Here is a 72,089-nt window from a genome sequence, read left to right on the forward strand (position 1 = left end):
TAAAAATATCAAAATATGAAAAAATATCAAAATATTCGCCGTAAAAAGGTGTTTGCATTGTTCAACTTTGCCTTCAACTTTTGGTTGAATGGCCTTTCAACTAATCGCTTTCAACAAAGTTGGTCGCCAGCCAACATTTAGCCATTCAACTTTTTTTCGTGCAACCCTGCGTTGAGTTGAACGCAATTGTTGAACGCAAAGTTGAATAATGCAAACACTGCTTTAGCTTACTACCAATATAGAAGTATTTCATATATGGCCATAACCGTAATCTCAACTATCATCGATTATAGGTACCATAACATGGTGTAATGAACTGAAGGTGGCGCATTCCCGAAACCGCTACTTTGGTTTTGCCGACTTTGACGTTTATGGCAATACGTAAACAAACTTTTTGTTTGGAAACAAATGCAAACGTATTGTAAACGTATTGTGTACTTTCAAGTGAAAATCGAAGTAATTCGTGCGTTCTAAAGTAAAAAACGTTTTATTTGTAATAAAAAGTTTATAAAAATGTCGTGTCGTGTGTTGAATTGCAGCAGCCGTAGGGGTAAAGCCCCCAAATGCAGTTTTTATTTTTTATTTTTTTATTATCACTTTTTCGGCACCTGCAATACAAACACAAAAATTCTAAATAGTTAATTAATAAGACCTATTCTTTTGAACACATTTCAAGAGTGGTTGTATACTGTTTGTTAACGTTGTGCTTAATTTGCTATATTCAAAGATGGCTTGAGAAATTGGTGAATCGTGAAGAGAACACGTTTTCTCACTGCAAATTCACAACTGTTCAATGTTTACCCATTGCCACAAATGTCATTCAGCGGGAATGCGGAATCTTGTATTCTATCGTTCTTGGTACCATAACCATGAACACCTGGTTTTTCGTAAGCTACAATGTTGATGTTGTTAGACGCGGAACAAGATGCAGAAAATGTGTTATATCGTAGGATACTTGCCCAGAACTTCTTTCAATATCACTAAATTAACACTAAATTCTTAAACGTCAACAGCAGATTACAATAAACTTGCGCTTTCTTAATAATATAAATTTCCTTTGTCTTAAATACGAAATTTTGTTAAAAAAGGTTATTCTACGAAAAAAAAGGGGTCTTTTTTAGTATTTTTGTATTAAAAATAAAATAACGCATATAAATTATGGACATCAGCAGAAAGATAAATTAATTGTCTTTATTTTGGCATCGTTAGTTTTTAAATCGGTTTTGTAGTTCATAAGATATTAACATTAAAAAAATCAAAAAATTTTAATTAAAACTTTTATATCTTTTTTTTATATTTTTTGCGCCAAATAAACAGTTTAAATTAACGTGAGAAGTTCTATCGAGCCACACCCTTGATTTTTTGCATAGCTAAATGGTTCATATTCCACACTTTTTTATTTATTTATTTATTTATTTATTTAGTCTACAGAAAAATGTTTTCTTACAGACAGTTGAGATAAAAAGATTTAGAATATTTAAGTATGTGTGATACATTACAGAGTGAAATAATTATAAATATTAACTTGTAAAGATAACAATGATATTCAATAGCAATTTGGGTAGCTGGCGAGGCCTTGTCTCCAGTCTACTTTTGTGTGCGGCGGGCGGAAAGACCTAGTTTCCGCTCCGCCCTGTTTACAGGCCGTTGATCATGGTCGGAAAGGCCGAGCTTCCGATCCATGTTCCCGTAGTCGTTACTTTGTAAGTGAGGCAGGCGGAAAGTCCTAGTTTCCGCTCCACGCTATAGACGAACTGTTGGGCGAGGTCGGAAAGGCCGAGTTTCCGATCCCTGCTCCTATTGTCCTACGCGGTCGCGGAAATATACGAAGCCGTTACAATTGTACTAAGCAGTCATAGATATTGTGTAATTTTTTCGTTCACGGTTGCAGATATTAGTTTATTTAGTTAACTTGTTGAGCAATGTTTTCTTTATTACAAAAAGCGATTCAGATATGTCGATGCAATCATAATGCTTGTTAAAATCTTGGCATAAGCACCGAAAAGCATCATGCATTTCAAAGTTTGATTTACAAATACTCAACACAATAGGTTTAAAATGTCTCGTGGGTCTTGTAGGAATACAAAAATTTATCTCACTCAGTAAAAAGGGACTACTGACCATCCCGTTCATTAATTTAATTAAAAAAAGAACACCAAGCATCTCTCTACGACTCTGAAGCGTCGGCAAATCTATAAGCTTCAGGCGATCCTTGTAGGGTGGGAGATTTTTAGACGAGTCCCAACATAAATTTTTGAGGGCAAATAACAGGAACTGTTTCTGCACTGATTCGAGCCTGTCACTATGAATTTGATAGCTAGGATTCCATACTATAGATGCATACTCCAAAATCGGTCTAACTAGAGAGGTAAAGAGAACTTTAGTGACATAAGGATCGTTGAACTCCTTGGCCCAGCGCTTAAGAAAAGCCAACAATCCTCTAGCCCTAATCACGCAGGAGTTTATGTGAGACTTGAATTCTAGTTTCGGATCCATAGTTACACCTAGGTCAATGAAATTGGTCACTTGCTCAACATTGTGGTCAGATATCATATACGATTTTGGATAGAAGGATTTTCTAGAGAAGGTCATGAATTTACACTTTTTCAAATTTAGTGACATGGAATTTGCTTCACACCATTCGAAAATGCAGGTTAGGTCAGCTTGCAAATGCTCCCTATCTTCTGCAGTACTAATGTACTTAAAGAGCTTAACATCATCAGCGTACATTAAGCATTTCGAGTAATTCAACACCTTAGGAAGGTCATTTATAAATAAAATAAACAAGACGGGACCAATATGGCTGCCCTGAGGTACGCCGGATGTGACATGTATTGGCCGGGAGGTACAATTTTTAAAAATTACTCTTTGTTTCCTATCCACTAAGTAAGAAGAAAGCCAGCTGAGAAGAATAGGAGGGAAGCCAATTCGATCAAGTTTATATATAAGGGTTGAATGAGATACCTTGTCAAATGCCTTGCTGAAATCAGTGTAAATCACGTCCGTTCGAAGATTGTTTTTAAACCCATTAGACACATAAGTAGTGAATTCAAGAAGATTGGATACAGTTGATTTACCTTTGCAAAAACCGTGTTGCGATAGATCAATAGCAGAAGTAATAGAGTGAGATAGTTCTTCCGTAACGATTGCCTCAAAAACTTTAGCAATAGCACAAAGCTTCGCAATTCCTCTATAGTTTACGATGTTAGTCCTACTTCCATTTTTATAAAGTGGCAAGATAAACGAATCCTTCCAGGAAGATGGGAAGACACCCTGTTTTAGGGAAGCATTAAAAATATTTGCCAGAGGCTTATACAAATACTCTGCACAACTTTTAAGAACACTTGTGGGTATACCGTCTGGGCCAGCTGTATATGAAATTTTCAAACAATTCAAATGAATGAGGACGTCCGCAGCAGATATCGATGGAATTCGGATACAATCAAATGATGGCAGATCGAATGGGTAGCTAGATAGATTCGAATTCAGTTGGGAAGATGTAGAACTGGCAGAGTAGTTTGACTCGAAGAAACCAGCAAACATATCGGCAATAATATTTTCGTCACTGGAAACTAAGTCATTTAACTTCAATGTTGAGGGATAACCGTTAGTCTTACGCTTAGTGTTCACAAATGCGTAAAACGATTTGGGAATAGAAACTATATTGAGTCGAACCCTGTTAATATAATTATTGTAACACTTTTTGTTCAATACATTGTATTTATGCCTAAGAATGGAGTACGCGGAGTAGTGAGAAGACAAGCCAGATTTTTTAAAAAGCTTAAATGCTTTGGATTTTTGATTTTTTAAGCGTTTCAATTCGCCAGTAAACCACTGAGCGTTAGACGTTACGTTAGCTTCCTTAACAAGAGGAATGATTTTACTGAAAATGTGGCGTAAGGAATTGCTAAAATGTAAGGCACTATCTTCAGCATTCCCATCATACTGGGGCCAAGTTATCTTCGATATCTCTAACCTAAGTTTATTATAATCTGCTGTTTTAAATGAGTAACGCTCCGCTCTTGATTTTTTACTGATAAAGCAACATGAGTTGCGTGAATTTATCAAGGACAATTCTAGTGGTGGGTGGTGAGAATCAACAGGGGTAATCAAAGCATAGCTAGGGGCTATTGTGACGTTGGAAACATCGTCCACAAAAACTAAATCCAGACATTTACCTAAGTTATTACTAACAGAGTTGATCTGGTAAAGACTAAGATCTGACAGATCGTTCAAAAATTGATTGAAGAGATCACGAGAGGAATTTGGTACTAGAATACCATCTATTAGATCCCAAGAAACACCCGCAAGATTGAAGTCACCCAGGACAATAACAGTATCGGAGGGCTTCACCATGGCATGTAGAGAGAGCAGTAAGGAGGAGTGTTTTAAATAAACAGAAAGGCTCGAGTTAGGTGGTATATAAGCAGCAACAAGATAAACGCTAATAGAATGATATCTTATTCGAACGCAGAGGAATTCAACTTCATCGGTGTCAGTGAACTCAATTTCTTCAGAAGAAAGGTCAGTCTGGACAGCGATTAAGACGCCTCCACCTTTTTTATTTAAACGGTCGTTTCGAAACACTTCATACTTAGGACACAAAATTTCCGAGTTGAACACATTCGGCTTGAGCCAGGTTTCAGTAAACACCAGTACTTTGAAGTCAAAATCATAGGACTGCAAGTGTAACCTTGATAGCTTTGTGTTCAAACCTCTCACATTTTGGTAGTAAATGCTAATGGTGAGGTTACTTATTAGTTTTTTGATGCCGAGGTGGAAAGCGGAAGTTGAGCCAAATTTTGCCCTTGCGGTCTAGATCTAAATTCAAATTCGCGAATGAAGGCACCGCTTGGCCAAAAAGATGGGCTCATTACTCTATCAAAGCAGTCTTCGGATATGTCTATTTTAAAAGAAGAAATGCTTCTTTCATACGAGAATCTGAACTTGCGTACATGCAACTCATTTGCTATCAGCCTGGAAGTTAAATACCCCTTCACATCATCGACAGTGGTATCTTTTGAAAACCTAGATATAAAGACCGATTTTTTGGAAGGGACAACGATTAAATCCCTCGGGACGGGGTTAACGCAATCGGAAACGGTTTCAGATGTGGTAGGGGGTTGCGGAACAGGGGGTTGCGGAACAGCTGTCAACTTTTTGGAAGGAGCAACGATGGCTTCGGATGTGGTAGGGGGTTGAGATGTAGTTGTGGAGTTTTTGGAAGGAGCAACGACTACTTGCATTGGAACGGTGTTGACGCAATCGGAGATGGCTTCAGATGTGGTGGAGGGTTGAGATGAAGCTGTTGAACAGGAATTTAGTGAGGCTCCAGTAGAAGAAGGACGTGGTTGGGGAGATTCAGTCCGCCGAGGAATCGGTGTGTTAAAGCTTATGAGTTCTTTGTTCATAGCTGGAGTCAAAAGTGGGCGGTTCTGCGGAAGATCCAGGTCCACAGTGATGGGATTCAACACAATGTTTTCCACGCCTCTCCTACGTCTCTTAAGACCTTTTCCAGGAGAAGGAGAGGAGGAGGAAGTATCTAATAATTTAAATTCTTTGAATTCATCCTCATACTTCTTGAACTTCTCGTTGAGCAGTTTTAGCTCTTTGCTTATCTCCGAAAATCCATTTCTAGCGGTTCTAAATAGTTTACAGAGATCCACAACAGTTTTTTTACACTTTGGACATGACCAGCGAAGTCCATTGTCTCCAATAATCATATCCAGAACTCTCCCATTAATACCAGCACACTTTAAATGAGACAGTTCATCGCAAAGCCAGCACGCCACAAAACGGTCCGAACCGGCTTTTACATTACATTTTTCGAACAGACAGGACATTTTTAGCGAATTTTATTAAAAAAGAATAAAAATAGCGAAATTAGGAATGTATTGTACGAAAACGTTTCAAGCTCACAGTAATTGGCAGTTTAATAGCTAGTGGTCTTATTTAGTGAAGTTCAATGGTTAGAAACCGTGCTGAACTTAACAGTTTTAAAGCCACTGAGTTAACAAAATCAGCTGTCACCAAGAAAGCGACTGTCGATGATAAACAAAGGTGTGTGTAAAGCGCGAAAGAAAGCAAAATGAACAAACAAATGCGATATTCCTTACACTCTCACGCAAAAGCAACAATAATGCACCAAAACAGGCAAATATGCACGAAGGCCGACTAAATAAAACTTTTCAATCAACGCACTTTATGACTAAATCAAGTCAATTTATTGGAATTTGGCTTCAGTAAACTTTTTACGGTGTGAATAACACAAATTATAACTGCTTAGCACTTTGTAAACGAGTTAAACTTTGGAAATTCTTTCAAGCGAAAGGTTAAGTGACCGCACAGTACGAACGTTGCCAGATATGCCAAAACTTTGGCTTTGAACCATATTTCTTTTTTAAACGTTTGGCAAAACGCACTTCAGACATCAGCTGATATGGTTATGGCGGAAAACGAAAATTCAATTGGTCTCTATGGCTATGGTTATGGCTATTGGGTTAAGGTGTGGGACCACTAATCGAATACAGTGTTGGCCATAAGGTTGATTGGGACAGCTGTTTTATATGGTTATGGTTATGTCACCACTTATTTAAGCTTAATGTTATTAACAATTCTTCCCGATACAAATTCGGCTTTAAAGAGCAGATATTTCTTAATATAGTTAAGATTGCATGTGGTGGAATTTGAGCCCGCGACCTCGGTATTTTAAGACAACACCTTAATCTCTACGTGTTGTTACACAATGTGTTAGTGTTTGACTGAGATTCCTATCTGACTTGTCGCGTGCGCCCTAACTTCTGAAGACATTGAAAACGACGAGCTACGGGTCACAGCCTCCAATTTGCTATCTTCATTATCTCAACGCATTGTCGATGACGACAAGATTTTTTTGATCGTGGCAGCGACATCATGAATTTGTACGAGTTTGACATAAAAGAAGAGGAAGAACTTTATCTGTCCCTGGAAAAATAGAAATAGATCTAATCTGGCCACAACCACAGTCACCGCGTAGCCCAGTCGTCGCCAAAATAATTATCTACATAAGAGTACGTGTTAAAATAATTTGACAGCTGTGGTCCGTAGCTCGTCGTTTTCATTGTGTTCGAGCTATTAATATTGTGGCACAAAAGGGGTCCCTACTGTTTATAAAGACTTTGAACGGCTATTTTGTTTTAATGGGAAACTGTTTTTCATTTTCAAGCTTTGCGCACTTCAAATCATACCACCCCAGCGGCCTATCTCTCAATCACAATAGGAGCGTTCCTTATCTCCCAGAAATAGTCAGAAAAAGTCCGAAGTAGTCAGATTTAGTCCAAAAAGCGTTCCTTAACTCGGAAATGACAGCTAAAATGAGAGAGCAAGACCCAGTGAGAGTGACCCTCATCAGTCCGAAGTAGTCAGATTTAGTCAGAAGAATTTTTTCTGGCAAAATCCTGAAAAGTGTCAAACTCAACTAAATTTAAATTAACGGAAATTAAAGAATACGCAAAAAGTGAGAATAATCTAAAAAGTAAAATAAGTGAATTGAAATTGGAAGGAGGCAAAAAATAATTGATATAGTAAGTGTTTATTGTGCTTGTGCTTGTGTGAATGTGTTTTGTACATACATTTCCATTCTTATTTGACGTTAGCTTTGTTGTTGCCATTCTTTGGACTAAAAATTTGGTTTTTTACGTTCCTTTACTTTTCCTGTTATTATCTTTTAGTAAGCGCATTTTGCCAACGCTCTGGCATTTTGACACTTTTCAGATTTTAGTCCAAAAAGATAAGGAATGAACCTAATATAACCAGTAAACAACCTTCGGTGAATTTGGCGACTGCCTTCCTCGGGGATGAATATGCTAGGGATGAAATTATTGGTACACACGCCTTCCAAGCACGCAGGGTCGCTTTTAAGAAACAAAAATTAATTAACTCCAAATAGTTTCAAAAAGTATAGTGTAAAACGAACTTTATTGAATAATTCCACATAAAATGGTATACATAAATGACTCATTTTCTAAACGATTTAAATAAAACGCATTTCATAACATTTTTTGTGCAAACGGCATTTGCGAATTGATAGAAAAGTACTACGGATTGTAAATTTTTGTTAACTATGAGGTGAATGAAAATTTTCAAAACGGCCTGACGGCTTTGAAGAATTTGTTTGTTCTAATTTTATTACTAAGGCGTCTAATAAATGCATGGCTTATAGTTCTTGAAGAATAAATGTCAGTAAAGACAAGTCTTTTTTGTACATTTTCTGATTTTAATTGCTCAACTTCTTTTGCACCAGAGCAACTGTCAAAAATTTCCAGCAGTAAAGACTTACGAATTGGCACAGCAGAAATGTAAAATTTTCTCGCCATAATAAAAAGTGTTTTCAACATGGAGCTTTTCTACTAATTCAAATGAAATTACTATCTCAACGCTCGGAGCGCTGCCACTGAGGGCCTTTGCCAACTGATAAAAAAGAGAAAATTTGGAAAGACCAAACAAAAATTTTGAGATTTCTCGTTGTGAATACGAATGCCATAGTTTTTACCTAGCTCGTGGGACTACGCAAAATTTTGACAGCTTGTAAACATGTATACACATAAAGTTGTTGGCGGTAATAAAGAGTCAAAATCAAAATGGAGAAAAGAACAAAAAGCGTACGTTAGTTGTCAGTTATAAAATAAATCGAATTTATTTGCGAATTTTTGTTTATTCTATTTATTGAAAGGCAACCACGCGGAAAAGCTTGTGTTAATTATATTGATAACAGAACCTGGCAGCTCGACCGTTGTCTAAATTCTCAAGTAACATAAAATCCACAAAAGAATACTTTGCTTGTATTACCATCAATACGCCATGTATAAATTTTAACAACACACAAAAATAGACTCGCGCGAGCGTTTGTTTGGTTTTTCAACACCATTTATAATTTTCTTTTAATAAAATCACGATTTGTGAAATGCTTAAGTTTATTTATCTAATAATAATGCAGCACACAACCCTGAAATCTAAGAAAAAGTCTGAGGAAGGACATCAAATAGCAGCACACAACCCCGTGCCTTCCTCAGGAGTGAATATAACTACAACAACAACGACTACTACAACAACAACCCAAAAAGGTTGGTTACTGTCCAAGAACGATAGAATACAAGATTGCGCATTCCCGCAGAATGACATTTGTGGCAACGAGTAAACAAAGAATATGGCGAAGAACAATGAGTTGACAGTTGTGAATTTGCAGTGAGAAAACGTGTTTTCTTCACGATTAACCAATTTCTCAAGCCATCTTTGAAAATATACAACCACTTTTGCTAGTGTCTAAATTGTATGCCTTCTCCTGCCGGCAGAACTCTACCCACTTTCTGGCCAAGGCGTCGACGCGGGGAAACAACAAAAAAACTGCATTTGGGGGCTTTACCCCTACGGCTGCTGCAATTCAACACACGACACGACATTTTTATAAAGTTTTTATTACAAATAAAACGTTTTTTACTATAGAACGCACGAATTACTTCGATTTTTCACTTGAAAGTACACAATACGTTTGTTTACGTATTGCCATAAACGTCAAAGTCGGCAAAACCAAAGTAGCGGTTTCGGGAATGCGCCACCTTCAGTTCATTACACCATGGTTACTGTCTATACTGTGCTCTCAATCCCAATTCAGATAAGTTTTTGTTTTTGGTATCGATATTTGGAATATCGAGTCTTTTTTCCGATATTAATGGGTACCCGATATTTTTAAAGCGATTCTTTAAATGAGTACCATATCGATACTTTCTGTTCGATATCGAGTCCCTATTTATAACCATGATCCAACTACACAAGATCTGACAAGATGAAGCAAAAGAAAAAAGTAATTTTCTGGCTGACGTTTATAATTTCGCCGCCATGTTATTTTCTGTGAACAGTAAACAAAGAATATGAAGACGAAGCATAAAGAAAAAATGCAAGCAATGTTGTGCACATGTTCGTGCTAACCAATTTATTATTTGTGTAGGTGTTTTTGCATCCAATCACCGCGCACTTCATTTTAATTACATTTGCACAAAAAAATCACTTAAAAATCACTGAAATAAACCACCGACAAAATACACATAAAGAAAGAAGCAAAACAGAAATATCAAACTTCAAAATTACGAAAGTCACACACTTTTTTCTCAATTGCTATTACAAATGGCTGCTTCTCAACCGGTCAGATCTGTTCTAATTGGTTCATGATTTATAACCATAGCCAACCAACATTTGGGTTTGAGCTCAACTTGAGGTTAAGTTGAGAACTAAAGTATTTTTAAAATCTTCAACGTTGTTTCTTAGCTGTACCTCAAGTGGAGGATCATACCGTTCTCAACAAAAAGGGCGTTTTTCTTTGTATGAGAAGAGGACCGTTTCTCGAGTTGAGAAAATGCAAGTTCTCAATTTCATATCATTGAAATAATGAAATTGAAATAGTAAAATACCTTATACCTTTTTGATTGAAACGACATACATAGATGAATTTAAATATAAATTTCTATTTTATTACTCCTTTTGTATTATGTAGGTAATCAATATCGTATTACAATAATTCACTTCACAGTATACAGTCGGACCAAGAATGATAGAATACAAGATTGCGCCTATGAGAGAGGATTTTTGAGCGTAATTTTTGCGTGACGTCATCTTGATGCAATTGTGAGAGAGAAATCCCAAAACGCATAGAAAAATATGTAAACAATGCAGAAAAATTTGTTAATTTTAATATTACATGGGCCAATTTTGCAGGAATTAATAAATATACAAAATTTATTAATTAGGAACACGTAGCAATAATTTTGTACATGTAGCCCTTTAGGTAAGTACGATTTTTAGCACATGAAGAAATGGATGTATTAACGGTGTTTGCAATTTCATGTAGACCAAAAGGAAGGTGTGCAGCAAACTGAATTTTTGGACTCGCCCCAAAGCATACATTTTAAAAAGCTATGCAGAGTGCATATTTATATTTGTGGACGGTAGCCAACCATCATATACTCCACAGCTGTTGACTCCACAGCTTTGATTTGACGACTTTTGTAACATTTCCGAGAGGGTGCATGAGTGAGGCTTCTTTGGAAACAAATATTCTATGTAAGCAAAACATAATTTAAGCTGAACCTTTAAACGTATAATAATTTGGGCATTTTAGTGGCAGCGCCCCGAGCGTTCAGATAGTCATCTTCTTTTTGCAAAAAGGTAAAGAAACAAGTTTAATTCCAATAGTTTACATAGTGAGTCATTTACGAATACAATTTTATGTGGGATTATTAAACGTTCGTTTCGTTTAACACTATACTTTTTGAAACTATTTTGAGTTAATTATTTTTTATTTCTCAATAGAAACCCTGCGTGCTTAGAAGGCTGAGACCAATAATTTCTTGCGTGGCATATTCATCCCCGAGGAAGGCAGTCGCCAAATTCACCCAAGGTGGTTTACTGGTTATATTGTGTTCATAACTCAGTATATCCAGTAAACAAACTGAGCTGTTTTTTTCGCCTAATTTGGTCCCCATAAAGGACTTAGGGCTGCAGACAAATCTTTTTCGGATATTAGGGTGATGTGCAGCAATTTAATGTGGTGAAAAATTTTAGCACGGAATGTATGAAATATTAAAGATTCGCTTCACATTATTAATAAAACTTAACGTTATTGTATTTTTTATTTTGATAATACTAATTAGTGCTATTGTTTACAAATAGAAGTGATCTAAAGAATATGTGTAATGAAATAATTTAGTTAAATGTAAACCATATTAAACGTAAAAACACACATATTTATATTCATTAATTCAAATGGTGAAACATGTTTTGTAAATTGGTATGACTTCTATTATAAATTTTTGGTCTAATACAATAATATACATAAATGATGTGTACATATTCCCATACTATTTTGTAACGAGTTATCTAAATCAAGACACGACCCACAAATTGGAGAAGATTGGCCAAACACTTAGCTAAAAGTACAAGTTGTAGGCATTCTAGTACTCATCATTTAGAATATGCGTGATAGGAATAAATAAATATTTAGGAAATAATAAATATTTAAATAAATATTTAATTCCATACATGATTCTATTTTATTAAATATTCTGGAATTGAACCAGTTTTTTTTAAATTTAACAAGAGCAGTAACCAGGCATTTCACTAAAAGTTGCTTGGAGCTAATTTTGGAGAACATCAGATCTTGGAGATTTCCGTAAACAGAAAATGCATCCCTGAGAGCATTATTATCGCGCTAGAAAACCAAAACAAAAGCGTGAATTTGTATACGGTTTGCAATAGAATTTAGTTATTTTATAATTTAGGTATACTTTTTCTCTTATTCGGTGTGATATACATATTTATGCAGCGATATAAATTACATATTTTGCAATGCAAGTAAAATGCTAATCGAGGGCGCAGTACAAATATGAAACTCTTGAATTCCATCAATGATGCCCTAATGTCGAGTGTTCAAATTTTCACGAAACTTTCAGCTTGCTATGTACCTAAAATAAATATATTTACATCAGGCAAATTTATAAATTTGGGAAATTATTATTTTTTCTTTGTTTACCTTTTGACACAAGCAAAATGCTTGGAAATAGAAATGCACCCCGATGCGATACAGCAACAACAAGGGCCAGGGGTGATTTTCTACGAAAAGCAACTTTTGAGCGGCAGCGGCTTAGAGCGTTCCGATAAGCAATGTTGTTTTGTAACAAATTTATCATCAAACGGTGGCTTTAAGATTTCTTTCATATTTATTTATTAAAGTAATTCCGTGTATTTGTGTTTATTCGTAAAATTGATGACCTAAACGAAACTTTATTCCAATGAATTCTAAAGTTTATTTCATTAGTGAAGAAAAGCAACCGTGCATGTAAGATATTTTGTGCTACCAAAAATTTCACCACTGGAAACTTAATCCCCATAAAGGACTTCACCACAGTTTTTTTACTAAGGCTGAATTTCTTTATTCATTCTGAACGTTTGGAATAAACTTTTTTGTTTACTTATTCTTTAGAACGTTCCTGATGATATGTTAACGTATATTTCAAACACATTCTGTTTATTCCGGCTGTGAAATGAGATTATCCGGAATGTATAAAGAAACGCAGCCTACATATACTAGAAGTCTTCATCTAAAGTGATAGAGGGATAAATTGCTTTAATTTATCAGTTTATCCGCATCCTTTTATGAACGCATCTTGGAAAATATTCGCATAAAACTGTTGATTATTTAACTTATATGGCTAGTAACGTTTCATTCTTACCTCGTCCATTGTGTTCATTTGCTTTTTTGTGTTCGTGGCAAAAGCAAGGGTTGAGTTTTGCTAAAATTTATATGACCAAAGCCATTTGATAAAGTGATAAAATTTGGTTAAATAGATTTCCATACAAAGTTTGGCAGTTCATTTATCCAAATGATAAATTTATCACTTTATCAAGTTTTTCAAGAGTTTATCACTTTTAATGAAGACCCCTACTGCAGAGATGGAAAATTATCGATGGAACTATCGATAGTATCGTTGCTTTTTGACTATCTAAATCATTAATACATGATACAATTGGGGTGTTCACAGTTCGTTCCAAATTGTGTCTGAAAATGTAGACGTCTACATTTTGAGACATCTTTAGCATCAAACTGTGAGCACCCCTTTCTAGCAGTCGTCACAAAATCGTCTCAAAACTTTGCTGGTGTTGCCAGGCATTTCTTCCTTGCGTGCATTTTTTATGTCGCCTTTCGATTTTGTTTCCGAAAAATTGAAATTATTTAACTTAATTACCAATTCGTAATATTTGTTATTTCTTTACCTTGATTTGTTTCTTTTCATCAGAAATTGCGCTCAAATTAAATGCAAATACAGAAAACGTGCCCAATAAATAAAAAAAATGTGATTAGTATTGCCATAATGCAACCCTGCTGCGAGGTTGCAAAATGTAGACGCGTAAAAAACATACCTTTGAGTGTGACAAAATGTAGACGGCGTCGTTTTCCAATTTTGTATGGGAAACAACAACACCACAGATTTTACGGTTAGAAAACGTCTTAAAATGTAGACGTCTACATTTTGAGACACTATTTGGAACGAACTGTGAACACCCCAAATATTTTTTAGAAGTAGTTTCACTTCAAAATTTTTGACATAAACCGTGTCTGTGACAAACACGCAATGTGGCCACTGCTACGATATAGAACTTGGGGATTATCGCTTGTTATTTTAGATATTTTTTAACAGAACATGTAAAGATTTGTATGTTTCATAACTGATCACTTAATTTTTAATAAAAATATACGTATTTTATATATACATTTTTGCCACTGCTAATCACATGAATAAAAATCATAAAAATGAAAATATAACAGCAATATTTCTTGTTTATATTGGATTAGATCCATCGCACACCACGGACTTTATCGGCCGCCAAATTAGATGTGCTCGCTAGTCTTTCCATTGCACCACAACTTATTGGTCAGATCGATTAAGCTGGTGTAATGTGCGCACCTCCATCCATCTTTATGTACATATTTCAAGCGAGCCCTATCATTTAAATAGGCGGCCGATAAAGTCTGTGGTGTGCGGTGGCTCTTATAGCTGTGCCATTATATCTATTCCGTGTGTTGCAATATCCACGAAAGCAGCAGTTAATTTTTTATGAAGAAAATTATTACAAAATATTCGAAAATTTCTCTACTTATATGTTTGGCTTTTCTTTGTTTTATTTTTCCAACGTCAAAAGCGGGATTTTTTTTTTTGAAAAAGTTGGTACAACAAAAAATACGAAACACGTTTTCTGTTAGATAGCTAACATGGCGGATAAGAAGAAGAAGTGAAACTACCTTCTATTGTATCATGCATTAATGGTTTTGTAAGCACTATCGACAGTTTTCACAGGTTTATACATACATACATACATATATACAGATGCTGCTTGAAGCCAAAAATCGTTGATAAATTTTTGTTCCTTAAAAAATTTCGACATGATTTACCAATTCTCATCTCATTTTCAATAAAAGATGTTACGTTTAATTTTTGGACTTTTTTAATCAAGACTATCGATGGTACAATCGTTACATGCTAACCTAATATTCACGCACGCCGTCAATTTATTGTAAAAAATTTTTCGTGCACATGCAACTTGTATGGAACCAACCGAAATTGGACGGCGTGCGTATGAAGCTAACTCAATTTCCAATTTTTGTTCTGCGTGACTTTTTGATTTGACGTTTCGTTTAATGAAATCAAATGCAAAGGCTCGCAAGCCAATATCGGGTGACGAAAAAAAAAAACAAATTCGACGGCATGCGTACCAAAACGCAAGCCGCGAATATTAGGTTAGCCTGTTAGTATCGACATTTACGATAGTATCGATACTATCGATGTTTGTGACTATCGACTATCGAAACTATGGCGTTTTTGCTGCATTTAAAATGCAACATTTAGCGCTTTCGGACATATGTTTTCGAAGAGCGTTCATGCTATCGCATTTAGCAAATGTATGTTTTCGCGAGTTCGAAATCGTATGCTTTTGACAAAGAACCGTGTTCCAGTCGCTTATTCAGATCCGTATCCATTACGATAAATTCTCACGGAAAAGATAATGTTTTAACCATAACCGAACATTTTTTTGTGTATATATTCATTTGTCGGTGCTGCCAATTATATTTTCCACACTTAATTAGGAAACAAAACAAACAAAGTTGATCACAAATTAATCCAGATTTCTATCAGCATCATATCGATGTTGAATTTGCGTAACTTTTCTTTATCCAAATAATGTAAAATAATAAATGAAATCTCGATCGGCGATCACTGAAACGCAGATAGCCACTGTATACGCGAAAAAGCAATGTTGCCACTTTTTCTCATTAAACTATGTTCGAATCGTGGAAATTTTGGAATATCACAGGGTTGCTTTTAGCATTTAGATTCTTAATGCCAAAATGGAGTTGCATTTAGTTGCATTTAGGTGACGAATTTTGAATGGATAAATATACATTTAGAGTAGCATTCAGAGCTAAATGCACTGAATGTACTTTTACGCGTAAGCAAAAACAGACCATTATAGTATTGTAGTGATGGGCGAGTCCGAGATGTATTAGTCGATTGTCTCGACTATTCAATTATCTGGATTGTTCTCGATATTTTCTCTCGTAGACGAATTGCCACACATTGAAAGTTTAATTTAGTGGTGACATAACCATAACCATACCGACGTTAGCACCTCATCAGTATAAAGATTAAGATTTTTGTATTGCAATCTTTAATGATCATCCAGTTTTAACGTTTGTTCGTTAGCCAAAGATTTATAATTTAGGACCCGCAACAGATTATTTTTGGTTGATTATTATTGCGATCGATAGTTCGTCGATTGTTCTATATTGTTCGTTCATTTTTAACATTTGTTCCTAACCGGGCCGTTACACATTCAATTTTCCGCTTTAAATTTTCAATTTTCTCACACTTTTTCACTAACACATTCTTATTTATAGCTTGAATGAGCAACTTGCCATACATTTTTTTATTCCAATTGAGTTTCAATTTTGCTTTCAGTTTTGATCAGCTTTTCAGCATTGGCATGCGAATTTTGTGAAATTAAAAAATTCCCAAACTAATGCATGCTAAAATGTTAATCTACAATGGAATTAAAATGGAAAATGGCCTTCAAGAGCTAGTTAGTTACATTGTTTTCTTGAAGACGGCATGTTGATAGTGAAATTGCTTCTCAAATTGAATGCAGCCTAAGTTATGGCTTTAAATTTTGATGATTTTTGGCAAGCAATGTGTGTGAGGAAATTAAAAGGCAAAACTGATTGCGTGTCGTCAGCGTAGGCCAAACATTTATAATAAATTTCTTACATATAACATTTCCTGCATTTAGCACCCCAGGTGTAAGAATTTCATTATTTTCATATGTTAACTGTGATAAATCGTTTCTTCGTCGTTAGTTCGTCGTTTTTTCATCCCTAAAATCGAGGAAAAGCCATTCATAAATTCAACATTTTTTACTTTACGTTACCGCCCCTTTTCCTGATTTTAATATCATATTTTTTTAGTTCAAATTATCAGTAGTGGATGCTAAGGTGGGCTAAACGTGGAATTTTCAACATATTTAAAAGCTTGTATTTCGAAAACCATTGAACTGTTTTCAAACTATGGACACAATTGGAAAGGCGATATATATTTGTGTATATAATGTATACATATTTCTAGATAAAGTACAAAAACGTACTTATGGCAATATTTTTTTTTTAAATGTATGTTTTTCGTAAAAAATTACGTTATTTACTATATTTATATTACGATTATCAGAAAGAGCACAAAAATATCTTTAATTTAATATATAATTTGTAACAAAAAATTCTTCTGCACATAATATTTGTTTGAATATATATTAAAATATCGTTTTATATGAAAAAGAAAAAGCGTCGCAGGTGAAAATTTGGAATAAAAAATCGCGCGATGTTTTATTCCAAGCTTTCGTTAGCTGTATAGTAAACTTTCGTTTTATATAAAAACCTAAAAAAAAGCGCCGCGCGACTTTTATTTCAAGTTTTCATTAGGTATATATTAAAGTATGCTTTTATATAAAAAATAAAAATAGCGCCGCAGGTATATATTATAAAGTATGCTTTTATATAAATAAAAAGAAAAAAAGCACCGCAGGGGAAGATTTGGAATAAAAAATCGGAACAATGTCGTTTTCGTATAACTTACGTTAACTTTGAAACTTTTTTAAATTACGCGGGGAATCTCTACAGTGATTACGAAATTGAAATAAATTAATAGAATATAACATTAACACAGTTCTGTTTCACTGTTGGCAATTGCACTTAAACCTAACTATATAAAATTGTATGTCAAAGTAAAGGTATTTTTGTGCTCTTTCTCATAAACATATATTTTTTTATAGTTAGTTGCGTTCTTTTTACAAAAAACATACATTTTTATAAACAAATTGCTTTTCTTCGAATGAAAGCTCCTTCAATTACTTTTCCACTTATGCCCATATTTTGAAAATCGGTTCAATAGCTTTCGAAATATAAGCTTTCGAAAATGACACGTTTAGCCCTCCTAGCGCAACCCCTATCAATTTGCACCAAAATCATTAAAATCAGGAAAAGGAGCGGTCCACGCCCACCTTTTTTTTTTAGCTCAACGGCCCTTATTCCAATTATTGTTTTGCTCGATTTTAGGGATGAAAAAACGACGAAATAACGACGAACAAGCGATTTGTTACAGTTAACAAATGAAAATGAAATTCTTACACCTGGGGTGCTAAATGCAGGAACTGTAAAATGTAAAAAATTAATTATACATTTTTGGCTAACGAATGGTTAAAAATTGACGAACAATTAAGAACAATCGACGAACTATCGATTGCACCCTAGTAAACCCCGTAAAGCTCGTAAATTTCAAGCCTCGTAAAAGAACTGGAAAAAACAGCAATTCATGAAATAATTTGTATAGGACAACTTTTGGAGAATTTCGCCACTTGTATTATGTGTTACGGCAAGACGGACAGACATTTTTCGAATATACAAGAATGCCAATTAATACGTTTGATTACATTTTGCCAAAAATTTAGCCAATTTCTTGAAAAACGCGTTTTTTCACAATTGCAAACAGTTAAATAAATTGTAAACAACTCATCACAGCAAGCGAGTCGTCTTTGAAAACAATACCGCACTGTTTCAAGCTGACCGCTTGCGCAACGTCTTCATCATCGTCTTCGTCTTCGCTTGCACTGTGATCACTTTCATATGTTTACTACTGCACTGTTTTTCGTCTTCGGCTTCGTCTTCATCTTCGTCTTCGGCTTCGCTTCCACTCTGTTTGCAAACTTAGGCTCACAAAAAATTTTGACAAAAGAATACACTTAAAAATAAAACTTACGCAAAAGTTTCGCCGCACTCCTAACTTCCGGCACACTACAATTAAATGGAACTTAGCGTCCAATTTAAATCTCAACTTACACTTTTGACGGCTAGCACTCTGAGTCAGAAATCTCAGTTTTTTTTGGTTTACCTATTATATTGTGGTAGCCATGGGTAATTGCGTATTTTTTTTGTCGCTAGCTCAATATCGCCGGCGCCACCTGTTATGCCAGCGCACTAAAGCCCAAAATACAATAGCGCAGTGGCAGTGACAGTTTTTAAAATCAGCTGTTACTGCTAATATTGGCAGTCACTGCCGTAGCAAACACAATGCGGCGTTGTCAGTGACTGCTCTTTTTGACATTCCCTTTTGTTTGTTAACATTTGTTTTGTTGCCTTTTAGGCTTCAGTGACATCAACAGATGTTGGCTGCGTTTCATTTATGTCAAATTCAGCATGCGAAGTTTGCTGCGATGAAGGCAGTGGCAGTGAATTTAGAATTTGTGCTAAACTGAGCAGTACTGCTAGCTGCCACTGCTGTATTGTGAGTCGCTTCATTGGACACCACACTTTCTAAAAACCGCTGATTTCGAAAAACTGCCGCTGCCACTGCCACTGCGTTATTATATTTTGGGCTTAACTCAGCGCAGTGTACTGATTTGATCACGGCGCCATCTGATTGTCACCACAGTACCCATCGTCATACAGTGGCGACCACTATCGGCCATATTTGAAGTAGGAATGTTCGATATTTAAGAAAGTATCGATATCATGAATCGATTTAATTCATAGCATGTAAAATCGATATGGCGATATATCGGGCTGAACAATATCGATATCGGAAAAATCGAAGTTGAAAATCTTACTCCCAATTGAATAGAATATTAGACCTGCCTGTCAACTCACCTAATTGTGTAATTTCCATCAAACTTAAGAGCTAAATAAATCACACAAGCTGCTGATTAAACCGACTTTAGTATTTTCCAAAAAAAAATTTCAACTTAAATATCGATATTGCGGGTAAAGTATCAATGTCTTCGATATATCGACCTTGGAATATCGATTCAAAAAATCGATTATCGTGCCATGAAATATCGATATTCAGAATAATCGATACGATATCGAACATTCTTAAATTGAAGTTCGATATTATCGATAATATCGAGGAACTGCCATATCTATGTATGATGTTTATGTACCATATCTATGTTGAAACGCGTTTGTGTGAAATTTTTTATAGGGCATTCGCACGCGGCGATTTTACAGGCAACAAAAGTTGAATACGAAGTTGAATGAGATGTTGAAAGTGAAAAAGTTGCCATCCCTATTCATACGAGGTGATTTTCGATTCAACACGAATCGTTATTTACATTATTGAAAATGAATTTAAATCGCAAAATTTTATCAACTGGCGTAAATTTGGTAAGCCAAGCGTTGGTAGAAGTGCTTTAGCGAAGCTGAAAGATAAAGTAAGAGTAAAATAGAAAAAAGGTATGTATACAGAACAGTGTTGGCATTTTTGGTACAATTGTACTTGTTTGTTACAATTTCATTTACAATATACTGTCCTACTGCGAAGTACTTTTTAGTACAGTTTTGTAATGAATACTAAAAATATATAGCTCTGAAAATTTACAGCAAGAAATTTTTTGTATTCTCTTTTGTTCGCCTGTTCGTATTTACCTTAGTAAGTTTTGAAAAATGGCTTGAACGAACCAGTATAATATAGCCTAGGCAAATTTTTAAAGAAACTTTTCGATATTAAGTTTTATTAAAACAAAATGTCGAAGTCAGCTTCATATAGAAACAAAGTCTTCGTTAGTTATAAGAAGAGATTTCCTTAAATATAATACCTTTACGGCACTCACATATTGACAAGATTTTACTATTTATTTTAGTATTCTTTAATTTAAATTATCTGTTTATAAAATTTAATGTATTCTTTAAGAAAAACTGTATAAACCCAAGATTAAATCTTTGCGAATCATCCAAAAACCAACATACTTTCGTAAAAATTTCGAACTTTATTAATATTTTTTAGTTTTTAGCCCATTCAATTTTAGTATAATAAAGTGCAAGTTTAGAGTAGCTGGAACTTACCGTTAAACTTGGCAATTTTTTTTTCGACGATGTCAGCCATTTTCTTCCATACGAAGTGTGTTCGACGATTTTTTTATATGGAGAAAATTAGCAACACCTTCATCAAAGAAATCTTAAAAAACTAACTTATATTACAATTTAATGGGCTAAAAAACCGCACACTCAAAATAAATCTAGGAAATCGAATTAAAAAGCTCTAAATTGATACGAAAGTGTGTTGGTTTTTTTAATGTTGCACAAAGTTTGAACCTTTGTACGGCTTTCTTAAAATATAAACCGTATTTTTACAAACAATAATTAAACTTGAATAATATTAAGATAAATGGTCAAATCTTGTCGTAAAGTTTTGATAAGCACTTGAAATGAATAGCAAAATGTCAAATTTTAGTACTGAATCCAAAGGAAATGTCTCTTTTATCCTTTAATAATAACTTAAATATGCTTTTTGTTAAGATGTATACCTGAAATGTGTGCATACATATTTGCGTTAAATGCAGTACATGCGCACGTGGAATCAATTTGTAAAAGTGTAAAATACGTAAACGTATGTATATAAACAATAAAACTTTTGAATACCATAAAATCATTGGTCTTGAAGGGAATGTACTAAGAAAATATATGAGCAAATTAAAAAATGTTTACAATTTATAGCCGAAAAGTACATTTTTTGTATAGATTTCTTACTGAACGAACACTTTCATTTCCCAACACTGATACAGAATGTAAACAAACACAGGGTTGCAAGGAAAAAAAGTTGAACGAGCACAAAGTTGGCAGGCGACCAACTTTGTTGAAAGCGATTAGTTGAAAGGCCGTTCAGACGAGGCGATTTTTGCTTTCAAACAAAAGTTGCCTGAAAAATCGCCGCGTGCGAAAGCCCTATTATAATACTCGTGCGAATAGTGTAATAAAATATAGACAAATATCTAATGCACAATGTAAAAGGTAATAGATATGTTTATATTGCATGTGTCATGAAGCTTTTTGTAGAAAAAATTCTCCGCATAAAATCATAAAAGTTAAAGTTTTAAAAGTAAATAAACAAGAATTTAAGTAAATTAATGAACATTTTATAGTGTTGCGACATGTTTTTCTTTTTGCTTTAAAGCTTATTAATTTTTTATAAAAGCCCAGCTTATCGTCTAACGAAAACCATGTACATCCCAATTTTAAACTTTGTGCAACAATTAATAAAATTCCTCACAGTTTCACCAAAATTTCGAACTTTGGAATCAGAATTTTGAGAAAAATGTTTGGTATGCAATTTTATAGTCAGTTACTACGTTTATACGCATGCATAAGTCGCTTTAATTCATTTCGCCGCGATTCAAAACATATGTATAAACTGAATTTCAATTCGCTTTGAAAGAGCGAAGTGTTTTTTTGCTCACACTCCATTTCAAATCGGTAGTTTAATTCTCCAGACAGTTAGAAAGAGTGTATAAACACCGCTCTCACTCAAAGCGAATTGGAGATCAGCTGTTCCGCTCAAATTCCAAATAATCGCATCAGTATTTAAAAGCTGATTAATAATAATGATAATAAAATGCCGAATAAAACTAGATTTTTATCACTTTCCATTATGTTAACTTATAAAATGTCAAATGATTTTGTTTGCTTTTGAAGACGGTTACTTTGATGCTGATATAAAGCCGTAAGTATAGACACTAGAGCGAAATGTGTACGGTGTGAAAGCGCTTTCAATTAAGTCGATTATTCTGTGCGTATAAACCTAGTAAGTGTCACGCATTTTCTTCTATATAGGTTAGGTTAGAATGGTGGCGGGAAACTATTACGCCCAAGTAGCAGCTAAGTGCCATTTCGATACCATATACCTCGAATGAGTATGTTGGAGCCAGCTGGCGTGGTTGATGAAGTTGAGTATGTTGCGGAGACTTACATCAGATAGCTCTCGTAACGATGTGAACTCATATGCTCCTAGCATGGTATTTCTGCTCCTCATTAGAGCTGGACATTTGCAAAGCAGGTGTTCTACTGTTTCCTGCTCGTTCTCATCTCTGCAGCTTCTACAGAAGTCGTTGTAGGCGATTCCCAGCCTTCTCGCGTGGGTACCAATCGGCCAATGCCCAGTAAGAGTCGCAACAAGCCTAGCAACGTCAGATCTGGGTTTCCTTAGTAGGTTCTATGATCTCTCAGGGCTGTACGCAGGCCACAATAGTTTGGATAAACGGCAGCCTGCCACGGTGCGCCATCTTTGATCCGATTTCCGGAGATTGTGGAGAAATATGTCTTTATATAAGGTTCCGATTGGGGGTGAGATCCGGTCCTCGATCGACACCAATGTAGAACCCTCTCTGGCTAACTCGTCTGCAGCCTCGTTTCCGGGAATGTTGCTATGGCCAGGGACCCAAACTAAATCTAAATCGAGTTGACGACTTACTGTATTTAACAGTGTCCTACACTCCTTGATTAGTTTCGACCTTGTTGTAAAAGACGCTAAGGCCTTAATGGCCACCTGGCTATCTGAGAAAATGGCTACTCGCCCGCCGTAACGCAATCCACTACGTTCTAAGAGACGGCAGCCTTCGGCTATAGCGAATACTTCTGCTTGGAAGACACTCGCGAAATCGGGCAGATGAATTGATCTTTTTACTCCCAGTGACTCAGACCTGCTCCAACTCCGCGTTCCATTTTGGAGCCATCGGTGTACATATGATGTGTCCAGGTAGAGATATCAAGCTCCCCGTCCCAGTCGGCTCTCGGCGGAAGAATGGCCCCGAAAGGCCTGTGAAACTCTACCTCAGGTCGAACGTAATCGGTTGCCAGCCTCAACTTTGGTGGCAAACGGGAAATTATGCTGCTATGCCCGATCGTTCTTTCTTTCCATATACCTAGTTCTCTAAGTCTTATAGCCGCTAGTGATGCGGTGTGTCGTATGTGAAGGTCTATAGGAAATAGGTTTGTAATAACATTTAGGGCATCGGTAGGGCAAGTTCTCATTGCCCCTGTGGTCCCGATGCATGCAGCTCTCTGAACTCTGCCTAGTTTCACTTGATTATATTGGTTCTTTAAGGCTGTCCACCATACCAAAGAACCGTAGCATAAGATCGGACGTACAACCGCTGTGTACATCCAGAGTACAACTTTTGGATTGAGACCCCATGTCTTCCCAAAAAGCCGCTTACAGGAGTAGTAGGCAATGCCCGCTTTCTTTACTCTCTCTTCAATATTTATTTTCCAACTTAGCTTAGGATCCAGTATGACTCAAAGATACTTCGCTTGTTTAGATAATCGCAGCCTTTGTCCACTTAGCTTTGGTAATTCAAAGCTTGGGACCTTATTTCTTGTCGTAAAGAGCATTAATTCTGTTTTCTCTGGGTACACTCTAAGGCCACATTGCTCGGCCCACCGGCTAAGCTTTGCTAGAGTACCCTCCATGATGTTACTCATCACAGATGGAAATAACCCGGTTATTAAAATCACTACATCGTCAGCGTAGGCCACTACCTTTACTCCTCCCTGGTTGAGCTTGAGTAGTACTGAGTTGATAGTGCTGAGCCATAAAATAGGAGAGATCACTCCCCCTTGAGGAGTGCCCCTACTAACGTTTCTTGTTAATGTATAGCTACCAAGTTCAGCTGAAATCGTTCTGCTGCGAAGCATGGCCATTAGCCACGCGCTAATAGACTCCTCGATGCCTAGCTCTTCAAGGGATTTTTGGATAGCTTCTACCCTAACAATGTTAAAGGCTCCTTCTATGTCGAGGAAGGCTGCCAGAGTGAATTGCTTAAATTCGAGTGACCTCTCGACAGTTCTAACGACCTCATGGAGCGCCGTCTCCATGGATCGTCCCCGCAAATATCCATGCTGCGCTTCAGACATGCGTTTGCCGTGGAAAAAACCCCGGACGTGCGTGTCCAGAACCCCCTCGAAAGTTTTGAGGACAAAGGAAGTTAAGCTAATGGGTCGAAAATCTTTGGCGTATAAGTGCCCTCGCCTTCCAGGTTTTGGGATGAAAACCACTTTTACTCGCCTCCACGATAGAGGGACGTAGTTGAGGGTTATGCATCCTTTGAAAATGGACAAAAGCCATTGCATAATAGCATCCTCCACAGTTTGCAACATTATAGGTATGATGCCATCTGGCCCCGGGCTTTTGTAAGGCGAGAAGGACTTCAACGCCCATGATATTTTGGGATTTGTGAAAATTGAGTCTGCTATGTGCTGAGCTCCAGCATATCTTCTTGGAATCGGATTGAACGCTTCGTCAGAATTACCCGGAAAATGAGTATTGACAAGCAACCTGAGTGAGTCTTCCACAGACTCTGTGGGTACATCATCCGCACTGCGAAGGAGTGACGGACAGGAGTAGTCCTTCGTCAATAGCCTGCTCAGCCTGGCGGTGTCCTTTATACTCTCCAATGTCTCGCAGTGGCTCTCCCATGCTGCTTTTTTTGAGCGCCGAATCTCACTTTTATACTTTTTCATAATGTCTTGGTATGGCTTCCAAGATTTAGATTTGTAACAGGAGTTGAAAATTCTCCTAGTTTCTTTCCTTAGTCTAGATAAGTCACTATTCCACCAAGGTGGATATGGCTTCCTTGAATATCGTAGCGGGCAGGCCCTGTTCATTGAATTCCGAAGTGTGGTCTCGACGACTATAAGATTGGCCTCAATCTCGCTGATGGAGCTCACCAGTGGGCTAGGAGCCAAACTAAGCTTCTCCCGAGCCAGACGATCGAATTCAATCCAGTTAGTTTTCCTAGGGTTGCGATAGGATTTGATTATTTTTTTAATAATATTGACACTGAAAGTGATATACTTATGGTCAGAAAAAGAGCTCTCATCAGACACTTCCCAGTTGTCAACACAAACATTATTGTTTTCTAGTAACAATGTTATATCGAGGACTTCCTCCCACCCTTCGTAGTTTTCCGTACTCGGAAAGGTGAAAGTGGGAGTCGTCCCCCTATTGCATATAGATAGCTTAGTGCTAATGATAAAATCAAAGAGTGACTCACCCCTTTCGTTCGTTTCACCGCTTCCCCAGAGGCAATGTCTTGCGTTGGCGTCCCATCCAATCACAAGCGAAGCTTGTTGCTGTGTCGCTGCTGCTACCAGTTCCTCTACCTCCGCTGGAGGGGTTTCTCTGCCGTGTGCGAAGTAGGCGGACGCAACATACGTAGGCCCTCCGTGCTGCGACAGTCTTACAACTGCCAAGTCCTCGCTGCTGTAAGAGGGACAAAGAAACGCTTTATATTCTGTTTTTGCCAGGACGCAGGCTCTGGGCTTACCATTAGTGCAGGCATAAAAAACTTCGTACCCGGGGATGTTTAGGCCCATGACGGTCGAGTCTTGAATCCAGGGCTCTTGGATGAGTCCAAGGTCGTAGTCGTTCTCTCCTAGGAAGACTCTCAGGTTATCTGAAGCGCACCTAGAATGCTTCAGGTTAATCTGTACGACCTTGCTCATTTTTATTAGATGTTGGTAGTGTTCGGGCCGACCATATTACTGGCTTCCTCGGCCACCTCCATCTGCACCGTAACCTCGCTGCGAATAGGGTCTGGTGACGGTTCCCCGTCCTTTATTTACTCCGGGGGCGGTTCTTCGCCTTCGTTGTCGTCGTCGGGTTCTCTGCCCCGGAAGATTTTCACTTTGGCGTGTCTCACGCCGAAGTGGATTCTGCGGCCTAGCTCCTCTAGGACCTTTGCTGATTCCTCAGTGATGAGGAACAGCACGGGTTGGCTAACTGCTTTTACGTCCTCGAATTTCAGGACGCTCCAGTTAATCATAGGGACACGGGGGTTCATAATGGCGATGTATTGTAGAAGTTTAGCCCTATCCATCCTCATGTTGGGCAACCAGATTCGGGCACGGGGTCTCGTCGGAATGTCCTTCGCCGGGATAAGTTTGAGCCTTAAGCCCAACCAAGCATCGCTGATCTCAGTGATGCTCCTGCGCAGGAATTCCTTGGAGAACTCGTCCTCGCATCGGATCACCCTATGACCTCTAATGACCTCCTCAGAATCGAACCGTGGTATCGGGCCCTCGGGGTTGGCTAGGGTACTTTCCATCGCCAAACCCGAAAGCCGGACCTCGATCTCTAGCCTCTCGACTGGTTTGCCGCAGTTAGACGACTCGTCTATAAGTGCGACACTCAGGTGGTCCTTCACTATATCGCTGTACTTCAGCGGGCCTTGCGCTACGGGTTGGGATACGCCACTCGCATCTTTGCTTCTCTTCGGAGCGTTAGAGGTGTCGTCTCGCGATCGGTTGCGTTTGTTCGTCTTGCCCGCCTCCACGCGAGACTTTGCCGCTTTGCTACTATCAAAGGCGGCAACGATCGCCTCGTATTTTTTCCGGTCGTCAGTGTCGCGCACGTTCAGGATGCCCTCCTCCTGGTTCTGCGCAATCTTTTTCAGGATGAATTTAGCCTTCCTGTACGTCTTGGCATTTACCGATGTCGGTAGTGCAGACTTGGCCCTCGATGCCTGCGGTCTCGAGATACTGGAGGCGGAAGGTGTCGATTTGGAAGATATAGGAGTCGCCTTTCCTGATGGGCGCATGTTCATCTGACGACTCGCCAGAGAGGAGCATGAGGCCTCAGGTACGCGACCTGCATTCTTGCGTTGACTCGCAGTTGCCGATGATGATGGTGCATCAAAGTTCCCCGCTGTCGATCCCCCAGTGCGTTGGCTCGCACTGGTTTTGTGGGTTCGTGAGGGGCTGTGGTTGGGAGTACTATGGCTGGTACTGCCTGAGACCGACTCAGCCACCGTCTCCTGGCTGGAGCGAAGCAGAGCGTCCTCGTCGATTTGGGACTTGGGGGAGTAAACCTCCTCCCCCGGAAGGTCCGAGACTTCGGCGATTTTTGACATAACTTTTTTCATAATCGTCCACTTTACTCTACAGAAGAGTGCGGTGGACTCGAGGTGTGGTGGGGCGAAAACGACCAGTCGACCAGGGTAGCGCCCCTTTTCCCTGGCAAGGCCACCGTTACTACCCGAGGCGGCCCGGTGTCGAGTAGGCTCCGTAAAAATACAGCCTAGAAAATTTACCCCCCCGGCTGCAAACTAACCCAATAGGCACGGACCGCGTAACACCCTGGATTAGGGGGGATGAAAAGGATAGGGATCGGAAGGGGAAAACGATAGGTTGGGAAAAGGGAAAGGGTTTGTCGGTGCGGTGATCTCCGCATGGGAATCCGGGAGGATTCAGCTAGAATCGACCACAGGTTCCCATACGGAGCTTCCCTCTTAGTTCATGATGAGAAGGAAGTCCCGGTTAAGGACAACAATATCAACACTTAAGCCCCATCCCCACGCTAAGGAGACCAACACTGATGGGGTTCTTCTATATAGAGAAGTTCCTTTTTATATGAAAAAAAATGAGTGACTGTTAGCAAAAAAATTTTCAAAAATCAACGAGATTCTTCAGCAACTTGAAACCTGCAATTAATTATATTATTTATTATTTAAATAAATGAATTCATATAACCTTCAAACGTAATTTTTACATGTCTTTTAGCTGCGTTCGAATTAAAACAATTTATCTACACTATCGAGAATATCGACGGCAGCGCACTATCGGAAAAAATGACTATCGGCACAATCGATAGTGACCCAAAAAACTATCATCAACTATCGATGGTGTCCACTACCTATAGTTTACCACCAATAGATACATAAGTTGTTGGCGTTCTCACTAGGGATGGGGGTTGAAACTCGATTTTTTCCGAGTTTCGAACATTGCCCAACCATTCGATTATTCGATTCGAAATTGGGTGGTGCAAATTCGATTTAATTCGAATTTTTTTCGAATTTTCAACAATTTTTTCCACTGCAATTTTAAAAGTTTGTTTGAGAGCATGATACCTCAAATCGAAAGAGATTCAATTGAACTTACATTAATATGATTAATTATCCGTATCGCTCTTCTTACTGCCGGTTTCACTAAAGCAATTTAAGTGAAAAATTATTATCTTTTCTGTCAGTTCCCATATTAAATTTAAATGAAAAAATCATTTTTCACTTAAATTGCTTTTTGAAACTGGCTTTTGCCTTCACAAAAAAAAAAAATAAATATCTTTTTCTCAAATATCATAAATATCTCAAAAATGCATCAGATAAAAATTTAAATATTTATCAAATATGTCATGTATTTTTTATATCAATTAAAATAAATAACAAATGTAAATGTATAGAAACTACGTTCTTGCTTTACAAAAACAAAGGAAATTCGCCCATATGTACATAGTTCTGTTATGTTTATACTTATACAACGAATAAAAACCTCTTACATTTAATGACAATGTATGATTTTGCTTTTTAAGGCGAGATCTTTAAGTAAACAAGGAACAAAATAATAGGTCTGTTCAGCAGTGACCATAAGATCATGTGCACATGGTATTGCATTTGCATATTTCGGCGCATTTGTAAATTAACAACGGTTACCATGGTGGCAAGTATATAATTTGCAAATGCAAATACAAAGCCAAGACCATTTTTACAATATCCCGAACAGTCCTATTATAGATTACACAGGTACATCATATGTATACATATATATAGCATTTATGTACTTTAATTTAATAAGTCTAAAATCACATTTTTTATTATATTTTTTATATACCCTTGAGGTCAGCTGTTTAAAATGTGTTAAGTGTTTGAAATGTGGGTTTATATGGTGCTGGTTATGTAATGTGCTAGACTTTTATAGAACAATTATAAACGTTTAACAACCAAAAGAAAAATAGCCAAAACTGGTCAAAATGTCATTTAACTTAAACAGCTGACCACAAGGTTGTATACATAGATAATTACATATTAAATTCGTGTTTCACACATTTCGCAAACATTATATTTTCAACCGTTTGCACAAGATTCAATAAAAAAATATACGCTTCATTTAAATCATTTTTCCTTAAAACAATGTATCAATATTTATACTGAGAAAAACAAGAATACATATCCAAAATTCGTTAAAGTTTGCATCACTTTTGAAGAATTCGGATCGAAATAGAACACTGGAAATAACTAAGTTGTACCACTTACATAGTTCTAAAAAATCAACAATTGAATAAAAAATAAATTTTGGATCTACAGTGACCATAAAAATTAGAGCACTTTAATATTTGGACATGTTTTGACTTCATTTTCTTTTGTTGGTTCAATGTTCATAAATTGTTTATAAAAAATTCCTCAACAAATATCATATATGCAAAAAAAATTTCAAACTTTTTCAATTTGTAGCTACTTCAAACTTGCATTTTATAATACCAAAATTGAACGGGCTAAAAAACTGCCAACCCAACTTCTTTTTTTATTTGGAAATTTTGTTGAATTTTACATATATAATATTTTAAAATTAAGTCAAAACATGTCCAAATATTAAAGTGCTATTATTTTTACGGCCACTGTAAGAGTGGTTGTACAGACCAAGACCAAGTCTTGCGCTAATAGCCTCATATGTCCCACATTTCTTCCTCAATTGACCGCAAAAATACTAACATATTTAAATGTTCGGGTGAGAGACGGTTCCTCAACTGGGTTGCTATAAGTCCAGCATGTGAAAATAGTCGCTCACATGGGACTGACATTGCCATAACTGACAAATATTTTTGGGCAATTGGAAAAAGCAAAGGAAAATCATTTTTCAACGCCTGCCAAGTTGTTAAAGGGTTTTTGTTTAATTTTCGAGAAACAGCTGGCCTGATTAAATAAGCTCGCAGCTGGTCCGAATTTATTTCCGAAACGTTACGTCTATTGCATTGACTGTTGCTAATGTTTTGATCTAAATATGACCATATGCCTTCTTCGTCCGATGTTTGAAGCTCAGCGATACTTTCCACAGATTCATTACTTTGGGTTTGGCTGGTTATTAATAAGTTACCTATTCAAAGTTTAAAAAACAGAAATAGTTGTTTCTGATAAATAGGTATTTGTCTAATGTACCAATAAAAGCAGCAGCCCGCGAACAGTAGATTGAGTTTTCGAAGGCTGCCTTCTTGTACCTTGGATCAAGTATTGTTGCCACACCGTAAATAATCACCGCCTCCAAATTTGCGTAACGTTTTTGGACCTCGGTCAACAGGACGTCTTTTGCTATTTTGCCTATTGCTGTAGTCGGTTCGATGATCATTGTTGCCTGTAAAATATAGATTTAGATTTATTTACAGCCAAATTCATTATTAATCATTTTGTTCATCTATTGGTTAATGTCTACAACGTCTACTACGTCATCTTAAAAGTACAAAATGACTCTAGAAACAATTTACTAATTATTTCTCTAACCTTTTTTAATCCTGCAACCAATGGAATGCACTTGCTTATGTTTACATTTTTTTTAACGCAGAGTTCACTTGTAATTTCATGCAAAGGCTTAAGAATATCCGTTACTTCTTTAAGAGCGTCCACTTCTTCAGCAGTGACCATATTAGGCGTGCGGGCCCTCGTGTTCTTATCCATTTGTAGCTGAAGAATTACTTGTGCAATACATGTAGACAATGTCATAAAACGTTCCAGCATTTCAAAATAAGAGTTCCACCTTGCTCTCACTTCTTGAATCAGCTTTAAGTTTGACTGACCGTTGCTTTTTTGGTAATCTCTCAACTTTTTCGCAGCCACCTCGCTCGTTCGAAAAAACTTTACTATTTTCTTTACCTTTTTTAAAAGATCCTTTAGCGTGCCTCCTTCCGTTTCGTTTTCATCATCGTCGATAGCATCGTCATTGTTATTTTGAATGATCGCTTGACCAATGTTATTGATAGTGTGACCAAAACAGGTGACGTGCTTCGACTCTCCAAATTCTTGTTTCACTGCGCCTTTGATATTGGATCCTCCGTCAGTGACAAATGGTATTATCTGATCATCGCTGATGCCCCAGTTATTAACTATTTCACGAAGTTTTTCCTTAAGGTTTGCTATGTCTTTTTTAAAATTAGCTGGAAAAGCCCCAAGCTCCACACAAACCATATCGTTTTCTGTTAAAATTTATAAAAAAAAAATACAATGGAGCGTATTCTTGTTTTCGTACGAATCGAAAATCTTGAAATGGAATTTTCAATAACGTGGATAGGGTTGGAAGCATAATTGACATACCTTTCATCTGATATGTATATCATATACATAATACATACATACTTCGAGAAAAACTAAAAAGACAAAATTATGACCATTTTTTAATAAAAATGTATGTTTTTCTAAAAAAATACGTAATTAACTGTAATAAAAGATATCTTTACCAGAAAGAGTATAAAAATACATTTAATTTGATATATAATTTTATTATTTTAGTTATTGAACATTTTTTATTACTAATCATATATCAAATTGAACGTATTTTTATACTCTTTCTGATAAAGATATCTTTTATTACAGTTAATTACGTATTTTTTTAGAAACACATACATTTTTACTAAAAAATGGTTATAATTTGGTCTTTTTAGTTATTCCCGAAGTATGTATGTATTATATATATGATATACATATCAGATTAAAGGTCTGTTAATTATCTTTCCAACCATATCCACGTTATTGAAAATTCCACTTTAACGCCTTTTAACACACTTTCACTTGCATCAACAATTTTTTATACATTCAGAATAAATGGATGAAGGCCGACCACATCCACTTTTTCTTTTTCTAGCTCAAAAATTATTTTTCGCAGATAAAAAGGATGAACTAACCTTTAACGAAGTGTATAGTTACTCCAACATAACTTTGCATAGTCGAAGAGTTTGTCCATATGACCGATGTCAGTCATACAGATTTCGCCTGACTGAGTTCGTTTTTGACCTTTAATCGGATTGCACTATATTTTGTTTAAATTTTTGACGTCATTGTTTTTTCAGTAGGCACTTTATATATATGTAGGTTGCAACGTTTTGCAGAACTTTAAAAAACCCCTTTTTTCAGGTGTACAAAGTGGCATGTCGTCCACAACTATCATATACATTAACGCATTTGAAATTTCCTTCCCTTTGGTGCTGTTATCTAATATTACAATAATTACAGAACTTTAATAAATTTTAAAAGTTGAGATGTAAAATTTCTTTAATGCATACACACCAGAAAATGATACTGCTCTTTCAAAGGAATTTCGTATTGGGTAAACAGATTTAGACTTCTTTTGATTCGGCTAAAAAATTGTGTGAACAGAAAAGTATCAATATGTATTACAAATGAAACCCTAGGGAACTCATACCTCATTGTCATCATCGTTGTCCACAAGCTCAATGATGCCAGTTTTCTATAAATAAATGGAACAATTTTCGGTATTGAAATATATAAATTAAATTCCTTTAGCTCCATTTTAATTTTGTGTACTTTTTCTACGTGGTTTTTTAACGTGGTTGTGCTGCTGTGGTACTTAAAGCATTTCCCGCACTTTACGCAGATCGCAATTCCTTTTTCTTTTTTATCGTAGTACTGCCACACAATACTTGGGCTCATTGTTAGTAATAATGTATGAAAAATTCAGTAAGCAAACTCAAAGTGTATACGGCGCATAAAATTATCGACTCTGCTGTAAAAAACCAAACTTTTATAACGCTAATAGTATACATTTTCACAATATTCTTACCTGTGTAAAATAAACGCAAGCAAATTTGCAGAATTGAAATGGGGCAAGTTAGGGATGCACAAAAACATCCATGCACAAAAACATCGATACATTGTGTTTAAGCCGCCGCTTAAACTTAATTCAGCGGCCGTGCGGGCATCCTGTGGCCGCAGCAGTGTGAAGTCCGAAAAATGATTAACGAGCGCGCACGGCCGCTTCCCATCATCGGGCCAAATGAGAGACCAGTCAGTTCAGCCAAAAACGTCGGACATCGCGCACGCGCCCATTTAGCATTAGCATTTGATGATTCATACAAGAGTTAACTCTAAAAACGCTTTGTAAATTAACTTTAATTGTGGTGCACAAATAAACACAAAAATATTTGAATTTCTTATCGGAAACAAAAACCTTTCCTTTATGCGGAAACAAAGTGTACATTGTGTAAAGAGGTGAGTGCGAAAGGCGACCATTGGAAGTATTCACATTGGAAACATTGATGTTTGCTATTCGAATCATCGAATAAAACCATTGTATTTTCTCTTCAATATACATCGATATATTTCAATTTGACAGCTGATGCGAATGAATGTTCACCAAATATACATTTTGTATTAAATTATTGTATTGTATTCATTGTATTAATGTCTTTTAGATTATAAATATGATTTTGCAGCTTATAAGAATACCAAGAAACCGATTGACCGATTAGAAGAGTATTGCTGACAATTCAAAGACAATTAATTATCTTTACTTTTATATCATCAATAAATCTATTTCACCTTGAGTTTATACTTAAACATTTATCGAAGTTCCGATTTTCAATTTCCTTGTACATTTTTATTAATTCATTCAATGCATCGAAAATATCGATTTTCATATACGGTGCATGAATTTATTTTTATAAATGGGATTTGCAACTATTTAAATCAATAAACATATTTCACCTTGAGTTTATACTTAAACATTTATCGAAGTTCTGATTGTTCAATTTCCTTGCACATTTTTATTAATTCATTCAATGCATCGAAAATATCGATTTTCATAACCGGTGCATGAATTTATATTTATAAATGGGATTTGCAACTTTTAAATCAATAAACATATTTCACTTTGAGTTAATACTTAATAATTTATCTAACAGCCCTATTCCGCCACACTGACAAAACTCACCGCGATGACAATTGATATAAAAATGACAATTGCAGCTTTTTGGTATTCGCAGCAAAATTCAAAAGCTCGAATCATGCCAATTGTCATTTTTATTGTCATGACCTTTTGGGCAGGTGACAAGGCAAAAACATATGTTTGTGTTGCTTTAAAAAGTGCGACGATTTAATAAATTTGTGAAAAAATATAAAAATCAACTAATTTCAATGGCAGAACAAATTTTAGTTATTTGCGCAACCGTGCTTGTGGAAGACGAGCAGCTCCGGATGCTCCCTACAAAACTTCACATAAAATTGCAGCTGCTCCTGCGTCGTCCGCTCATAGTTTGCACGTCTAAAATATTTATAAATGTTATAAATATACGAATTTATCTATTTCACACAAATACTCACTTTTCTGGTGTTTCACCGCTCATCTTTTTTGCAAATAATAGCGTTGACCAGCTGTTTCTACAACAATGAACTTTTCACCATGTCATTTTTTGTTAGGAATAGCAACGTGCAACGACAATGACAAAATCACGACAATGAAGGATGATCAATTGTCATTCTATTGCAAAACCGGAATAGGGCTGTAAGTCCGATTGTTCCATTTTCTTGTATGTTTTCAATTTATTCGATGCATCGAAAATATCGATTTTTATATACGATACATCGATGCATTAGAAAAAAGTCGATGTTTTTTTTTTTACTTGCATCCCTAAGTCAAACGTGGCGCCATCTAGAGTGACGCCAAATTAACCGCCCTATTCCCACAACACTGACAAAATTCATCATATGACTATTGTCACAATTACTGCGCCTAAAACACAATATAAACATTGTTTCGCCGTTGTCACTTACTCAGTAGCTCATAACCAGGGAACGGATTTTTAGGACCTAAAAACCTATAAAAAAGACAAAATAAAGTAACGAAGTAGGCTGGAAAAGGCAAAATAAAATAGCGAAAAAGGCAGCAAAAGGCACTAGGTATTGGAAAAAAGGCAAAAAAAGGCAAAACAAAATAGCGAAAAAGGCAGGAAAAGGCAAGAAAAAGGTATTGCAAAAAAGGCAAAATAAGGCACTAAAAAAAGACAGAAAATACGAAGAACAATCAAAAAATATATTTATTTTAGAAATGTTTATATTAAAAGTAAAAAGAGAAAAACTATGAACTAGTTTCATTATATGAAAAATTTGTACTTTTAATCTTTAACTATTTTATCCTTTCGAGTTTCTAATTCATAAAACATTAATCTGTATAGTTGTAGTAACATTGAACCACAAGATGCATTTTGAAGTTTTCTGGCAGCATTTTCATTCGATTTTCGCGAAGAAAAGCCTTGAATGTACTAAATGTGCGCTCGACGTAAGTTGATACAAGTGGAGCCCAATTTAAATATGGAACGTTTGAAACGTTCATATTATCATATATACCGTTTTTAAAGGTAGAAAAGGCAAAAAGCGGCAAAATTCTTAAATAAGGCAAAAAAAGGCAAATATCTTAAAAAAGGCAAAAAAAGGCAACATCAAATGTGTATATATGGAATCAGGGAAAGCTAAATCGGGGACATTCTTAATCGAAAATACTCTATCTCTTTAGCAGAAAAAAAGGCAATTTCCATAAAATCCGTTCCCTGGTCATAACAATAAAACTGACAATTGTCATAGGACAGCTTAAAACAAATTTGCGGCATAGTATTAGGCGCAGTAGTAAAGGCAATAGTCAGCCGCTGAGTTGTGTCAGTGGTGTGGGAATAGTCAAAAAGTCGCAGAGTTGCTTTTTTGCAAATAAAGACGAAATTCGATTTTTTTCTAGAAAAGTTCGATTTTATCCGAATTTTAGCACCTCAAAGTTCGATTTCAAAAATTCGCCATTTCGGAGCGAAAATTCGATTAAAATTCGAATCTCGAAGCTTCGAATATCGAATTTACCCATCCCTAGTTCTCACGGGTGGGCTTTAGATTGGTAACCCTATAGTACAGCATTAAGGAATATATGGGAGGTAGAGGGGCGGGGTTTAATAGTTCCCTGTATGAAGTTTCAAAGCGCGCAACCTTATAGTTTTTAAGGGATTTGTTGTTAAAGTTTGCAATTTTAACAAACTTGTATGGCACTATTTTACAATATATAATGCACTTTTCACTAAATTTACACGTTATTTGCACTCAATATATGTGCAGTTAGAGTGTGTACGATCAAACAAATAAACACTTTTAATATATTACAGCTTTTTATGAAAAATTGATTGTTTAATTATGAGAGTACATGCAGAATATTTGCAAATGGCAGCAGGACTGTGTTGGCACATCTAAAAAAACCAAAGGTGGAAAGTAAGACCAAAAGAAAATACGATAAAAAGGAAAATAGATAAGGTTTTTTTGTTCAGATAAAAATAAATAGTAGGGAGATTGGGGTCATATTCTCTCATAAAATACTGAAACACGTTTTTAAGGCTTGTATGTATATTTTATAGCGTCAATAAGTTTGACGAAAGGGAACTCTTGCTTACGAGCAATTGTTTTGCGCCACATATATTCTATAATTTTATGTATTTTATTTATAATTTTATATTTTATTATATACAAGACATTTTTATAAAACACCCAGTAACCATAATACACATCACACCACACACATACCACACAGAAAGGGAATTCTAGTTACCTCATCCTTTCTCAGAGCTACATCACTGGGGCGGTAGCGCCAGTTGGTGCACACCAAACGCAGATTTCTATTTGGTAAGGGTTATAATCCTAAAGCGCGGCCGAAGGCCGCCTACGCAGAAAGGAATTCTACGCAAAAATATAACCCCGATCCCCCTACTATTTATTTTTATTTGAATAAAAGAACCTTATCGTATTTTCCTTTTAATCGTATTTTCTTTTGGTCTTACTTTCCACCCTTGTTTTTTTTTAGATGTGGCAACACAGTCCTGATGCCATTTGCACATATTCTGCATGTACTCCTATAATAATTAAACAACAATAAATTTTTCATAAAGAGCTGTAGTATACTAAAAGTATTTATGTGGTTGATCATGCACACTAGGCTGGGTCGATTTTGTATGGGGGAAAATAAATGGCATTTGACCGTATTGTAATAGTAATATTATGATGTCTTAGGTCTAAGCCAATTGTTATTGGCCACGAAAGATTTATTTAAAACTTATCTTTAGCCCGCGCAATTGAATCAAAGTGTATGAATTTTGAAAATGAAACTTTGGCTTGTAATATCTATGGAATGCGTTAATTGGTATAAACAGGACGATATATCAAATTAAGGGTTATTAAATTTGGTACCTCACGTTCGTTTATCATTTTTTAATAAGTCTACAAGTTTTTAAGATATTAAGATAAAACTTACAAAAACTACAACTTTTCCTTATGAATTTTCAATTCTTCATTACTTCAGCAACCAAGTGAAAAATATAAAAAAGTGAGACGAGGTTTATTTCAAACGTTTTAATGTTTTCGGATGTTTATGTTTATTAAAGGAGCATTGACTTGGTTACGCCGATTTGGTCAGTTTTCAAGATTGTGGTTAATGAAGTCAAACATGTATTGTCAAAGATTAGGAATCGCTTGATAAGTTAATAGTAGTTTCAAGCATATAAGTAGCACATTTTTCACGGTTTCTAAATTTGCAGTTATATGATAGTAGGGGACGTGCAATAAGTGTTTAGATATACATAAATATTTTAGTTAATTTCATTATGCGAAAAAATGACTGCAGGTGAATGTAATAGCCTTTAACATATCCTGGGAAATCCTTTTGAGGACTCTCCAATCGGACGATATTGCTTTGCATTCAGCTTGAACGAAAAAAAGGTCACATCCTGGCACACTTTTCTGTAATTCGGTTCTATCATTTAAAAGTTATTTATACAATTCAAGAGAAATTTTTTCAGAAAAAAACAGGAGATCCACTTAATTTTTTCGATATAACTTTGGTGAATGTTACCCGATCGGTACGTAGTAACTACCAAATTGAAGGCGAGACTTACTGTTACTGATTTATGATAATAATATGATGAAAATCGTTGAGGTTATAAACAAATTACTTTAAAATAAAAAAATTTTGAACAACATTTTTTGTCATTTTCCTATATTTGCAATTTTTATATTGTATGCATAAACATAAGTAAACTAATTAGTGTTTCTAGAAGCTGTGCCTGTACAGTGTTTCCATACTCATTTGCATATACAAAAATTTTCCACGATGAGTGAAAATAATGGCTTTTCTATTAGAGCTACCGAAATTGTTCCTAAATTTGCGAAAATTCGCAAACTATAGCTAATATTAAAAAAAGATTACAATATTTGGAACCAGCGACCTGAATGCACGCCAGTAATACATCTTTTGACAATAGGCCAGTGCAATTGATAATTACCAAGAGAACAATTACAATTTTATTGAACACAGATAACTTTGAGATTAACGATAAGTTTAAGGGCTGCGAGAAATGATATTTAACTTTATCCTTTGCGTTAACAGGTTTACTATCTAATAATGTGCACCAACCCTTTTTGCTGAACCCAGAATTTTTAACAAGAATTGGTCTTATTCGACTAGTGTGCTGTCGGTCACTTGGTGGTCGATGCGCGGGCTCTTACAACTGAAATAAAAGCCTAATATTTTGCAGGCTTGTTGTTGACTTCATGATACAATATATTTTCACTATTACCAAGGGATTTGAGAAAAACTAGATTTTCGACCCGCCCTAATGCTCACTGTAACAGCACATATATTAAGTGTAAATAACGTGTAAATTTAGTGGAAAGAGCATTATATATTGTAAAATAGTCCCATACAAGTTGGTTAAAATTACAAACTTTAATAACAAATTACTTTAAAACTATAAGGTTCCGCGCTTCCAACTTTACATATACCCCTTTTAGAACCCCCTCTACCCCATATATTGGTGTTGGCGCGGCAACTCCGGCTACGGTGTTAGCGCAATTGCGCCGCGCAGTGTTACCCATGTCTATATTGTGGAATCCGCGTTTTTCCGCAATTTCGGGACTTTGGGTCTGGATAATCCCCTGCGGCCCTTTCCAGTTCCTTCCTGTTGGCTTCACACGAATTTAGGAAATAAGAGAGAATTTTTTCTCCATAGACACGCGCGGACTTTGACTCAAAAAATTTCGGCACATTGAGAATCTTCTATTTTACACGCGGACTTAAAAACAGATCAACGCGACAAAAAAAAACTTCGAGGAATGCGGCTCTGGCACGTGCTGCCGTGGAATAGCGTTTTGGCGGTCCCGTAGCGAACAGCTCGTTTTATATTCTCGGTTTCCCCCATTTACCGTACACTGTGTTGGCCGGAACTACCCAAAGCATTTCAAGTCCTTTTGCTTGTGTTAGTGATGCTAAAAAAAAAAACAACCATACTTTTTCTTTCTTCCGGTGCATTATACCAGTTGTTAAACTTCTTTGCTGACAATGCTCATATGGGCGAAAAAGCTTTTTGTCTTATATTCCTTTTTATTTGACATTTGCCCCAATAAATATTAATTTTGGCCGGACAGACAACCTCCAGTTCCTTTTTCATTGGTAAGTATAAACAAAATACATATAGGCATCTATTCCTCTCACAGTATATACAGTAAAAAACCGTTTATCAGTTTTTTACCAATTGGTCCCAGAGGAGTACTTTTGGTTTGTGTGCAGCCTCATGATTATGAAAAGTCCTTTTCGAGGATAAAATTTTTATAAATATGTGTCATTTATGAACAAAATATAGATTCAGTATAATATCAATGCTTAATTTAGAATAATATCAATAGTTAAATACATAATTAACGCCTGTATTTCTATAAATTGGAAAACTCAAATCGAAATTATAGCACTGAATGGAGTTAACTGTAAGTTTAAAATTAAAAAATATCTATTGTAAGATATATTTTTATAAAAAACGTGAATTTTTTGTTATTTTATAAATTTATCAAGTAACATTCCAAATTTCCGAATATATGTAAGTCTTTATTAAAAAAAACCAAGGTTTGTATAGTTATAGAGAGTCCATTGCCGGCCAGCGCATCCGTCCAGACAGTTCATTAAGCACACCCAAGTTTGAGCGACCGTTACCCGGAGCTCCTCAAAAATACTTAAAATCAATGTATAGAATATCACAAATATGAATCATACACACATACAAAAAGTTTTATTACTGTAGGTATATCACAGTATACCAATAGAAAAGGTTTTTGCTTTTGTAACTGTTTCGTGGTGAAAGTCCCTTATGGGGACCAAATTTCCCCACAAGAAATTGAGCGCATGGTTGCTTTTGCATGCCAAAAGAACGAATATTAGAAAACATTGAAAAAAGTCTGAGATAATACAATTATATTCGACTAAAAATGAACATACTATTGTGCGCTAATTAGACAATGTGATAATTATGTTTAAAAACTCTTTTTAACTCTTATTTTTCACAAAATAATATTGCGGATCAGATTGCTCTGAGCGCTTGTGGTAAAATGTTGTTTACCAAGAAAATGCAGTTGGTTTTTATTTCTGTATCGCATCGCGGTGAGTTTCTATTTCTTGGTACTTCGGTTTGTGAAATGGAAAAAATTATTGAAGTTTATTGATTTGATGTGTTTAACGTTTGAATAATGCAATTTTCTTTCTTTTCATAGCATAGCAGCATCAATGGTGATTGCAAGGAAAACTACTGCAATCCCTGTGGTTTTTCCTCTTCGTAAATGCGTTCTGGGCGTGACCAAGGGTGGTCTTCCAAATTAACGGGAATCTCCACACCTATTGTATAATTTGAGCATGCAAATTCATATCCTATTTTCTTATTCACAGACAAGACGCACTGCTTCGATATCTCTCACTGCTGCTGCAGCAATAAGTGGCTGAAATATAGAGTGAAACCTCTCCTAACGTACACCTCTATTAGACGGACACCTCCCTTGGGCGGACATTTTTTCTATACCAAGTTTTAAGTATAAATTTCGGAACAAATTACTCTCTCTTAAGCGGACACTCTGTTGGCCGGACGCGGACAGTTATTTTGCATAAAATTGACACAAAAACCTCTATTGAGCGGACGCGAACCTCTTATCAACGGACATTAAGATTCAATCGACAATTTCCCAGTTTTTTATGTAATGAATCAATGGTTTTATGTAGTTTATGGACTGAAATGTAATATTTATTTTTATTTTGTTATTACTTAATATGTACTTACGCACATAAATGAAATATGTACTTTTGAAAAAAATACATGCACAGTTTTGTTTGAACGATGTAATATCAATAACTTTTATTCAAATAAGAAATAGAGACTATTCAATTAATTAAAACATTAAAAAGTTCTAAAATAAGCTTCCCTTCCATTGAGCGGACACATCTCTTGGGCGGACAAAAAATGACTGACGGTGAGTGTCCGCCCAAGGGAGGTTTCACTATATTGGCCATTAGCTCCGGCTACATATAGAGCATGTTAAACATTTTTATTTGTAATTGTAGGAGCGTTTGACAGCCCACTTGCGTACATATAGTCTGTTCCTTTGAACTTCAGACTAAAACCTGTGGAACTGTCAAACTACAATTTTACTCTTTCAAGTGAGAGTAAAAGGAGAACAGATGCAGAAGGGCATGGGATCGCAAAAAGCACTATTTCCTATAAAAACGTCAGTCGGTTTGTTTACATGTCACTAAATAATTATTAAAATCTATACATATTCAAACACTTCGTTGTTTACTTCCATTTTTTTTTACAAATATAAGGTTCTTTGCTTTCACCGCCTTCTGTTTTTGTTTGGACATGCATATCAGCTGATCGTTTGACACTTTTCATGAACTTACAGGAAAAAAAACTCCGGACTAAATCCTGTAACTTCTGACTAGGAACAGTTGCTCAGTTACTTTCTCAAAAGTCTTCCCACTTACAGGTTTATCCATAATTACAATTGTGTTTGTTTGTGCACATTTATTTTGCTCTGTTTGTCATTTCTGCTACTTCATCCTTGTCACAGATGTTTGCTTTGTGTTTATTAGGTGTTAAAAATACATTGTATTTAAAACTGTTCGCTACATAGAATTCAAGCTTATAATTATCAGCTGATTGTTTTCTTTTGCTACATCGCTTTTAAAACTGTTTGCCTTTTGGCTTCAAATATCATATATAAACCTACAAACATATCCATAGATATAATTTCAAATATGTCGTGTATTTACGCAAACTGTCACGTTAAGAGCGATGCCTATGTGTCATGCTGGCTTTGCGATGGGATTGCCCATATAAAATGTGCTGGTTTGAGCGGTAGGGTGTTAGACGCTATTAATGAGGGAAAGGGTCTTCGTTGGTCTTGTCAAAAATGCCGATGAACCGAAGTTAATTTATTTAAATTCTTTAGACGGTCCAGAAATAGTTTTTCTGAAATCGGGAAGGATCTGTCGGCGCTTGTTGAGAGATTTAAGCATTATGAAAAACCTCGACAACCCTCCAAACTCCGAGGAAAGTCGAGAAAATAAGCGTAAACGGGTTATTAGTCAACCTAAAAAGATAGTCACTAAATCTGCACAGAAAACTCCTCCATCTCAGCCCTTAGATTTAATCAATCTTTCTTCTCCATACCCTCAGGCACTGGAGCCTCCACTATCTGAAGCCATATCCACTAGTTCTACGTCTAAAAATAATAACGACAATCAAACTGTTGATCTAACAGTGTTACCATGGACATCTAAAGCTGCCCTATCTAACATTGATCATCTGAATAACTCGGAATCCCATATATCTGAAGTCACTACCAAAAAGTTGGTTGTAATTCCTCCGAGAAGATCAATCTTTGTCTCTAGATTTGCTAAAGACACTTCTCCGGATGATATAAAGTCCTACATATCGACTAAGATTAAAACTAAAAAGTATTTATTCGCAAATTTAATTTTAAAAACGATCAAATATTTCATCTTTTGAAATTGATGTAACTGCCGAAGATTTTGATTCACTTCTAAATAATTAATTTTGGCCGACCGGGAGCCTGTTCGCGAGTTCAGTATAAACCTTATAAAAGTAATAACAACGTAGCTAAAATTTCTAATCTTAATTCTGATTCAAGAAACTAGCTCGTAAGTCTAATTTCAGTATTTACTATCAAAACGTTAGAGGTTTAGAGGTTAACTGACTTATATTTAAAAAGTTTTGACTGAAACTATAATATTATTTCCTTGACCGAAACCTGGCTCAAACCTCATATTTTTAATTCCGAAATTCTTCCAAATGAATATCAAATATACAGGAGCGACCGCGAGGGCAGAATCGGCGGTGGTGCATTCGTCGATACCATCCGCAGAATTCACCCGAAGTTTTTTCATTCACCCGTAGTGAATACACTTAAGCCAAAAAATAAAAGTGGACGATTTCGGGCAAAAAGGAGCTCATAATAAGGCTGTTTATGTAAAATGCAAGTTTGGCAATTAAGTAAGAATTTCGATATTTCCAAGGCCTCTTAAGTTTAATGGGACTCACTAAATAAAATTTATCATATCGAGAATTTTCAGGAGACGCCTGTAATGTTTACAATTTGCATATTGTTTTCCTGCGCGGAAGATTTTAGCACGAAATTTGTTCTGCATCATTTACTAAAAACATTATTTTTTGAGTTATGACAGTGTTTTAGTTAATGAGCGATATGAACAAGTGCAACCCTTTAGTTGCTCTTATCGATATTCTCTTGTTTTAAAGCTTTTCAAAGAACTTAATCAAATTCAGCTTTTTAAAAGATATATTACTCATCTGCTTATTTTTTTCTTCAGATTTAACGGGGACGAGGAGTTCAAGAAATTTAACTAAAGCATGGACTCGAATATGTGATGTATTCCGTTACAATTACTCCTATCCTTTTTATCAGTCACGCATGATGGAGGTTTGTAAAGTTTTTGGAATCGGAGAAACTACTCGAAGAAGACGATGGCCGCAAAACTATGTGGTCCGATGAAACATCTGGCATGCCTTTGACAATTGCTAAGTCAGACGGAGGCTTCACATACGATACTTCAGACATGGCTGGAATACGTTACCGGGCAGAGCACACAGGCGCAGAATATGCAGGCATAGTCAATCCCGATTTTATGGGTCGATTACGGATGGCAACCGAACTTCAGTTGGGTGGCCAGTGGCTGAAATCGTATAACAGATGGCAACTGAGATGCTATATTGGCAACGGCAGTTTTGTGGTTGTCCATCGGCAACCCAACTGTGGTTGCGTTGCAATCCGTAATCGATCCATAAGCCACGAACTAATCAGTGCTATCTCAGAATCCATTGAAGTCCAATTTTTCTTGAAATCTACGAGAATGTTATCATTGAATTCGAGTATCTACGAAGCTACGAACGCAGCGTATGCTTTGAATACACAGGTTCGGATTCAGTGATCGCTTTTTCGTAGATTTTATGAAAAATCGGACTACGCTGGATTCTGTGATAGCCACCAATATGTATTCTCCTTTGGAAAGATGTTGGAGAAACGCAGCAACACAGACGTATACTTACTCTATGCTTTTAAGCGCATTTGCTAAATTTCTTGGACCAGCCAACTTTTGATTCAACTAATCGCCTTTAAAATGGCCTGTAAAATCGTATAATGTAAACACCGTATTAACAATAAGAATGCGCAATAAAAACATTTCTTTATTTAAATAAATAAGAATGTGCCAATGTAATTAATAAGTAGTGTCAGGATGTAAGCCGGGTATTTAGTATAATAAAGATAATGATATGTTTATTTAAAAATTATATGATACATAGTCTTGTGTATGTAATTTGATTGCCCGGTTATGCAACAGGGATGAAAAAGTAGGTACGAGAACGAAAAATGCCACTGAAGATGGCACAACGCCGATACCGGTTTGTCTCCAAACCAAATTTGACAAGGGATGACGGAAATTCGTTCCAAAATACATCATACACCCACCCAGTCGGAAACAACAACAACCAAAAAGGAAATACAATTATACCTTTATCCAACGTGTGGTGACTAAAAGGTACATTAGGTACAATCACTGGATTTTAGGTACAATCTTTGATCAGATTCATTTTTCTTTTTCCTTTACCGTGCTAATATATTTATTTGTAGGCATGGGAGAAGCTTCTAAAGAAAAGTGGTCAAAAGCAATTATAATGGCCACTGCGAAAAACTAACACTTTACTTAGCTATCCTCCAATTCATAATTCTTGTTATATTTTTTATAATCGAAATTTGAACTGATTTCTACCATAAAACGTCATTGCACCCTAGACTGACTCCCATTTCGAATGATGGTGTGAAATCTACAAACGCTCTACCTTTGCAATTGGTGGAATGCATTTTTTAATCTATTGAAACCATAAAAACCAAAGTTCCCCGCATATGAAAACGTTTAATTTTCTATTAATTTTATTCGCACGCACAGCCCTTTGTCTGGGATTCGTCAAATTGATGATTGCTTTTCAACTTTCCGTAATGGCTTTCAACTGGATGTGATTTACACAGATTTTTCGAAAGCCTTCGACAAAATCTCCCACAATATCTTATTAACAAAGTTAGAATGTTTAGGAATCCACTCAGGTTTCTTGGAGTGGATCAGGTCCTACTTGCGCTTGAGAACTAGCAAGGTGACTATTGATGGTGTTTCGTCCAAGCCATTTATTGCTCTCTCAGGGGTTCCTCAGGGAAGCATCTTAGGCCCATTATTTTTTATTCTTTTCATTAACGACATCAGCTCCTGTCTTTCAAATGTTAGGTTTCTCTTGTTTGCCGATGATCTGAAAATATATTCGGAAATCAGTTGCTCACGAGACTCGGCCTAACTTCAATCGCAGCTTAACAGGTTTTATACGTGGTGTGTTCAGAATCGGCTTACCCTCAACATCAATAAATGCCACAAAGTATCCTATTATAAATCAAAAGTGCCTCTTATGACATCTTACTCCATCGCAGATATTGTCCTTGACTCGAAAAGTGAGACTAAAGATCTTGGAGTACACTTCGACTCAAAACTCACTTTCACTCTGCACATAAACAAAACTATTGCTGATTCTTTTGCCATGCTGGCATTCGTTAGGCGTCATTCTTCCGAGTTCACTGACCCTTATACTATTAAGATGCTATATACTGCGTTTGTGCGTTCCAAATTGGAATACGCTGCCTTTATTTGGAGACCGAGTCACGCAGTTCATATCAATCGTTTGGAAAAGGTGCAGAAGGTATTTATACGCTTCCCCTTATGTTCCTTGAATTTTACTGAACCATTGCCATCTTATGTCTCCCGTTGTCGGCTAATTAGTTTACCTACTCTGCACAATCGGAGAACTTGTCATGCTATCTCGTTTTTATTGAGTATTGTCTCGGGAAAAATTGATTGTGCGTCCCTACTTGAGAGAATCCATTTTTATGTTCCGAGTCGTAATTTTCGTCGCTTCGATGTCTTCAAGGTTGGGTTAAGCAGAACGGCTTATGGTGCAAACGCGCCAATAAACAGAACCTTATCGGACTATAAGTATTTCTCAAATTTGTTAGACATATATTTTACCAATCCTAGTAAAACCGCATTATATTTGGAAAATTACCTTATGTCCGGTCAATAATATCTGCTCAATATCTGTATTTCTTGTAACCTTATAAACGCAACTTTTAAGTAGTAATATTAAATAATATTAAGACTGATTTGTTATATTTAATTATACTCTTAATGTCTGTTAAAACATTCTGTTATTAGACATAAAAAAAAAATAAATAAATAAATTTCATATCTTCTATAGTTGAGACAATAGCCATATTCGGTTTTTTATTTCTGGAAATATATGTTAAAGGGAATCGAATAAATTAAGCGGCTTTTCCCGATGTTTTGTAAAAAGCTGGATAAAAAAGGAAAACTGCGCAAAGTGTGTTTTTGGTCTTTTTCGCCAATATTTTTCAGTAGTCAAAATTCGACAAAAACAAAACTTCTCCGATTCTCATTAGACTATGGTATAGTATAGTATAGTATAGATATAAGCCCAGTTTAAAAAAAAAACCTAATCGAAATGAAAGTACATCCATCTTTTGTATTCATACATATTTTAAATAAAATTAATAAAAAAGTCTACAAACGAATGATGTAACTTTTTTCAGGTACACTCTGCCTCATTTAGGTGCATTTATTTTATGATATTAGGTACAATCTGAAACTTCCATTTTTCATCCCTGCTATCCCTGGCGGCTCGTACTCGACACCCTCGTCTCTGGCTCTCCCATTCTCACTTGACACTACTTTATTTGTACGCCGTGCACCTTCAAATAAAAAAATGTTAGTTCTTCAAATATGTATCACCGTTTTTGAGAACATCGGCTGCTGGACTGCGGTTGATTTTCACTTGCCAATTGAACACAGAAATTATAAGCAATTTGAATAAGTAGAATATAAGCAATTATTTGCGCAATTGTAATAATTTTTTAACGCACTTTCCACACCACCTTCGAGGTATTCATTTAGGCGCGTTACCGTTTTTTTAAGGTGTTCGGTTCCTCATGAGGCATACCTTCACCATTATAACTTAAAGTAAAAAAGTTTAAGGCATGCAATAAATGAATACAACAAAACAAAAACATGTTCTTAAAACTAATACAAATAAAAAATTGCATGAATAAATTCATAATTTAAAATAAAATAAAATATCGCAATTGTTTTTATATGTACATATTTACAAAATTAATCTTAAAGGACCCACAGTGAGTCCTAAACATATAAATGCCTAATAAGAAAAATAATGAGAAACAAATGTGAGAAATGTGAACAAGTATGTCGAGAAAATCTGCAAAGAGTAGCGAAACTGTAGGTTTGAATAGTAACCAATAGTCAGTACTAATTTGTACTGGAACCTGCAAATTTTTACTGGAAAAGTGTATGATAACCCAAACAATTTGCAAGAGAGCACTGAATCGAGAGCGTAACAACACGGGAGAGTTGCGAATTCTTGCTTGTGACATTTTTACTAGCAGAAATTAGCTAGCAGAAGAAGAAGACGAATAAATGTCAAAAGCTGCCATTTGTTGAATTGGTTTAGCACAAACAAAAGCAAAATGAGTGGAAATCAAAATATTAATGATGTACTGGACTGTGTAAGTGCTTTTGTGTAAAGGCAAATAGTTTAAAACTGATTTGTAAATACTAAAATGTTTACAGCAGAATACCAAAACGGTGCAACAACTATTCACTTGCAAGTTTTTACTAGTTTTGTGTTCAATAACTTTTTCTGCTAGTTTTCTCTTCTCCTCAATTTTACGCTCTATTTTGCTTTTACGCTCTCTTTGCAATATTTTACTGGAGAAGTTATACTATACAAACCTTGTATCTCAATAATAACAAGTAATTTTAAGCAAAAAATGCAATCGACTTCAATGCTCATTCCGATCAGTTAAAAAAATGAGTACGTATTCCACTAAAAAATTATCATACATATTTTAAGATTTTAAGTAAAAACTTCCAACTGAAGATGAAATTCCGGAGTCGAGGAATACATACAAACTAACTGTGAGAAATGCCTCTTTATTGAAAATGTTTAAAGAAAAATATGTTCTGATTCTAATGAAACGCTGTTTTAAAATATCGGGATTAGAGTTACTGCAGCAATAGTATGGTTCTATAGCACTCATTTTTTTTTTCAAATAAAGCTTTTGAAAACCCAACTAAATGGCAACATGAATCGAAGTTTTCGTTTGACGATTCATCCAGTTTCGCAAAAAACTCGATGAAGCCAGAAGGAGCTTTTACGCGATTTAAATTGTCATATTCCTTTTCTTTAGTAAAAGTAAATTCTTCTTCCGGAATTTCTCATTCTTCAAATCGTGGTAATGGTTCCAAACAAGTATGTAGTTTATAATACTCAAAATAAACATATCCGCAAAAATATTCAAAAGAGTTCCTTTGCAGGAAGTCGCTTTCAACGACATCAACATCTATACCGTTTCCTATATCGTGATATCTCTAAGGTCTGGGCAAAATTTGAAAGGTTTGCCAGGAAGTGTCTTGAACCAGAGGATCATTATTATGGTGTATTTAAAGCGTTCGGTTTTGCGGTTAGATCACTACTGTTTTATTTACTTCTTCGCTTTACATAACATTTCATTCTTATTACTACGTTACCAGATGTGTTTCTTATGCTAAATAACGACAGGTGTCGCGGTATAATTTTAAGGTGCTATCCAACTAACTTAAGAGCGCTCAACTCTACAACTCTCCCTCAAGTTTGAAATAGCACGAGATCTATTTTTTTTTAACTACAGTCATTACAAAAATAGTATTTAAAAACTTCATTATATACAGCCATATCATATTATTTATGCTTTACTCTTTATAATTAATTCTTTGTAATTTACGTAAACTTCGAAACTGCCTCGGGGTATTATTTGACTCGCCTGATTTTGACGCTGTTGCTAAATCTGATTGGCTTTCAACTACTTCTTCACTCCGAATATGAGCATTTTCTTTAGTATCGCCTGTAATCATTTGGTCAATGTGACGCTTGATACGCCGATTGTTGCTAGTTAAAATGCAATGATATGACCGCGGACCTATGCGTTTTGCGACAGTGGCTTGTTGCCAACCCTGTTTGTTGGGGTTAGTGTAATCGCGAACATAAACCTTAGCGCCGCTATCAAAGCTCACAGTTCTTTTGCCCTTTTGGTTTCTAATACTCGCTAGTTGACTCTCGCCTATATTTTTTGTTACTAGGGGTGGTTTGAGTAAGGATAACCTGTTTTTAATTTCTCTACCTAACAAAAGCCCTGCAGGCAACTCTCCTGTAACGCAATGTTTAGTACCGCTGTACAAACAAAAAAGTGTTTAAAATATCATTTATGTTAGACGAACCCGCTCTTAAATTTGAATACAATGATTTCTTTAACGTTTTTACAAAATTTTCGGCTTGGCCGTTAGTTGCTGGGTGGCCGGGAGCTGTTAAACAATGCTCAATTTGATTAGACAATAAAAATTGCTGAAACTCGGTCGAAGTAAATTGGCGCCCATTATCGCTCACCAACGTGTCTACTAATCCGAATCTTGTAAATAATTCCCGTAACTTGTTTATCGGAAAGTTAGTTGTAATCTCTTTTGTTTTGAATACCTCCACCCATTTCGAGTAGGAGTCGACGACTATGAAAAAGAAAAAAATTCTAATTGGGCCCGCAAAGTCCACGTGGATCCTTGACCATGCGGATTCCGTTGGGTTTCATGGAATCAAAATAGATTTTTCGGGGCTAGGCTGCGCCTGTTTGCAGGGATCGCACTTGCATATTAATTGTTCGATGTGCTGGTCTAGGTTTGGCCACCATACATATGACCTTGCCAAAACTTTTGTCTTGACGATCCCGAAGTGTGATCGGTGCAACTCCCATAAAATTGTTTCCGGAAGCCTCACCCACTCTTCATAGGATTACATAATTTCTTGTTGCTTTTGCAATGCTTTTAAAATTTAAATTGAGCTGATTGTGTGCTTCTATAAAATTAACATAATCACAATCTCTCTCATTACTTATTACCTCTCTATGTGGTAGCCTCGAAATAAAATCTGCGGGGTTAGATTTTCCTTAAATATAACGAATTGTGTAATCAAAACCCGACAGAATAACTGCCCAGCGCTGCATTCGTGTGGCCGCCATAACAGGTAATCCTTTGTGTTCTCCTAAGAGAGACAACAGCGGTTTGTGATCTGTTTGCAAAGTAAAGTGGTTACCCAACAGGTAATGCTTTAGCTTGACCACACAAAAAATTATAGCTAAAGCTCCTTTCTGAATTGTGTTGTAATTTTTTTCCGCTTTGGTGAGAGCGCGGGATACGAAGGCAATGGGTTTGTGAACACCATCAGAAAGTTCGTGCGATTAAATTCATCCCACTGCTTCGTTGGAAGCGTCTGTTCATAGCACAATTGGCAATTTTGGGTAGAAACGCGATAACACCCTCTCTGATGTTACATCTGATTTTAGTGTCACATAAGCATCTTGACAGTCCTCGGTCCATTTAAAATTGACTTTTTTTTGTAACAGTTTGTATAAGGGAACCATTTTGTGAGCGAAGTTAGGAATAAACTTGGAGTAATAGTTTAACATTCCAATGAATGCTCTTAATTCCCTCACGTTCCGTGGTAAGGGTGCTTCCAAGACTGCCTGCATTCGTTCCTTGTTTTTGCTTAAACCGTTTCTATCTATTGTGAATCCTAGGTATGAAATATTTTCTTTGAAAAATTCGCAAAACTGTTTCAATCGTCTTCACGTGATCGCTAAAATCGTTGCCTGTGATGACTATATCATCTAAGTAGTTGATAACATTCGGAATACCCCTTAACACATTCTCTATCGTCTTTTGAAAGATGGCAGCTGCGGGCTTTACGCCAAATGGTAGCCGAGTTACCTTTAATAACCCTAAATGCGTATTCCAAGCACAAAGCGCTTGTGACGACTCCTCTAAAACCAACTGATTGTAAGCGTTGAAAAGATCCAATTTTGAAAACAAAGACTCCTGTAAAGATGCAAACAGTTCCTCAATACGTGGCAAGGGGTATTTCACATCCGCTAAATATTTATTTATTGTAGACTTATAGTCGCCGCATATGCGGATATCTCCGTTGGGCTTTATCACTGGTACCAACGGTGTACCCCAATCGGAATTATCTACCTGTACCAGTATACCCGTTTTTACTAGAGCATTCAATTGACTTTCAACTTTTGCGCGAAAAGCTAGTGGCACTGGCCTGGGTTTGCAAAAAATTGGTTTAGCCGTTTCTAAAAGGTTTCACGGTGCAGCGAACAAAGGTGGCGCCGTCAGTGGTACCGCTACTTTGGTTTTGCCGATTTTGACAGTTGTGGTAACTTGTAAATAAACCTTTGTTTACAAATCAGCAACAAAGAGAATTTTAATTATAAGTGAAAAATCAGTTTAAATTGTGTTAATTTGCAATTTGTGAGTGGTTTTTGAGTTGAAGATGGCGTAAAAACTAATAGAATGAAGTGCCGTGTGCTAAATTTCGACAGCCGTCAAGATGCGAGATGCGTAGATGCAACTGTAGCGTTGCGACGAATCGCTGCATTTTGTATACATAGGGCACGGTAAAGCCGTTCTCGACATGTATCTTTATTATTATATTGACAGCATTTCGTCACAATCACTTCGCTTCTGCTCCAAGAATCCTCCTTTAGCAAGTTAACTAAATAATCCCGCTGAGATGCTGCCGCAGTTTGCTGCATCAGCCTTAATTGCAAAGCAATGGAATGCACTAAAACGTTTGCTGCAGCAGCTTCGTGCACTAACGTTCACTATTCTCTAATAGATTGTGTGAAAATGCAATATTTTCGCATTTAGCAAAATTAAAACACGTTTTTCGCTGTAAAGTGAACTGTTTAAGCAGTTTCAATTCGTTCTTCTTTTCGCTCTATTCTTTGTTTACTTGTGGTACACAAATGTCAACGGCCAGGACGGCGCAATCTTGTATTCTATCATTCTTGAAAAGGTTTAGCTTTATTTTACTGCCTTTAAATGTACCCAACCCCTCTTTGAAAACTTCACCAAATTTATTTTGAATTTTTGCTACCGTATCGTTACATTCTGTCAAAAAATTGACTTGCGCGATGCCAACACCGAATATTGACATTAAATCGCGACCCAACATTGGTGGGCTTCAAGGATTGGTAACCACTAACCTCAAAATGTGCGACTATCCACGGGTCGTAATAATTGCACGAAATTCACCACATATCTCGATACTAGCACCATTATATGCGCAAAACCTCTCGTGACATGGCTTTAAATCATTTCTTTGATACTAGCGAAGAAGCCACTCCAGTGTCCAAAATGAAATCGATTGGAATGCTGTTGACCTCCACTGTCAGCGTGAACTGAGACGGCACTTGATTACCAGAAACACTATAAACGGAATAGTCTGAAACTAAATTAAAAGTATTTGATTCATCACATTCTTTATTATATTTGCTACTTTCAGATACTTCCACTAAATTAATAGGTTTACTCCTTCAAATGTTAGCCAGATGTCCTATACGCTTGCACTTATGGCATCTGCTGTTTTTAAAAGTGCACTTTTGCCGTCGTGCGTTTTCCATCCACAATGCTTACATCTTTTTTTCTGTTTACCGCCATTGGTGTTTTTAGTTCGGCTGCCCGACTGCTGCTCAAAATCGCCATGCTTAGTAGACCCGCCATTTTTCCGTGCAATAAAGTCAACATCGTTTGCCTCTCGTGTATGAAATTTCGCCTCGGTCATCATGGCCTTTTTTAATGCCTGTTCAAAAGTCGAGCTTTTCTCTTCTTCACACAGACGTTCGAAAATCTTTCCCTCGAATCCGGTCACAAACTTATTTAGTACGAATGCATCTAGTTATTGACCAAATTTGCAACCTGTTCGGTCAACGTCTATATTATTGTGAATAGATAGTTTCATTTCAATTAATATACATATATATTTTTAATTCATGACTATATGACCAGCCATAGCATAGTTGCTCAATTTCTACTGAACTAAATTACATCACTGTATTAACTAAATTAGCGGTAATTTAAGCTCTTTCCATTTTGTGTAAAAGACCTTTGAAATAAACGATGGCTCTCTCATCATTATACTTGGATTTACAGCTGGTTTTTGCGGTAATTGTCATTCGCCCCAAATATTATAGAAATTTTAGTAGGAAAAACTCTTCTTACTGAACATTTTGGCGCCCAACATGGGGCACGTGCAAAAATCGCTAGCTAGCAAATAGGAAAGTGAGCGAATTCGTTAGAACAAATTTGCCCACCAGTAAGGCAAGGTTTCATAAAATAAATTGCTTCGCCACTTTCGCCAGTCATCCGGTCTCGAGTACCTCCAGTTTTCATCACGAAGCACTGTCCGCATTAACGAGCATCCTCGCAGAACTGCGTTTGCAGCTGAACGCAAAATCTATCACCATAACCATTGCAGTTAATAATCGGCTATATAAGGTTAGTAAAAAATAAATTTCGCAACTAAACACCGTCCACGTGAGCAGTAAAAACCTGCGCCGAAATAAGCATCAACGCATCACAAGAATCAACTTTGGACACTCCGTATAGCCACTCGAATCGCTAGCAACATTGAAGGATCTCGCAACATTCTAATCTTTGGAAACGAGTATTGGACTCCCTTCGCAACGAGCGTAAACCTTTGGCAACATTCACAACAAGCAACATTCTCATCGCAACATTTTCGCCGACATATATCCTCTCAAGGTTTTGGAGTATTCATACAAGTAATTGCAGCGTCATATATGTATGTATTTTTATAGCTTGACGGAATCATTCTTAAAATCTCTCGATACATAAATTACACAAGCTATTATTTGGAAAGCTCATCCCAGCATTCTTATTGCATTAAGTAACTGCAGCTTTGTCAGTTGCATCACCCTGCTACTAGCGCTCCTTTCTCTTTGTCGCTCATATTCTCGATCTCTTTTTCGCTTTTTGTAACGCCACAATGGCTACCAGTCTGGGGGAATATAAAGGTCAACGAACTACAACCAAGAGAAACATATCTCGTATAAAGACTATCATTTATGCAAATGGTAGAGGGGAAGGGAAGGCACTTTCCACGGCAGAGCTGAAATGCCGGTTAGGAATACTAGAGTCATATTTCAAACAAATTCTTGTCATTCAATCGAACATAGAGAAACTGGAGCCATAAGATAATGCGCGGGGTGAAATCGAAGATTTGTATGTATCGATTAAGCTTGCGATCCAATCACAATTGGGCGAAGAAATGCACAATATCACGGTATCAGATACAATGTTTTCATATCCGGTGTCACATGCAAAACTACCTTCCTTAGAACTGCCTACGTTTGATGGAAAATACTAGAACTACAAAAATTTCATTACTTCATTCAAACAAATAATCGATCGTGAGCCAGGCTTGTCAAATGTCGAGAAATTCAATCACTTGCGTAAGTGCCTAAAAGGTGCAGCTCTAGAAACTAATAATGCCTTCCAGGTGACGAATGAAAATTATCCGAAGGCCCTTGAGAGATTAAGGGTTCGCTAATGATAACTACACTTTAATTTTTATGGAGAATATTACTTCATTGTTTCATTAACTTAATTGTAAAACCGAATGCTAGTGAACTTCGAAGTCTTGTCGACAATGTCTCTGCGCTCTACAGTTCACTTTTGTCTCTGGGAAATCATAGTGATATTTGCTTATTTATGGAAAAGGTAGATGAGGAGTCTCAAACAAAATGGAAAGAGTCTTTAGATTTTATAAACTTACCTACATGGGAGAACTGCGCTAAGAGTTTAGAAAGGCGCTGCCAATTCTTAGAGTCAATCGATAAATCTCATTCTCTCTGCTTCGAAAATCGCAAAATAGAGAGTAAGAAATTTAGCAACAAAAATAAATCGCAAAAACATAGCTTTTCCATTTCTTGCACAAAGCGTGCATGCCTTTTGTGTTCTAAACCTGACCACATGCTGCACCAATGCTCTCGCTTCAAACTTATGGATGTTGCTGAGCGGTTTGCATTTGTTAAGCGCCTCGCGTTATGTGTAAACTGCTTGTCAAAAAATCACAAGGTAACCAATTGCCCTTCCACATTTAAGTGCAGGTTGTGCGCTCAAGCTCATCATACACTTTTACATCGCACTCAATCTTCCGACGCCGCACCACCGCCTTCGTTGTTGTCACCAACAAAATCACCCCTCATCGCATCAAACGAAGTCAGCACCAGTACCGCCGCTATTGTTCACACTCATTGCGGAAACGCGTCGTTGGAACAAGTTGTTCTCGCTACAGCTCTCGTACTTGTGCGGGATGCAGCTGGATGTTATAAGCTAGGCAGAGCATTACTCGATTCTTGTTCGCAGGTTAATCTGATTACTGAAGAGTTCGCACAGAAGCTGCGCTTACCGAGAGAGAAACATTCAATGCAAATTCTTAGCATTGGTGATTCGCATACAAACATTAAACATAAAATATCTACCTCGGTCAAATCCCGTTTCACTGATTTACAACTACAACTTTCATTTTGCTTGACTTCTCATATTTCGTACCAGCCAGAATCGGAAATTGATATTTCTACATGGAATTTACCCCCAAATACCCAACTGGCTGATGAAGAATTTTTCAAGTCGAAACGTATCAATTTATTGCTAGGAACGGAAAGCTTTTTTGACATCTTGTCAGTTGGTCAAATCAGACTGGGCAGCAACTTGCCCTCCCTACAAAAGACTATTAGGCTGGATCGTTTCTGGCCGATCAAATCTTCATGTGTGCGTAAATCGTCACCGCCAACATGTTTGCTAACATATGAAGCAACAGTTGACCGACATTTGGAGTATCTTTGGCAGCTGGATGAGGTGGACGATAAATCAAATAGATGGACAGATGAGCAGACAATTTGTGAAAAATTTTATTTGGACACAGTTTCTCCCAGCTCCGATGGCAGGGTTGTTGTAAGGTTACCTTTTAAAGACACCCCGTCTTCTCTCGGTTTCTCATATAATACTGCATTGAGGAGACTTAAGGCAATGGAGCGCCGTCTGGCGCGAGATTTAGAACTTAAATACCAATATGCAACGTTTTTGAAAGAATATGAAGATTTGGGACATATGAGCATGGTCAGGTCGTCTAAGTTTGACGAACCACACTACTACATCCCCAACCATTGCGTTCTTAAACCTACATGCACCTAGACGAAGTTAAGGGTAGTTTTTGACGCATCGTGTCAAACAACAACTCAGAAATCCTTAAATGACCTACTATTAATAGGGCCTACTTTTCAAAACGAGTTATACATTTTACTCATCCGGTTTCGCCTGTTTCGCTACGCAATCACAGCAGACATTGTCAAAATGTATCGGCAAGCGCTGGTGGATCCACGTGATCGTTGCTTTCAATATATTCTGTGGAGGAATTCGGAGGATGAACAAGTTCGAGCCTACAAGCTAAATACTGTGACGTATGGTACAGCAGCTGCACCCTTTCTCGCTGTGCGGAGCCTTCAGCACTTAACTGATCAATACGAATCTGAGTTTCGGGTAGATTCAAGGGCTATAAAATCCTCGTTTTATGTTGAAGACTTCTTGGGTGGAGCGGATAACCCTGAGGAGCTCACACAAATCAAAAAAGAAGTCACTGCAATCCTAAAAGAAGGTTGTATGGAACTTGCAAAATGGCATTCCAATCATCGCAGCTTCAGAGATGACAGAACCGACAAAGATCTAAACTTAGAGGAGTCATTTGTAAAAAGCGCTCTGGGCATAAAATGCGATCAAAGCGCTGATCTGTTTTTGTTCTCGTTTGACGCGAGGTCGCAAGTTGATACCAAATGTACTAAACGGAAAATCTTATCGCTGGCCTCGTCGCGTTTTGACCCTCTTGGTTTGTTATCTCCTCTCGTTATCGTGGCAAAAATAATCTTGCAAGAACTTTGGCTTATAAAGATTAATTGGGATGAGTCCGTTCCACAAAATTTGCAAACCGCATGGGAAAAATTTGTGCACGATTTGGCAGTGCTCCCTTCACTTAAGGTGCCTCGCTACTGTGTATCAGCGAACGCCGAATCCATCCAGTTACATGGATTTTGCGACGCATCGATTCGCGCCTATGGATGTTGTATATACCCTCGAGTAGTTAACTCTTGCAACAGAACATCCGTAAAACTTCTCACATCGAAATCTAGAGTTGCGCCTACTAAAAGGAAATCGTAGCCAAAACTGAATTTCTGCGGAGCTCATCTTTTATTGCAACTTTATAATAAAATCAAATCGTGTCTTGATGAATATACAATGGAAGTGTATTTATGGACTGATTCGCAACTAGTTCTCTACTGGTTGCAGCAGCATTCGTCTACTCTATCTACATTTGTGGGTAACAGAATATCGCAAATTCAAGATCTCACGGAGTCATGCCAATGGAGGCACGTTCCAACAACTAGCAACCCGGCTGACATTGTGTCAAGAGGGTCAACTGTCTCAGAGCTCGCTGATTCAATTTGGTATACTGGTCTACCATTTTTATTGAACAGTCACAACCAGTGGCCACAAAGTAAAAGCGACAAAATTGACTTCACAGAAGTAGATAAAGAGAAAAGAAAATCGGTGTTCCATACGGCAACAAAAGTTAATTATATCCTCGAAGTCATAAAAAGGTATAGCTCGTATATGAAAATTTTACGTATCGTTGCTTGGATGTTTAGATTTTATAAAAAACTTAATAGAAGCAGCTCATTTCAAACAAATGATTTCGATGTGCATTCTTCTTCCCCTTATGAATGGGAAACCGCTTCGTTCTTCATCGTGTGGAATTTGCAGCAGCATTACTTCGAAGAAGATATATGGCGACTACAGAAAAAGTTGGATCCTAAAAGCCTCACTGAAATTCCTAAACCCATTTTTGCAACCTACTGGAGGCTTTAATTTGTTGAGAGTGGGTGGTCGTCTTGAACTCGCAAATGTGCGTTATGATCAAAAACATCCAATACTGTTGCCGAGCACCAGCGAGTTTGTCGAGGGGTATGTTCGTCAATTGCACGTTACAAATTATCACGCTGGCGCAAAGGCTTTAGTGACACTTATTCGATTGCGTTTTTGGATAATCAACGCAAGAAATCTCGCACGCCGTATCGTAAGGTCTTGTATACATTGTATTCGCTACAAACCTCGTCTGTTGCAACAAGTGATGGGCAATCTTCCGGTCGAACGTCTCAATCCTTCTCGCCCATTCTCACGATGCGCCTTTGATTTTTGTGGACCAATTAATACCTATTTGCGGATTCGTGGGAAGGTGCCCTACAAAACTTATATTGCCATCTTTGTGTGTCTCTCATCGAAGGCTGTACATATCGAGGTCGTCTCAGACTTATCCACCGAGGCATTTATCGCAGCTTTGAGGGACATTTTCTGCGACAATGCAACTAATTTCGTGGGTGCTAGTAACCAGTTGGCAGAACTAAAATCATTTCTTTCTAATCCCAAGAACCAAGATTATATAACTAAATTCTGTACCAATGAATTTATAAATTTTCGTTTCATACCCCCGAGGGCACCCCACTTTGGTGGCTTGTGGGAGGCCGCGGTAAAATCTGCTAAGGGTCATCTATTGCGCACTATTAGAAATGCACGCCTAACTTTTGAGGAGCTAACAACCGCCATGATTGAAATCGAGGCAATAGTAAACTCCCGACCGATATCGTCACTTTCATCCGACCCCAGCGACGTTGAAGCACTTACGCCTGGGCATTTCCTAGTTGGTAGCGCACTAAGGTCTCTTCCTGAGCGTCAAACAGCAAGCAAGGAAATCAGCCAACTAGACCATTGGGCCCGTATCAGTGCCATAAAACAACGCTTTTGACAGCAATGGTCAACCGACTATCTAAGCGAGCTACAGGCACGCAACAAATGGACTATCGAGTGCAGCAATATCGTTAAGGGTGCAGTTGTCATTGTACATGAAGATAATGTACCTCCTCAACGTTGGGTGATGGGACGAGTAGCTGATATTATTCCTGGCAAGGATCAACGTATACGAGTCGTCGACGTACAAACTGCGAAGGGTCTCATACGTTGACCTATACACAAACTTGCACTTTTACCATCTTGAAAGTGATCTTTAAAGGGGGCCGGGATGTTCGGTCAACGTCTATGTTATTGCGAATAGATAGTTTCATTTCAATTAATATACATATATATTTTAAATTCATGACTATCTTAATTTAACATTTTAATAATTTTTATAAGATAATGGATGTAAAACCAGCCTCAGCATAGTTGCTCAATTTCTACTGAACTAAATTACATCACTGTATTAACTAAATTAGCCATAATTTAAGCTCTTTCCATTTTGTATAAAATACCTGTGAAATAAACGATGGCTCTCTCATCATTATACTTGGATTTACAGCTGGTTTTTGCGGTAATTGTCATTTTTGCACCATCTTTCGCACTCGCCCCAAATATTCTAGAAATTTTAGTAGGAAAAACTCTTCTTACTGAACACAATCTCTTGCTAACATTTTATCGCGGGCGAACCTTACGGTGGCTGACTCCACATCTCTTTCCTTTGCATCAAAAAATACTTGCCGCTCACGAAAAAACGATAACGGGATGGGAGTAATGCCGTTCCAATGTTTTGCACAAGTCAGCATACTTCTTTGACGCCGGAAGAATTGGGTCGCACAAATCCCGCAATAAGCCATATGCCTCCAAACCAACCGCCTTTAATAGTACTGATGTTTTGACTTTGTCATCTTCGTAAGATGCCTCCACAAAATGTGAGTCTAAAATCTCTTGCCAGTTGCGCCAGCTGTCCACGCTTGGGCGAAACTCTCTTACGCCGGCTACCATGCCTGCTGCTGCGACCAATGTCTCATCGCCGGGAACGCGCCAGCTAACATCAGCTCTATTAACCATTTTTATAATTTATTTCGAAACTTCGAATGCAACAATTGAGAAAAACAATCTCTTATTTTCAGAAATTGGAGGACTTTTTTTTGCCTCGTCGCCAATGTAGTGTATTTAAAGCTTTCGGTTTTGTGGTTAGATCACTACTGTTTTATTTACTTATTCACTTTACATTACATTTCATTCTTATTACTACGTTACCAGATGTGTTTCTTATGCTAAATAACGACAGGTGTCGCGGTATAATTTTAAGGTGCTATCCAACTAACTAAGGAGCGCTGAACTCTACAATTATACACCCTTTCGAGGGTCCGCTTGTAACAAAATTAACGTGTCCTAGGCCCAAGGATTGCCTGAAAAGATCTGAGAACATGGACGGAGTTGTTCTTGGATTTAATTCACCGCCCCTTCTAATTTGACAAAAATAATGTTCTATTTCGTCCTGTAAGAGTCTTCTGGTTCTGATATGCTCGAATTCACGGTTTGACAATATATGCCACAAACGTCGCAAATTTTGGATGTTAAGAAGCCAGCCTTTAATAAAGGAAAACTTATTCTTGATATGTCGACCAAATAGTATATCATGAACAGTTATTGAACGAAGGATTCGTTCGGCTTCATACAAAAAATCGAATTGATCCGTGGTACCGGAAAAGGGTTGACCAAATTTACGGGGGGTCCAATCCCGTTACGATTGAAAATATTGGAGAGTTGGTCGAAGAAAAGAATAAATTCGGCAGCATTTAAAAAGCTTGGAGAGTGAGACGTATTTAGATTCCCGGTACTATACAGAGATAGCATCCGTATTGCTCAGTACTTTAGCAGCTAAACGAACACCCATTTTTTCAAAAGATGTTGGCTTAAGATGTGCCGTAGTAGTCCGAAGTAGTCTGATTTAGTCAGAAGAACTTTTGCTGGCAAAATCTTGAAAAGTGTCAAACTCAACTGAATTTAAATTAACGGAAATTAAAGAATACACAAAAAGTGACAATAATCTAAAAAGTAAAAAAAGTGAACTGAAAGAGGAAGTAGACAAAAAATAATTGATATAGTAAGTGTTTATTGTGCTTGTGCTTGTGTGAATATCAGATGGGAGGAATCAAAGAAAAATATGACTTTCTCACCGCTAACTTCGAAGTATGGCCTATCTTCTGCAACGCCTACAAGACGAGCGAAGTTAAGAAAATTTGATCCTTGTTCACAGACGAATTGGCAGGTATGAAGACCAATCCCCTAGAGTTGAACTATAACCTCAAACACATATTTTCTTAACACATTACCCTTGCACGAGCCGTGCATGAACAAATTGGCAACGGGCTGTGACCAAGGGGCCCGCCAATGCCTTGAGCCATAATACATAAAACACTATTCGCTACTCTCGACGTGGGATTATCATCACCATAATGTTATAATCCTATTATAAAATCTCTACTCTTGTCATATTTCAAGTGCGTATTTACAGAAATTACATCACAACATATCGAAATGTACTTTTGTTCGCGAGGAATCCTCGGCTTCGCAACTCCAGAGATCGAATGCTGCTGGTGGAACAGCCAGGGAGCCTAGGCCAACCTTTAATGAACGTGGAAAGTGTTGTTGGGGAAGTCCAGTGAAAAAGGGGTCTTAAGTACCTATACGCTAAAGGTGGCGTAAATCTAACTCCTAAAACAATTTTTTTTAAACTCCTATCGAAGCGTCGACCAGAAGTTGGTCGGCCACCATTTTTCATGCAATTTCTCACACATACCGCGAGATGTGGAGGAATTTTGCTTCATAATGCTTCAATTTGCCTGTTATCCAGGAATTCAAAAAAAGCTAAATTTAGCCTGAAAAAGGCCGAAGTGGCAACACTGCTCGTACACCCTTAATGCGATCTTGCATTTACCTCCGATTGAGGAAATTGCTCGGGGCGGTCGTTATTGCACCAGTAAGGCTCAAAGAAACCAGTTCATAAATATTAAGACGAGTTGTAAAAGTGGCGAATCAACAAGGCAAGATACGTCCAAGAAGGAACACGGTAGGTATTTCAATGGCTTCATTTCAACGATATTCAAGAGATCACACGACTCATTTAATCCAACGTACGGGACAACTTTTCATTCTGTGGGATAGCGGGGATTCTTGGTCCTCGTATAACGGGAAACGCTCATCTGTGCTCTTGAGTTTCCTTATAAGCACTTTCATTTACTTACGTACCGGACCAATGTTGTAGTTGCAAGATCATTGAAGACTTTTCACGCTTGGCAGAGATTTCACAGTTGGAAATAAAACATAGGTAAAGCTCATAACATCGAAAGCGATTAGTATTCCATATGGTATCACAGCGCTTCTATTCTTGGCCCATGTGTGAGGAGGATTCTGCTCTTTAGTCGTTTCAAATTTTTTCCTTTACAGACCGTTTTTGCCTTTAAACGCTATTTCTGCATTGACTCAGGCAAAAGTTCTTATTATGCGCCGCGAAGCAAGCGGGAATTGGCTAGTATGTATATTAAAATTGGTGAAATGAAAATGATAAAAACTGCAATTTAATAATATAAAATAAAAAATATGAAATTAAATAAAAATATAGATAAACAAAATGCCAAACTCTAATGTCGAATTTCCACTAGGCAATGAAATGAAAAAAAATTGCAGGCATTTCAAAAATGCCACGTGGAAATTAATTTACACCCCTATTCTTCAACTCTTTCGTATTCGGTTTTTGCTACGAATCGTAGAAATAGTATGCTGCAATCCGAATCGTATTTTCTAACTTCCGAAATTCGTAACAATGACATGCCAAAAAACGAACGAGTAAGCTTTTTTGCGTAATTATGTACGAAAACAATTCTGTGTCGGAGGCGAAATAAAAGATGTAAATCAATGTGTGTTTGCAAGAAATATTGGTGGTGTTCATTTAAACAGATAAATTTGCCTTTCGCATATACGTATATTATTATCCACTGCTTTATATAAACGAGCAAAAAGAATATTTGTTGCACCTTATCGAGAAACTTGGGTCCGGCTTAGTTATTTGTACAACGATTTTCTGTTGTTGTGTCCAAACGCATAGCCCGAACCCAAAAACTTTAACATACACGTATAATCAAAGGACTCACATTTTTTTAAGATAAATGTTTCTAATTTTCTACCACTAGCTTATTAATAAACTCGGTTTGCACTATGCACTTTTTTTGCAAATTTCGACGTGGGTTCTGTGCAAACTGTGGACGGCGTAGCCGGAGTGATATGCACAAGAAATGTTGTATTCTTTTGACATGCGGAAGCCCCTCTTCCCCGCAACACGGAAAGGAGAATTCTACTTAGTAAGGGTTATGATCCCTAAGCGCGGCCGAAGGCAGAAGCAAGTGCAACAGGTGGTGGACCTAACAAAGTGCATGTTTTCAATGGCTTGGAAGAAGCTGTTATTGCATTAACTGGATTGAGAACCAGATCTTCAGGCATAGGATTTCTGGCTTGTGGTTCAACAATTCAACCAGAAGCTGACATAGATGCGCCCATGGTTACTATGCCCGGCAGCTGCGCATACCTTTGTAAGTCATTGCCATAGCGCGCTCTTACTCCGCTGCTATAACTGAAAATGCATCAGAATCCATAATTTTCCTCAAAATATTGAAAATCAATAAATTTTACTATAAACAAGCACATGATGAGTGCTTTTTTAATTCCTTTCCACTTTGTTTTCCTTCATTCAGCTATCTTCGAAAAACAACTCATAGCTGGCAATGCTGTACATGTTTCCGCAAGGGTTGCAGCATGTGGATTTTTCGTTTTTCGTAGCGTAGCTACGAATTACGAATTACGAAAATTCGGGTTCTAGAATAAGGGGGTTAATTACTACTTTTTCAACGTAATGACACGAATATTTTTTAATGCCCGCTTTGTCACTAGAATTTTTGTCATTTAAAGGCTAGTGGAAATCCAACAAAAAGTTGAGAAAAATGATGATTTGAAAAAAAAACGATTTTTTAATTAAAAAATGGTGATTTAAATAAAAAAAGTATGATTTAAATAAAACACTTATGATCTAAATAAAAATATGATGAACAAAGCAAAATACCGATATCATTTGGTGAAAACTAAAAAAAATCTTTACCAACCTTCCCTTTTATAAATCGTTGTAGCCAACGTTCTGGAACTCGTTAAAGTATTTTGATTTTTTTAACACCTTATTTAATAAATTTTTAACCTTGGTAATATTAGTTTAGTTAACTATTAAAAGTTGATAATTATGTTCATTTTTCTTATTAACTGTACTTTGTTATACAATTTTATGTTTAAAATATTTTAACTAACAAAACTAAAGTGTAAGACTAGAAGGCAGCTGAAAACCTAAGTACATACATACATACTGTATATGAAAATACCGATTTTATATTTAAACACTTTGGCCCGTAGTCATAGAGAAGTTAGAAAAAGGTTTTAACGATTAAAATTGTGTTTTATTGTAATCACCATTTTAACTCTTTCATAGTCAACTTAAAATGCATTTTATGGCAGAAACAGAATTTTAACTTTAAGTTTTGTTTAGTTGTTGAAGTAGTAAACGCAATAGCACCCAGGTTCGGTCCCACCCCGAGCGATTCCAAACAATTTTTTTTTTATTTTATATTTTTATTTTAACATCAACATTAGTTTATTTTATTTTATTAAATTTTGTTTTATTATTTTTTTTTGTTTATGGTATTTCATATAATTATTTCGTTGTTAATCAAATTTTTTGGAGTTTAATTTAAAATTAAAAGGCCACAACAACTATAATTAAATAACAAAAATCTAAATAATATTTAAAAGAACAAAAAAATATGTAAAAAAAATGTTCCCTGGCAGTGGGATTCGAAGCCACGACTTCCCGGCTTGCTAAATCCGCAATCCTGCAGCGAACACAGGGTGAACTAATTAAAGTACTCATATTTCTATATCTTGCCGGGTAAATTTTTTCACTTCATATGAATTGCACTGAGCTCTCTCATCTTAACAAAAACCTGTTTCTAAGATATCTGTGATTAACAAAACTTTAAACTCTATTCTAAACTTAAAACTGTATTTTAACAAGAATGAGTTTTAACTTGCGACTATGGGCCTTTAACTTCAAAAAAAAACTTAAATCTACGACTTATTACTAGAAAGCAGCTGAAAACCGAAGTACATAATAATATATTTGCCGCTTTTACACTAAATTTAACTCCACGAATACTAATTAACAACAAGTAATTTTTAAGCAAAAAACAAAACAGACTTCAATTCTTATATATATATATATATATATATATATATATATATATATATATATATGTAAAGCTTTCCTTTATTTACGCAAAAGTTCATAAAATTCAATGATAAATGCTTAACGAATGTTAAACTAAATGTACGATGTGAATGTTGGTATTTTACGACAGTAATAAAAATTTAACGAGATATATCTGCTTGACCGACTGCGGCGTTTCTTGACGACTCGACTGCAACTTGACAACTGAATTTCGACACCTACTTCTCTTTATCTCCCCTCGGCATGTTCGACACTGCAAAGCGACACTGCGGACAGTATGTACGGTATCCTATGTACATACATTTTACAACACTCGGTCATCTTGATTTTCGTTATCCGACTCGGATGACAGTAGATCGCTATTTTCTTCAACATAACTCCAGAACTTCATAAGATCACAACTTGTCGATGTCGCATTCGGGCCTTCAAACTGTGCTGCTTTTCGCACTTCATATCGCCTGTTTCGCTTCACTTTCGTCAGCAAATAGGGACCGATATAGCTACTTGCCAATTTTCTGCCTGCTATAAACTGCGTGCGTTTTATCGCGACCAAGTCGCCTTCTTTGTAAACATGTTCACCTTTACGGCCTCTATCGAATGATGCTTTATAGGATGCTTGGGCTTTTAGAACCTGTTGTTTAGCGTCTGCGCGGCTTTGCCTTCTATCGTGTTCAAAATTGTGCATCACCTCTTCCTCCAGTAAACTCAAAATACGGTCGCTAGATTGAGAAAAAGAAGAAGAAGATTGACACTTCATTCTTACGCCGAACATCAACTCGAATGGCGTCCGCTTTGTAGATATGTTAGTATGCGTGTTAATCGCTTTCTGAACCAGTGGCATGAACTTAAACCATTTGGTTGGGTCCTCCGATGATCTTTTCGCTATGATCGATAAGATGGATCTATTGATTCGCTGAATCTGCCCGTTACCTCGTGTAACGCCTGTAGTACACCACACATGTTATAACAAGTTGGCTTTTGTATATTCTTGGAACGCTATAGATGTAAAAGCGGGGCCTCTATCGCTCACAATACGTTCGGGACTATCAAAAATCTTCGACCAATCGCTCATCTTTCTTATGGCCTCTTTGCAACTAGTGGATTTTGTGGGATACAGCCACACGAATTTAGAAAATGTATCAACCATTGCAAACACGAACTTATATTGTTTCGAAGTTGTGTCCATTGGACCGAGGTGATCTACATGTAACGTTTGGAGAGGTTTGTCGCCCTTGTCGATACAATGCAACATACCCTCTTTTTTCCCCAACTTTTTGTTGTGTAGGATGCATTTGATACAACAATCGATGACTTGCACAACCTTCTTTTCGAGATGAGAGATCCAGAAATTCTGTTGAATGGAGTGAATGGGGGTCTGGGCTGCGTAATGATCAACTTCGTGAGCGCTTCGTATAATTTCCCGCTCCATTTTCTTCGGTACCACAGGCACATCGTTTCCGCTCACAGTTTTGTACACAAGTCCACCTTTCATCTTGAAATCATTGTATGGACGGCTTTTTAGGATTTCAACAACTGCTTCAATCTGCCCGTCGCTCTGTTGCGCTTTCATCAGGCGAGCGGATACCTCAGATGAAACATGCAACACAGATTGTGGATATCGACTGAGGCAATCAACATGTTTTAATTTGTCGTCTGTTCTGTGCTCGACTTCAAAGTCGAAATCCTGAAAATATAGTACCCACTCTGCCACTTCACGCTGAACCTCGCTTTTGGAAGTCGTTTGCTTAAACGCTTTGCAGTCAGTGACTAATTTAAATCGCATACCTAGAAGAAAATGTCTAAACTTTCGTAACGCTAAATATGCAGCGTTTACTTCCAATACATAGCTATGTTTTCGAGATTCTTGCGGCGTCGTTTTTTTGCTCCAGAAGTAAACTGGGTGTAGCTCCCCGTCGAAAATTTGCAGCACCGAAAACTTGCTTTGATGCATCGGTATGCACTTCCGTTGGCGCATTATTGGAAAATATTTTCAAACCTGGTTCTTGAGACAGTGCATCCTTCAATTGCTGTATAGACCCTAATTGAGCTGCTTCCATCTGGAATTGCGCATCCTTCCGCAACAGGTTGGTTAATGGTCTTGCAATTAGGGCGTATCCTTTGATAAATCTTCTAAAAAACCCTGTCAGACCCAAAAATGACTGAACAGCTTTTGTATTAGTCGATGTTGGAAATTTCTTTACCGACTCAGTCTTTTCTCTGCCTGGCCAAACGCTGCCGTTCTCGATAGTATGACCCAAAAAATTAATCTTTGTTTGCAAAAATCGACATTTCTCCCACCTGATTTTCAAACCATTTTTCGAGGCTACGTCGAGCACCAACTTCAGCTTTGCAATACATTCCTCATACGTGCAGCGAAAATAATAATATCGTCCATGTATAATTCCATTAAGTTGCGGTTAATTAAATCTCGAAAAACATGATTTACCAATCTGACGAACGCAGCGGGCGAGTTGCAGAAACCAAACGGCGCACGATTGAATTCAAACAGGCCTTCTTTTGTTATAAAAGCAGTGAATTTTTTGCTTGCTTCCTCTATGGAGACATGGAAAAACCCATTTTCCAAGTCCATCGTCGTGAAAACCTTGGCTGCTTGTAATTTCTCCAAAACCTCTTCTATAATTGGAGCCGGATAACAGTCTTTCAACACCATACGATTTAGCACTCTAAAATCAATACAAACCCGATAGGTGCAATATTTTTTCCTAACAACAACAACTCTACTTGCAACGTTGGATGAAGACTTGCGGACCATGCCCTGGTGTAGCCACTCGTCCACTTGTTTTTTCACTGCCTCTGACTCAATTTGTGGAAGCCGGCTGGGTTTTTGTCGAAAAGGTCGTATTTGCCCATCTGGAACGATTTTTAACTCTACTTCGCTGGTCACTGACTCTTCACATGGCTTATAGTTGCGAATAAGTTTCTCGACTTCTTGTCCATACTGCGGCGGAGCATTTATATCTATGTCCTTCTCAATTATATTATACACTTTCAGCTGCATCTTTTCATAGTCCTCTTCTTCAGCTTCTAGCTCTCTAAATGTAAAGCCATTCCTATCTAATGTCACGACAAACTTTTTGGTGAAATCATAACCGAGTAGCGCATCACATTTCATTTTGTTATCCGTCACCACCAGAAATTTGTGTTTTGTTTGCAAATTTTCTACACTGACATCGCCTATAAATTGTCCTACTGGGTACGTTATTACATCACCAAGCCCACAAAGGGTTGTATGGGTTTTGCGCACTTGAACGTCATTTAGCATTTTCAGTATGCCATGTTTTATAATTGTTACATCTGATCCCGTATCGACCAAGCAAGAAACGACTATGTTGTTTAGTTTTATGTCCTTTTCGCGGCTACGGTCGACAACAATACGCACGTTTTTCGACCCTTGTGGGCAATTTTTTGATATGTTCCTGTTTCATTGCATTTAAAACACTTGGTATCCGCACGACAATTTTTTCGAAGATGATCTGCTGGTCCACAATTGTAACAATGGTTTGTTTTGTTATTACCCACACTTTTTGTACCTTCACTGCTACTGCTGTTTATTTGTTTTGATGGCCGGTCCCTTTCGCACACATTTTCGTAAGTTTCAAATTTCTGTCGGAGTTCGGCATACAACTTACAGGCATACATGTTGTACTTGTGTTCCTTTTTTATTCCTAACCCATCAACCACGTACTTGATGACAGATTCGACCTCGACATTGCCGAAAGCTGCGATTCGCTTCATGTGCTGCATATACTCATAAAAGCTTTCTTCTTTCCTCTTCTTTCTTTCACCTACCCTTTTGTGAAGTTCTGCATTCTGTATGTTCGTTTGAATTCTTTTTCGACCACTTCGCGCAATTCACCATAGTTACTAATAAACACCGAATCCAAAAAAAGTTAAGCTATTTTGCACATTTTTCCTCGCGCCTGAACGTATTTTTGTTTTTCATTTAAGCCATATGCCTCAGCGTTTTGTTCAAAATTGTCAGACCAATAATTGACCGGCACATTGTCGCCGTCGAAATCTGGTATAATTTTACTGAAGTTTTCTACCGATATTTTTGGTTCGTCCATTTTAAGTGAGAGCAACTTCATCATTTCTTGGAAACCGTCACTGCCTTGCTCACTTTCTTCTTCTTTCCCACTTTGTGTTCCATTTGCACGTTTTTGTGCCGCTGATCCTGTGCCCGGCATTTCGTTTTTCTTGTCGTTTACAGAAATTTTTTGGAAGTCTCCGTTGTTTCTCGCGCTCGCGATCACAAAGAGTACTTTTTTTCCGCCACGTTTAATTGTGCACTTTTTCAAATTATTCTAGCTCGTTAGGTTGAGCCCCCAAATGTGAAGTTTTCCTTTATTTACGCAAAAGTTCATAAAATTCAATGATAAATGCTTAACGAATGTTAAACTAAATGTACAATGTGAATGTTGGTATTTTACGACAGTAATAAAAATTTAACGAGATATATCTGCTTGACCGACTGCGGCGTTTCTTGACAACTCGACTGCAACTTGACAACTGACTTTCGAAACCTACTTCTCTTTATCTCCTCGGCATGTTCGACACTGCAAAGCGACACTGCGGACAGTATGTACGGTATCCTATGTACATACATCTTACATATATATCAGAGGTGGGCCCATACCAATCTGGTTTAGATCCGATCATTCGATCATGAAATATATGTATACATATGTATGGTCTGAGACACTACCTTTCCGATGCGAATTATCGAAATCGGTTGACGTGGTCCAAAGTTATGCGGTAACATACATAAAAAAAAATATATAAAAAAAATTCCGACGAACTGATAACCTGGAAGTCGATTAATAATTAGATACAAAGAGGAATTAACACGTACCACGTACCATAACGTAAGCACGTACCATCTTAACTATCTTCTTAAAAGGTTAAAGTTATTAAAAATATAATAAAGACGCGATGTTAAAATTATTAAATAAATAAATCCACGAAACCGGTTTGTTGTGAAAATTTTCGATCATTTACTTCACGTGTCAATAAACCTGTCGATGATGAAAATTTTCACAAATAAAAAAACATTGAAACGCAATGTGTGCTACATTATAGCACAGGGGTGGGCAAGGCCGAAGGCGAAAAGAGCCACAAGTAAATTCCAAATGCTACAAAGAGCCACAAAAAACAAAAAAAAAACAAAAATTTTATTTTTAAGTAAAATTATTATCTATTAGAAATGAAAAACATTAATTTTATTATTATTCTAACGTACGGTGATTTATTGTTGGCAAAAATTTTTCCAGCAGAAACTAGCAGCTTTCCGTTAAAATTAAATATTATTTTGTTCTCTCAATTTCCCCTACTTCGCAAGTTTTTTTGCGTACGCGAACACAAAAAGCTGATAGTTTTTATAAGTTTCAATAATTATAAGGTACGCAAATGCAACTGATTATGAACGCTGTTTTGACTTTACGAATTGCATTGGAATGGAATGGAAAGTACACGGCACGCAGCTGTTTTCAACAGCGGATATTTTAAATCTGGTCCTTGTTGCCAGAATTCAAGCAATGGCATAGATTTATATTGCATTTCCAGTGCCTTATCTTCTGTTAATTCCAAAAACTCTAACTCTTCTTCGCTTTTCTTAAAAAGGAGTATTTCGGATATTGTAAATTCATCCTCAGTTATGTTAGATAGAAAAGGGTTTATGAAGTATGCAAACGTACATTTAAAAAATTTCAAATCGGCTAATTTTTTTTCGAAATCTGCTTTTAAATCATGTGCAATAATTTTTTCTAGCTATGGAAAAAG

At 36.8% G+C, this 72,089-nt stretch overlaps 1 protein-coding gene and 2 long non-coding RNA genes across 3 annotated transcripts; 1 reads left to right on the forward strand and 2 right to left on the reverse strand.

Moving 5' to 3' along the window:
* Positions 1-30,249: 30,249 nt before the first annotated feature.
* Positions 30,250-31,843, reverse strand: LOC118750877 (zinc finger BED domain-containing protein 4-like). The gene is made up of 3 exons (XM_036485611.1): positions 31,588-31,843; positions 30,880-31,072; positions 30,250-30,817 (listed from the first exon to the last, which is right to left on the reverse strand). Exons 2-3 carry the CDS (start codon positions 31,064-31,066, stop codon positions 30,390-30,392), a joined length of 615 nt encoding a protein of 204 aa, XP_036341504.1. The 5' UTR covers positions 31,067-31,072; positions 31,588-31,843; the 3' UTR covers positions 30,250-30,389.
* Positions 31,844-31,866: 23 nt separating this feature from the next.
* LOC118750879 lies at positions 31,867-33,594 on the reverse strand. The gene is made up of 5 exons (XR_004994451.1): positions 33,509-33,594; positions 33,131-33,451; positions 32,995-33,064; positions 32,613-32,919; positions 31,867-31,907 (listed from the first exon to the last, which is right to left on the reverse strand). It is a non-coding gene; the product is annotated as an uncharacterized LOC118750879 (long non-coding RNA).
* An 11,929-nt stretch (positions 33,595-45,523) lies between these two features.
* LOC118750880 lies at positions 45,524-47,401 on the forward strand. The gene is made up of 2 exons (XR_004994452.1): positions 45,524-46,835; positions 46,916-47,401. It is a non-coding gene; the product is annotated as an uncharacterized LOC118750880 (long non-coding RNA).
* Positions 47,402-72,089: the final 24,688 nt, after the last annotated feature.

This window comes from Rhagoletis pomonella, unplaced genomic scaffold, assembly GCF_013731165.1.
Source record: "Rhagoletis pomonella isolate Grant_MI unplaced genomic scaffold, Rhpom_1.0 Rhpom_scaffold_00434, whole genome shotgun sequence".
Lineage (NCBI taxonomy): Eukaryota > Metazoa > Arthropoda > Insecta > Diptera > Tephritidae > Rhagoletis > Rhagoletis pomonella.

What these genes read in the sequence shown, in the direction of transcription:
- LOC118750877 (XM_036485611.1), bottom strand. Translation starts at nt 31,066, where the DNA reads ATGATCATCGAACCGACTACAGCAATAGGCAAAATAGCAAAAGACGTC. An exon ending in GCGGGCTGCTGCTTTTATTG is followed by an intron (nt 30,818 to 30,879) that starts GTACATTAGACA and finishes AACTTTGAATAG; the next exon opens with GTAACTTATTAATAACCAGC.